Genomic DNA, 54639 nt, shown 5'->3' with positions numbered 1-54639 from the left:
ATGAGAGCAGTGAAATAAGCAGATGACAAGGCCTAGGCTGCTTGTCCAGGCTTAGAGCTAGGGATAGGATTGATCTACCTCAGTTGTTCTCAAGTGGGGCATTCACACCTCCTCTCTGCAGAGGACATTTGGCAATGTCTATAGACATTTGTGATTGTTACAGCTGGAGGAGGGGAGTGCTACTGGCATCTAGTGGGTAGAAGTCAGAGATGCTGCTAAACATCTTACAGTGCACAGGACAGCCCCCAAAACAAAGAATTGTCTGCTCAACGTGTCAATAGTGTTGTATTTGAGAAACCTTGGTCCACCTGAACCACATGGAACTGTGGAAAAGAGGAAAAATCAGGGGCCCAATTCCAGAAGAAGGGGCCCAGTTAAAGCAACAAATATCCACCCCCAAGCCTGAAAACAAATCCTCCCCAAACCATCCATGCTTTCTCTCTTAAACTATCTCCCTTCTCTTTACCACCAAATTTTCTGAAAAAGGGGTTGACCTTAGCTGATTTACTAATTTCATTTATTCACTTAACAAACAATTGTAGAAATCATTCTTGTGTGCTACGTAGTGTTTTAGGTTGTGGGATATAGCAGTGATAAATGGACATGTTCTCTCATGTAGCTTTTATTCTAGTGAAGAGAGGCAGACAACAAGAAGATTGTCAGATGGAAGTAAAATGAAAAAATAAGTAAAATTTTAAAAATTATATGAAGCAGAGAAAGAGGAAAGGAAGTTCTGAATGGATGTGCAATTGTAAATAGTGGCCAGAGAAGGTTTCACTGAGAACATCACATTTGAGCAAAAAAACTCAAGGAGATGACGGAGGTAGCCATGCAGATAGATATCTGGTCAGAAAGTGTTCCAAGCAAAAGAAACATTAGGTGAAAGAAAACCAAAACAAAACACAATAGAACAAACAAAAACAAACCAAAAAAAAATCAAAGAGGGACTATGTCTGCTGCATTTGGAGAAATGTTTTTGCATGCTTATGGTAAAATCCAGTAGAAAGGGGGAAAATAATGATTCTGGAGAAAGAGGGGAATTCCTGGAGTGATGTCTTTGAGCAAGTAAGAACAAATTGAATCTAGTGCACTAGTGGAGAAGTTAGCCTTCGATAAGGGTGTGAACAGTATAACCATACTAAGAGGAGATAAGGAAACTATATAAACCAGATAGAGGTATTGGTGTTAAGTAATGAAAGAAGTTTGTGGAAGTTTTCTTTGATTTTTTTTCTAGAAAATAAAAGAAGCAAAGCTATAAACAGAGACTAATAATGATGGAGGAGAAGTCAGAGTTCAATGTCAAAATAAAAAATTTGAAATAGTCTCTTGGAAGAATGAGAGAGTAAATGGACTAGGTAAGTATAGTAAGAACACCAGGCAGCATTACAAAGGTCCATTTGAAATGAGTTGTCATTAAACAGACTAGCTCCCATGGATATGTGTTTTTCTCCAACCATGTTCAATTTCATAGGTACAGGGGCAAAATTATGGAGAAATGAATCTATCCAAGATTGTTTGTTTAATAAATATGATAAAGTGGGAGAAGGGCAAAGAAGCCGAGGTTGTATGCAAGATAGTGATTATAATGATCGATCATGGAATTTAACCTGGTAAGGATGAAAGTGAGGACACTAAGGGGGTTTGAGATTGAAAGATGGCAGTAAGATCAATGGACTGTAGGAACTGAGAGATACAAAGATTGTTGGGATCAGGGTACTAGAGGTGAAATAGAAGGATAGGACTGGTGGTTGGACAGTGGGATGGCCAAAATTATGAAGGGATTATAGTAATTAATGACGACAGGGTCTAAGGTATGGCCATGGGCATAAGTGGCAGAGTAGAAGCAAGAACAAGATCATTGGCAGAGAAGAGGTCAAGGTGCCGAAAGGCCAGGTATTTGGAAAATACCATCACTGTGAATATCAATTCACTGAGGACTATGACAGGAGTAACAGTAGAGGAGTTTGCCATGAGCTAGGAGCTAAAACCTTCAAGATATGAGGGAAGGAAGCAGATGCTAGAAGATTAGTGTAAAAAGAAGTGGTAATGAGTGGCATATTCTGATAGCATATGAGGTAAGCCTGGGGAATTGAATCTTCTATTCCCTTTTCCATGGTCTACCATGATCTGGCTTCTTTTTCCGTTGCTCTGTAGAGAATATCTTGAAAGGATAATATCAAATCCTTGATAGAGTGGTATTAAAGTATTAAAAAGGAAGTGTGGTAAATGATGTGATCAAAGTAGACGTTTCTTGCAGTAAAGTCTTGGGAGAGAGTCTAATGGAAAGCAATGGAAAATTAAGAATATATCTGACCTTTGGGACACTGCCCTTTCTCAACTAGTGAGGGTAGGAAGTGAGACTTGAATAAAAGGGATAAATGAAGTAAGACAGTATTCTGGATTGTTTTTGTGAGCTAAGGCTGTACATGCTGAATGATATAGGTTTGCTGGACTGTGTGTACATGGGTCTCCAACGGTGAAAGTACACTGAGTAGAGAATAGTTTTCAACCTTGAGTGTCTTTACTCCACCATGAATCATATCTATGCATGGAGGAGAAAAGAGCTAGCATATTTACTGAAATATCTGCTACAATATCTTTTCAACCCTCATCCCCCTCTCCTCTCTACAGCATTTGATATTTGGAATTACTCCACTCTCCATACGACTTGTTTCGACTCTTGCTTCAGAAATGAGTGGCTCTTGTTTCTACTAATTTTTAAATCTGGAGTTCTTGTCTTAGGAACCACAGACCTCCAAAAATTCGTGGCTAGAACTGTATTTCTGTTTAACCAGTGTTCTTTGTAATCCCATGTACTTTATTTTTTGCATTTAAAAAATAATTCTGAGAAGGGGTCCTGCTTGATTAAACAGGCAAAGTGGTCCATGATATACAAAAATGTTAAAAACCTCTGGTTGATAAGTCATACAGAAAAAGACAAATGCTGTATGTTATCATTTGTATGTGGAATCTAAAAAATAAAACAAAAGGATGAATATAGGGCTTCCCTGGTGGCGCAGTGGTTAAGAACTCACCTGCCAATGCAGGGGACACGTGTTTGAGCCCTGGTCCCAGAAGATCCCACATGCCTCAGAGCAGCTAAGCCCATGTGCCACAATTACTGAGCCTGCACTCTAGAGCCTTTGAGCCACAACTACTGAAGCCTGCGTGCCTAGAGCCCATGCTCTGCAACAAGAGAAACCACCGCAATGAGAAGCCCACGTACCACAATGGAGAGTAGCCCCCACTTGCTGCAACTAGAGGAAGCCCACGTGCAGCAATGAAGACCCAACACAGCCAAAAATAAAAACAAATAAATTAATTAATTAAAAAAAAAGAATGAATATAACAGAACAGAAACAGACTCACAGATATAAGGAACAAACTAGTGGTTACCAGTAGGGAGAGGGAGGGGGAGAGGGACAAGATAGGGGTAGGGAACTAAGAGGTACAAACTACTATGTATTAATAAATAAGGTACAAGGGTATATCATACAGCACAGGGAATATAGCCAATAATAACTTTAAATGGAATATAAGCAATAAAAATTTTGAATCACTATGTTGTACACCTGAAACTAATATTGTACATCAATTATACTTCAACAAAATTTTTTAAAAACCTCTAGATGAATCCTGATCTTTCTATTGTTTATTGTACATGTTCTCCCTTAACAGACCCAACAATTCCTGAGATTTTTAACCCTCTTCCATCCATTTCCTTTTCAGAAGTCCTCATTATGGGCCTTACTAGAAGTCCAGCTTCATAATCAACAAACTACCTATATTCCCAAACTTTTCCTAGAACATTCCCACACCTCCTGGCTGTCACGAAACTCCATTTGCCCAATGACCATAACTTTCTCAGTTAAAAATCCAAAGAGCTTTTGACATTCTCCCTTGATCAGGTTACCCTCCCTCCTCCATATTAATTTCCTGTTACTGCTATAACAAATTACCTTGAATCTTAAAACAACACAGATTTTTGTTTTAACAATTCTGGAGGTCAGAAGTCTAAAATGAGTATTACAGGGCTGGACCAAGGTGTTGGTGGGACTGACTCTTTCTGAAAACTCCAGAAAAGAATCTGTTCCTTGCCTCTTCCAGCTTCTAGAGGTAGCTGGCATTCCTTGGCTTGTGGCAGCATCACTCCAATCTCTGCTTCAGACATTGCCTTTTCCCACTTTGTTCTGCTGCGTTCCTCTTATAAGAACCCCTTTGATTATGTTGCCCACCCAGATAATACAGCATAATCTCCCCATTTCAAACTCCTTAATTTAATCACACCTGCAAAATCCCTCTTGCCACATAAGGTGACATATCACACGTTGTGGGGAATAGGACGGGGACATCTTGGGGACCATTATTCTGCCTACCACACACTCCCATTTCTCTCATCTTTGAATTCTTACCTTTCCCTCCCCCATACTTCTTATTTCAATAAATAGCACTACCATTCATTTTGAATCCTCGGGCTAACTATAGATTTCCTTCTTTTTCTCACCACTAACTTTAAGAAAGAAATTAACCAAAATCCAATGCTTGAGCAAATTTTGTTCATCTGCAATATCTTTCTTAATTGTCTACTTTATCCCCAGTCACAGTCACCACCAAACCCCACCCAGATGATGGCAAAAGCCTCCTTGCTGGTCTCCACTATTGCCCTATTCCTATCCAGTCTCTATACTATAGACAGAATAATACTTTTAAAAATGCAAATTTGATTAAGTCACTCTCGTTTAAAAAAATCTTTCGGTGGCTTGGTGTATCTCAATTCAACATAAAGAAATTGGTTCTTCATATTCCTTGTACACTGAGCATGCTGCCTGCAACAGTTGCTTCAACAGAGAAAGCAGGCATTTCTTTAGGTGACCTACCCACGTGGATTCTTGAGAAGGGGAAAAGTCGCGCAGGGGTGTAAAAAGCGAAGTTGTGAGAATCCACCGCCTTTGTCTGGAACTGCCCATCCTCACACGCGGAATACATCAAGGAGCTGAAAGCGCTGCCAGATTTTCCTCCTGTACCTGGATCTCTAAGGTGGTCTTTGGGAGTGATACTTGTTAGAAACAATGCAAACTGGGAGTAAACAAGACCTTGCTCACCAAGGGGAAGTTGTGGTCAAAAGCTTTTTGTCCCGGAACCTCCGCCACGCTTCTCAGACCCTGGGAGCGGAACCGGGTGTGTGGTACTTCTCTCGGCTGCACTTTCCCCTGACTGACTTCGATTTTCTCCGAGATCGCATCTGGTTACTAGAGGCCCTTCGGGACGATGGGAGCCACTTCTCCGAGGAGCCGGGAGCCTCTCCTGCCGCCAGCGTTCCCTACCTTCTGCCCCGGAGGAGCCCTCCTGGCGGTTCTGGTGCTGCTCGCGCTGCCGCCGGCCTGGGGTGAGATGCGGGCGGGCGTGGGAGCGGGCGCGGCGGGCACTACCTCGCTGGACCTCGCGCCCAAAGTGTCTCTTTCCATGCGCTAGGCGCGCGAGAAGGCAAGTCGGCTCCGGGATTCCCCTCTGTGTCCCGGGACCCTGCTGGCACTGGTCGAATTCCTCTCTTCGGGGGGCTTATGTTGTGCTCAGCGCAGACGATGAACAGGTGCTGCACGGAATTGCTTGCCTTTGTGTTAATACAGAGACTGGCTTATAGCAGTGCGGCGCTGATCACAGGGAAAGAAAGGGGGGTTGGAAATTCGACAAACTTGGGTTCTAATCCTAGAAACATATTAATTGTGAGGAAAGTTGCTACATGTGTTTCGTCATCTGTCAATGCGAATACTGATCTCTGTACCTCATGGGGTTGGTACCTAAATGGCATAAAGCCTGTCAAAGGTCTAACACAGGGCCTGCCACTTGATTTTTATCGTCATTACTTCAGCTCTTTGTTCACGAGAGTGTTTGGACAAGCAGTCCAGGGGGTGCAATTATCACCTGAAAAGTGCCCTGCATCCGGCTATATTCACCCCACCCACACCCCAAACAACCACTGCCATCATTACAGATCCCAGGTGCTTGGGATTAGAAGAGCTAGCTAAGCCGCAGAACCCTCAGTGTAACGGTTACCAGTAGAAGGAGAGTGTAGAGATGTTTACATATTGTCCCATTTTAGTCAATAGTTTTGTTTAGAACAAAACTATCATGAAAATTTTGATGTGGCATCCTCCCTTCCTTCCGTTAGCTTCAAACAGGTAAACCGAGATTAGAACCCTTCTCTTCTTATTTTTGGCTTTCCTAGAAGTCTTCTTAGTTGCTTAGACTCATGTCAACATCTTGGTTGAAGAGACAGTCTTTTTTTGTCCAGCCTCTTCTTGACAACTCAGTTTGCTCTTCGCCGTCACTAGACGTTTTGCATTCATTATTATTTATTTATTTATTTTGCGGTACGCGGGCCTCTCACCGCTGCGGCCTCTCCCGCTGCGGAGCACAGGCTCCAGGCTCCGGACGTGCAGGCTCAGCGGCCATGGCTCACGGGCCCAGCCTCTCCGCGGCACGCGGGATCCTCCCGGACCGGGGCACGAACCGTGTCCCCTGCATCGGCAGGCGGACTCTCAACCACTGCGCCACCAGGGAAGCCCCATTCATTATTTGATTGTGCCTTCTCTTCTAAGAGGAGAAGGAAAACCAAGTTTCCAAAGAAATTGCTATTAATATCTTATCTCCTTAGACGTCATAAAAGAACCTGTTCACTGAAGAAATGAGATAAAACCTAAAGCTTTATTTTCAGAAGAGAAGCATGCCAAGTAAGTTAAGCAATCTGTGCTTATAATTTTTTTTTTTTTTTCGGTATGCGGGCCTCTCACTGTTGTGGCCTCTCCTGTTGCGGAGCACAGGCTCCGGACGCGCAGGCTCAGCGGCCATGGCTCACGGGCCCAGCATGTGGGATCTTCCTGGACCGGGGCACGAACCCGTGTCCTCTGCATTGGCAGGCGGACTCTCAACCACTGCGCCACCAGGGAAGCCCTGTGCTTATAATTTTTGTGGACTTTGTGGCTATCTGTCTCCCTTCTTACTGAAATGTTGTTGTAGCCTGTCCATGTTTATTAAATTACTATTATAGTACAATCACAGACACTATTTTTTTCAATGTCAATTTATCTCTTTATTTTTAATGTAACATTTGTTCAATTTATAGAACTAATTTTTTTAACATCTTTATTGGAGTATAATTGCTTTACAATGTTGTGTTAGTTTCTGCTGCATAACAAAGTGAATCAGCTATATGTATACATTTAACTTCAAATCCCCTTCCTCTTGTGTCTCCCTCCCACCCTCCCTATCCCACCCTTCTAGGTGGCCACAAAGCACCGAGCTGATCTCCCTGTGCTATGCAGCTTCTTCTCACTAGCTATCTATTTTACATTTGGTAGTGTATATATGTCAGTGCTACTCTCTCACTTTGTCCCAGCTTACCCTTCCCCCTCCCTGCCAGACACTATTAATTACAAAACAAAATTTCCTAAGGTCATCATAATAACTTCAAAATGTGAAACAGCCTAAACTAAACTATCTAGTAATTTACTTGCCCAAGTAATTTAGCTAAAGAAAATGCTGATGGAATGCTGACAGTGTGCACAGCACTTTGGAGTTTGAAAGAAATGTAAGAGAGAGCTATGCCTCCAAGGTGTATGCATACAGGGTGGTAGGGTGGTGGGGTTTTATGAAATCTCCTTAATTAGGCGGCCAGTGTTCTGGTTTGTCCAGCCTCTGCTACTTACTAACTGGGAGCCTTGAACCCAGCAAGTCAATTAACATTCCTGATCTTGAGAGTCCACACATATAAAATAAACATAATTGGCATTCTGCTATCTGAGAGGGTTATTGTAAAAATCAGATGAGTTAGTGTGTGTGACAGGGTTTTATAACCTGAAAAATCCCCATGGGGATCTACAAAACCATTACTAGGAAGTCACACAAGAGCTTGAAGGCCATGGGGTGATTGAAAAGGGAGATCCAGTGATCTTAACCTGGGTGGAAGGAGCATGGCTTTAACAGCACTAGAGGAGTAAATCCAAAAAAAAAAGATTGTAAAGCATGTTTCACAGGGATATTTATTTTACATAAAAATTAGCACACTAGTGAAGCATTGCTAGGACCACTTTGGACCTGGAGCAGACTCTGGCGCCCTCACTTGGTAAACATACATGTTTAAATATATTTAACATTTAAATATACATAATATAACATATTACATATAAATTAATATAATTATGTTATATTCTGTAATATAACACACTGTTTTATATATATAAATTGTTATATTTATATTATAAATCATATTATGCTATATTTATGCTGTTATATAGCATGTATGATTACATTGTATATTGCAAACATATAATTATATATAACAGCTTTATTAGTTTATCTATATAATACATAATGTGCATATTAAATATCATATATTATTTAATACCAAAGTATATATTATATTATGCCATATAGAAAATCTAATGTATATTATACATTATAACAAAGTATGTAGTACATACTATATATTATATAATACACCAATTATATAACATTTAATATATATCATAAAATATATTTAAATATTTAAATATAAAATATATAAAAAATTTTAAAGTGAATGCTCTTTTTTTCTTTAACTTAAAGAGTTACTTAAGCAAAACATTTTCAGGTCCCTTCAATAAAGGAGAGTATGCAGTATGGGGAGCAGAGCATACTCCAGGTTGTCAGCTCATGTTTGAACAGACATGGAAGAAATAAAGGGTAGTTTGTACTTATAGTATAGAATAAATCAACCTGCCTTGAGTAGAAGTTTTGAGTCAGGTGTATTTCAAAGTGGACTGTGTCATCCAAGACAAAAATCACAATGAGATGACACTATACACCCACCAGAATGGCTAAAATTTTAAAAGCTTACCATGCCAAGAATTGGCTATAAGGTGAAGTAACTAGAATTATCATACATTGCTTATTGGTAAAATGATACAACCACTTTGGAAACAGAGTTTTGGCAGTTTCTTAGAAAGTTAAACACACATGTATCTAAGCATTTCACTCCTAGGTATTTACTCAAGAGAAATGAAAGCATATGTCCTCATAAAGACTTGTTCATGAATTTTTATAGCGGTTTTATTTGTAACAGCCAACAACTGGAAACAATTCAAAAGTCCTTCAACAGCTGAAAGGGTAAACTAAATTAAGGTGTATTTTTGCAACTGAACGTTATTCAGCAAACAAAACAAAACCACGCAAATTTTTATATGCAACACCTGGATTATTCTCAAAATAATTATGCTATGTGAAAGCTAGACAAAAATAAAAAGTACAAACTGAGTGATTCAGTTTATATAAAATTCTAGAAGTCAGATCAATCTGTGTAAGAGGAAGCAGGTTGGAGGTTGCCTAGAGAAGGAGATAGAGAGATGGATGGATTACAAAGCAACATTAGGAAACTGTAGGGAGTGTGATGGAAATGTTTGTTGTCTTGATTATGATGATCATTTCATGGTGCATACATATGTCAAGAGTCATCAAATTTTACACTTACTGTATTTAATATATCTTAATAAAGTTATACAAAAAGTTTTTTTGTAAACTCTTGTAGATCTTGAGTTTACAGAGTTCATATTAATATAGTTATCATAGGAACCAGCCATAATTTGAGGGATTGGCAATGAAGGAGGAAAAAGAAACTAGATCAAGCTTTCTCAGGTGAAGTTTCATATACTCTTTTTCATTTGGGATATTATCCAAATTTGAATTTTTAATTATTCCATATACTATACCCAGAACTCAGGTAAGAATTTTAGGTAATTAAAGGAAAGTAATGCCATTCCAAGAACTATCCATTCCATTTGCTTTTTTGTTTTAGATCTCTGTCTTCTCCTTGTGAGGTTTGCTGTGACATTCAGCCTCTCCTAGTAAAACTTTTGACGCCAGAAGGTCCATTTGGAATCTCTTCCCTTGTCCAGCATCAATGGACGAGATGAATATCTCATCCCACATATCAACTAAAGAAAAGGTGAAGGCATAACATTTGAAATCACAGGAGTTGTTTTATACTTGGTAGCTTTTTCCTGTTTGTCATGGTGGTTCTCAAAGTGCTGTTATCTATCAAAATCACCTGTGAAGCTTTTTAAAAAGATAATTTTGTGGGCTGTAACCCACAACCACTGAATTAGAGCTTTTTAGGGATATAGCCCGGACTCTTGATTTTTTTAAGTTTTGTAGGTAATTCATCATTCATCTATTCATTGCAACAAATATGCACAGACTGCTTATAATTGAGTGCTAGGCACCTGGACTAGGTATCAGTTTAGAGGAGCAAAAATCATGGGGCTTCTTGCCTTCATATTATGCATGTCTAATATGCACGTCTAATACTCATTGAAAGAAATAGCTATTTTTAGAAGCACACAAATATAAAAAACACAACTTATAGTAAGTGATATAAAAGGAAAAGTAAAGTGTCCAATTAGAAATTATTATGGGGGTGGGCAGAGGGAAGTAGTCCAGATTTAAAATCCCTGGGAGGGTCAGGGAAGGCTTCAAAAAGGAAGCAGCATTTTAGCAGAGACCTGGAAGAAGAGTGAAAGTCAGAATGAAGATAAAAGTAATCATATGGAGCGAATATCACAGAAAGAAGAAAGAATATACATCTTAAAGAAGGGGGAGAATGGGTTGTGGCGGGGAAGGACTACAGCCCAGTCAGAGGAGACAGTGGTACAAGATGAGGAAAGAAACATAGGCAAGGGCACTCGTGCTTAACAATTGCTGGTTTAATAAAGAGAATGTGTAGTGATAGATATAAGACTGTCTAATATTAGGAAAAAATAATTAAGTAATATGAACTTCCTTGGATCACCATCTTTTGCTTAAGTAGGGTACACAGATTAAGTCCCCTCATTCTGATTAAAGCCCTTAAACAGGAAAAAGCAACTTAGCAACTCTGTAGGCCTAATGGCTAGCTGGATCCAGTTTCTTCAGGAATTCTCCTGTCTGTCAGTGGTCCGGTGGGAACCATGATAGAACTCATGGGTTGCAGAGATTAAATCCCGGCCTGAATCTGGGGCACACTCATTCAGGAGAACTTCTGAGATCACTGGTCACTGAGGTCCTTCAGGGCTTTTCCAACTAGACAAGTTTTTTCTAAACTAGCTCTGAACACCTAGGTAGAAAATAAGCTCTTGGAAGCAAAGTGAGCATGCCCACTTCTGCAGAATATTCGAATCTACCTGTTAGCATCTACCTTTCTCTATGGATCATAACTACTATAATGACAATTTATTAAGTGCTTTCTATGTATAAGATGCTACTAAATACTTTGCATCTTTGACCCTCTCAGCGAAAGTACTAGGTAAATATTATTATCACTTTTAGGAAGGTGAAACTGAGGCTCAGAGAAATTTAAGCAGCTCATCTAAGCCCCACAGCTAGTAAGTAGAAGACATTGGATTCAAAGCCAGGTCTCTACAAATTCAAACTTTTTAACACCATGTGCCATTATCTTTTGTGTTAGTTTCTGATTGCTGCTATAACAAATTGTCACAAACTCAGTAGCTTAAAACAACAGAAATTTATTCTCTTAAAGTACTGGAGGTCAAAATCTACAGTGGGTCCATAGAGTTGTGTTCTTTCTGGATGCTCAAGTGGAGTATAGGTTTCTTTGCTCTTTCTACCTTCCAGAGGCAGCGTACAGCCTTTGGCTCATGGCCCCCTTTCTCTACTTTCAAAGTCAGCAGTGCACTATTTTCAAATCTTCTTCGGTCTCCTTTGATCCTTTGCTTCTTTCCTATAAGGACCTTTGTGATTAACTTTAGGGTCCATCCAAATAATCCAGGATGATCTTCCCATTTCAAGGGTTTTAAATGAATCACATCTGCAAAGCGCTGTTGCCATCTTATGTAACATTCACAGTTTCCAAGGATTAGGGCATGGATGTTTTGGGAGCTCATTATCTAGCCTACCACATATTTCCACACAGATTTTCAAAACTTTAGCTGAGCCTGCTGAGGGAATCCATTGCCATTAGGGTCCAGGTTAGCAGCAAATGGTTACAGCCCAGCAAACAGCCTGCAGTGTGTACATTGATTATGACTAGTGTTAGTTTAAAATGTATGTAGAATTTAAGTACATGATAATGATAGAACAAAAGACAGGAGGGAAGTAAACAGAGTTAGCATTTTCTATGGTTCTTGCATTGTTGGGGAAGTTATAATTGTTAATTACCTGCTACTATGTTAAGGATGCACATTATCTTTTTTTTTTAACATCTTTATTGGAGTATAATTGCTTTACAATGGTGTGTTAGTTTCTGCTTTATAACAAAGTGAATCAGTTATACTTATACATATGTTCCCATACCTTTTCCCTCTTGTGTCTCCCTCCCTCCCATCCCACCTATCCCACCCCTCTAGGTGGTCACAAAGCACCAAGCTGATCTCCCTGTGCTATGCGGCTGCCTCCCACTAGCTATCTATTTTACGTTTGGTAGTGTATATATGTCCATGCCACTCTCTCACTTTGTCACAGCTTACCCTTCCCCCTCCCCATATCCTCAAGTCCATTCTCTAGTAGGTCTGTGTCTTTATTCCCATCTTACCCCTAGGTTCTTCATGACCTTTTTTTTTTTCCTTAGATCCCATATATATGTGTTAGCATACGGTATTTGCTTTTCTCTTTCTGACTTACTTCACTCTGTATGACAGACTCTAGGTCCATCCACCTCACTACAAATAACTCAATTTCGTTTCTTTTTATGGCTGAGTAATATTCCATTGTATATATGTGCCACATCTTCTTTATCCATTCATCTGTTGATGGACACTTAGGTTGCTTCCATCTCCTGGCTATTGTAAATAGAGCTGCAATGAATATTTTGGTACATGACTCTTTTTGAATTATGGTTTTCTCAGGGTATATGCCCAGTAGTAGGATTGCTGGGTCGTATGGTAGTTCTATTTGTAGTTTTTTAAGGAACCTCCATACTGTTCTCCATAGTGGCTGTATCAATTTACATTCCCACCAGCAGTGCAAGAGTATTCCCTTTTCTCCACACCCTCTCCAGCATTTATTGTTTCTAGATTTGTATTCTGTTGTTTTTGGATGGAATGTCCTGTAAATATCAATTAAGTCCATCTTGTTTAATGTATCATTTAAAGCTTGTGTTTCCTTATTTATTTTCATTTTGGATGATCTGTCCATTGGTGAAAGTGGGGTGTTAAAGTCCCTTATTATGAATGTGTTACTGTCGATTTCCCCTTTTATGGCTGTTAGTATTTGCCTTATGGATTGAGGTGCTCCTATGTTGGAGGGATGCACATTATCTTTAAAGGAACAATAAAAGTAGATTATTATTATGTTGATAATAATCTAATAAAAAGAAATAAGTAAAATAATAAGTATAATTGATAATCAATAAGAAGGCGAAATAGAAGAGGATAAAGCACATAGAAAATATAGGATAAATAAAAAACAAATAGTAAGATGATTGATTGAGTCCCAAAGACATCAATAATTATATTAAATATAAACAGACAATTCCACTTTAAATACAAAGACTGTCATACTACTACATTTCCCAAACTGTGGGCTGAGGTGCCCTGGCGGCCTTCATAAATTCACAGGAGACCTAAGGAATATTTTAAATTTTCAGTGGAAACAAAACAATATTTGATATCTCTCACGTATTTTGCAAACTGCTAGCTCAGAGTAGCTCCCAGTTACATTAGGTTGCAGAAAGTTCTGCTTGGTGACATCAAATCTTTGCAAAGCTGGGTTTTCAGCAGTGGCTGTGTTAAAGAAAAAGTACCAAATGAAAATTAATGGTATAGGAAATTAGGTGGCAGTTTATAATCTGATTCCAAGGTATGAGAAGTTGAGCAGTGTCTAACATTCTATTACTAAGAATTATGGTGGGCAAAAGACTTATTAAGTGGTTTGGGTCCAGTTATTTAATAAATAAAACTGTTAAGTATTTCTTTTTTGGCTAGGAATGACGTGAACAAATTACTAAGACCCCAAGAGTGCTGTGAACTAAGTTTGGGAACATCTATCATAATTAATTAAAAATAAAAACTACAGGGAATTCCCTGGTGGTCCAGTGGTTAGCACTCCGTGCTTTCACTGCCAGGGCCCAGGTTCAATCCCTGGTCAGGGAACTAAGATCCTGCAAGCTGTGCTGTGCAGCCTAAATAAATAACTATATAAATAAAAGAATAAATAAAAGTAAAAATAAAAACTATGTGTTCCATACAAAGCAAGTAATATACATGTTCAGAGACAGAATGAATGAATATAAAAAGATGGAAAACACATTATGCAAAAATGAACCAAAAGAAAGCTGATTTGACAAATGTGGCATTATGACGATCTTTGTCTTTAAATTATCATTGTGTGTTTATATTTAAAATAATTATAGATATATTGAGGATTAAATCTACAAACTTGTTATTTGTTTCTTAATTGCCTTATAACTAAAGTAGACAAAATAGAATTTGTGTCAAGATTCATTACTAAAGAGAGATATGTTCTAATAATAAAAGAGTCTATCTACTAGAAAATATAATTTTAAAATATATAAAGGTACATTACTGTACCTAAATAAAAATGTTAAAACTATGTATATATTAATATATAAAAATAAAAAAATGGACAGAGTTAGAAAAAGAAATAAGACACATGTACAATAGATGGAACATTATCTGGTAGAATAAGCAGACTCCCAACAAATCAGTAACTGTGTAGAAGATTTAAACAAATATTAACCGATTGTGCCTCACTGATATACCCAGGGCACTGCACCCTCTACCACAGACACATATTTTTTACATACACCTACAGTTATCTCAGTTGATCATATGCTGAGCCATAAAACAAACTCAATCAATCTCAAAACTTGATAATAAATATACAGCTAAAAACATTCCTCAAATGGTTGTAAATTCTGCAAAACATTTCTAAGTAAACCATGGGTCATTGAAGAAACTACAATGGTCATTATCAAATATTTTAAACTGAAAAAAAAGAAAATATGACACATTAAAACTTGTGGAATACAGCTAAATCAATGCTTAGAATAAAAATAATAGTCTAAAGCTTTTTTTAAGACTATGAAAAGCTGAAAATAAAAAATTCTAAGTAATTATCTCAAGAAATTCATTTTTTAAAAAAGAACACCAAATAAACTCAAGAAAAATTTAGTAAAAATAAAAAGAAGATAAACATAAATCAACAAAGCCAAAAGTTGGTTCTTTGAAGACTGAAAAAATTGACCAGTTAATTGATTGGTTTCAATCTATCCTCCATTATTTGAATTAATTAGTAGGGAGTGTGGGGAGGAACAGAGATTAAAAAAGAAAAAAGAGATTTTAAAAATTAAAGTAAAATGGTATTTTTCCAGCATATATTTCTTCTTGATTACATATTGATTGACTCTAAATGGTATTTTTATTACTTTAACTTAAACCTATGAGGTCTTAAGGGGTAGTAGCTGAGTCTAATATTTAAAATATGCATTTAAAAATATGCTTTTATAGTTGTTGAGCTTTGTCTACAAATCATGTGCTGAAATTTCTTTGTGCTGACTTGGCAACAGACTTCCAACATAGGTTACTGCTACATCATGAAACATATTGGAGAAAAAAAGAGAAAGCATAGAAATTTCTACAATAACTATTTTTTTAACTCAAACACAAATTGTTTACTTTATTTCTTTAACAATAAAACAGTAATAATGACACAATAATTTAGTTGTAACAAAGCACTCAACAGAGCAAAATAAAAACAAAGCTAATTAAGGAGGCAGAGCTTCAGCTCAAGTTACTCATCTCCTTTAAACAGGAAAAACTATCATTAGTCTAGTGGTTCTCAAACAGGTCTGCTCATTTTAGGAATGGGAGGAAGGAGAACTGGTTCTTAAAAGAAATAGCTACATCCAAAGCCCACCTCAGAACAATTACATGAGAATCTCTCAGGAGTGGGGCCCATTCAAAACTTTTTGAAGTGTTGTCAGTGTTTACAACTACAAGTGTAACGTAATAAGCATTAAACACCATACCCTCAAAACAATCCAAAACCAAGGGATTTTTAAAAAAAAGAAAAGAAAAAGAAATGTGATAAATTTCTTTCCTCTTATCCTGGGAAAAGGGGGAAGGAAGCACCTACTCATTTCTCCTTGTTTTTTATCCATTTTTGATTGCCCAAAGTCAAGTTTAACAAATGTTAAATATTGGAACTTATGCAAATATCCTACCCAATTAAAATTTTCACTACTTTACATTTAGAAAGCTCTTTTAAAACAATACAAGGGGGAAGGAGCTTCAAGATGGCAGAAGAGTAAGACGTGGAGAGACCTTCCCCCCCACAAATACATCAGAAGTATATCTACATGTGGAACAACTCCTACAGAACACCTACTGAACACTGGCAGAAGACCTCAGACATCCCAAAAGGGTCTCGGTGCTCTGACCGGGTGTCAGGGAAGTGCCTCTGAAGTGGGAGAGCCAAGTTCAGGACATTGGTCCACCAGACCTCCCAGCTGCACATAATATCAAACGATGAAAAACTCCCAGAGATCTCCATCTCAACACCAACTCCACTAAACGACCAGCAAGCTACGGTGCTGGACACCCTATGCCAAACAACTAGCAAGACAGGAACACGACCCCACCCATTAGCAGAGAAGCTGCCTAAAATCATACTAAGTTCACAGACACCCCAAAACACACAGCAGATGTGGACCTGCCCACCAGAAAGACAAGATCCACCCTCATCTACCAGAACACAGGCACTAGTCCCCTCCACCAGAAAGCCTACACAACCCACTGAACCAACCTTAGCCACTGGGGACAGACACCAAAAACAACAGGAATTACGAACCTGCAGCCTGCAAAAAGGAGACCCCAAACACAGTAAGTTAAGCAAAATAAGAAGGCAGAGAAACACACAGCAGATGAAGGAGCAAGGTAAAAACCCACCAGACCTAACAAATAGAGAAAATAGGCAGTCTATCTGAAAAAGAATTCAGAATAATGATAGTAAAGATGATCCAAAATCTTGGAAATAGAATGGAGAAAATACAAGAAACATTTAACAAGGACATGGAAGAACTAACGAGCAAACAAACAATAATGAACAGCACAATAAATGAAATTAAAAATTCTCTAGAAGGAATCAGTAGCAGAATAACTGAGGCAGAAGAATTGATAGGTGCCCTGGAAGATAAAAGAGTGGAAATAACTACTGCAGAGCAGAATAAAGAAAAAAGAATGAAAAGAAATGAGGACAGTCTCAGAGACATCTGGGACAATATTAAACACATGAACATTCGAATAATAGGGGTCCCAGAAGAAGAAGAGAAAAAGAAAGGGACTGAGAAAATATGTGAAGAGATTAGAGTTGAAAACTTCCCTAATATGGGAAAGAAAATTGTTAACCAAGTCCAGGAAGCACAGAGAGTCCCATACAGGATAAATCCAAGGAGAAACATGCCAAGACACGTATTAATCAAACTATCAAATATTAAATACAAAGAAAAAATATTAAAAGCAGCAAGGGAAAAACAACAAATAACATACAAGGGAATCCCTATAAAGTTAAGAGCTGATCTTTCAGCAGAAACTCTGAAAGCCAGAAGAGAGTGGCAGGACATATTTAAAGTGATGAAAGGGAAAAACCGACAACCAACATTACTATACCCAGCAAGGATCTCATTCAAATTAAATGAGAAGAGAAATTAAAATATTTACAGAGAAACAAAAGCTAAGCACCACCAAACCATCTTTACAACAAATGCTAAAGGAACTTCTCTAGGCAGCAAACACAAGAGAAGGAAAAGACCTACAATAACAAACCAAAAACAATTAAGAAAATGGTAATAGGAATATACATATAAATAATTACCTTAAAGGTAAATGGATTAAATGCTCCAAACAAAAGACATAGACTGGCTGAATGGATACAAAACAAGACCCATATATATGCTGTCTACAAGAGACCTACTTCAGACCTAGGAACACATACAGACTGAAAGTGAGGGAATGGAAAAGATATTCCATGCAAACGGAAATCAAAAGAAAGCTGGAGTAGCAATTCTCATATCTGACAAAATAGACTTTAAAACAAAGATTATTACAAGAAACAAAGAAGGACACTGTATAATGATCAAAGGATCAATCCAAGAAGACGATATAACAATTGTAAATATTTATGCACCCAACATAGGAGCACCTCAATACATAAGGCAAATACTAACAGCCATAAAAGGGGAAATTGACGGTAACACAATCATAGTAGGGGATTTTAACACCCCACTTTCACCAATGGGCAGATCATCAAAAATGAAAATAAATAAGGAAACACAAGCTTTAAATGATGCATTAAACAAGATGGACTTAATTGATATTTATAGGATATTCCATCCAAAAACAACAGAATACACTGTCTCCTCAAGTGCTCATGGAACATTCTCCAGGATAGATCATATCATGGGTCGCAAATCAAACCTTCATAAATTTAAGAAAATTGAAATTGTATCAAGTATATTTCCCGACCACAACACTATGAGACTAGATATCAATTACAGGAAAAAATCTGTTAAAAAACACTAAGACATGGAGGCTAAACAATACACTACTTAATAACCAAGAGATCACTGAAGAAATCAAAGAGGAATTCAAAAAATACCTAGAAGCAAATGACAATGAAAACACAAAGACGCAAAACCTACGGGATTCAGCAAAAGCAGTTCTAAGAGGGAAGTTTATAGCAATACAATCCTACCTTAAGAAACAAGAGACTTCTCAAATAAACAACCTAACCTTACACCTAAAGCAATTAGAGAAAGAAGAACAAGAAAACCACAAAGTTAGCAGAAGGAAAGAAATGATAAAGATCAGATCAGAAATACATGAAAAAGCAATGAAGGAAACAATAGCAAAGATCAATAAAACTAAAAGCTGGTTCTTTGAGAAGATAAACAAAATTGATAAACCATTAGCCAGACTCATCAAGAACAAAAGGGAGAAAACTCAAATCAATAGAATTAGAAATGAAAAAGGAGAAGTAACAACTGACACAGCAGAAATACAAAGGATCATGAGAGACTACTACAAGCAACTCTATGCCAATAAAATGGAAAACCTGGAAGAAATTGACAAATTCTTAGAAAAGCACAACTTTCTGAGACTGAACCAGGAAGAAATAGAAGACATAAGCAGGCCAATCACAAGTACTGAAATTGAGACTGTGATTAAAAATCTTCCAACAAACAAAAGCCCAGGACCAGATGCCTTCACAGGCAAATTCATCAAACATTTAGAGAAGAGTTAACACCTATCCTTCTCAAACTCTTCCAAAACAGAGCAGAGGGAGGAACAATCCCAAACTCATTCTACGAGGCCACCATCACCCTGATACCAAAACCAGACAAAGTTGTCACAAAGAAAGAAATCTACAGGCCAATATCACTGATGAGCATAGATGCAAAAATCCTCAACAACATACAGGCAAACAGAATCCAACAGCACATTAAGAGGATCCTACACCATGATCAACTGGGGTTTATCCCAGGAATGCAAGGATTCTTCAACATACACAAATCATTCAATGTGATACATCATATTAACAAACTGAAGGATAAAAACCATATGATCATCTCAATAGATGCAGAAAAAGCATTCAACAAAATTCAACACCCATTTATCATAAAAACCCTCCAGGAAGTAGGCATAGAGGGAAGTTACCTCAACATAATAAAGGCCATATATGACAAACCAATAGCCAGCATCGTTCTCAATTGTGAAAAACTTAAACCATTTCCTCTAAGATCAGGAACAAGACAATGTTGCCCACTCTCACCACTATTATTCAACATACTTTTGGAAGTTTTAGCCACAGCAGTCAGAGAAGAAAAATAAATAAAAGGAATCCAAATGGGAAAAGAAGTAAAATGGTCACTGTTTGCAGATGACATGATACTATACATACAGAATCCTAAAGATGCTACCAGAAAACTACTAGAGCTAATCAATGAATTTGGTAAAGTAGCAGGATATAAAATTAATGCACAGAAATCTCTGGCATTCCTATACACTAATGATGAAAAATCTGAAAGAGAAATTAAGGAAACACTCCCATTTACCGTTGCAACAAAAAGAATAAAATATTTAGGAATAAACCTACCTAAGGAAACAAAAGACTTGCATGTGGAAAACTATAAGACACTGATGAAAGTAATTAAAGCTGATACAAACAGATGGAGAGATATAGAAAAATGGAGGTGGAGGAATCAGGCTCCCTGACTTCAGACTATACTACAAAGCTACAGTAATCAAGACAGTATGGTACTGGCACAAAAACTGAAGTGTAGATCAATGGACCAGGATAGAAAGCCCAGAGATAAGGCCACACACATATGGTCACCTTATCTTTGATAAAGGAGGCAAGAATATACAATGGAGAAAAGACAGCCTTTTCTATAAGTGGTGCTGGGAAAACTGGCATGCTACATGTAAAAGAATGAAATTAGTATGCAACTCAATATCAAAAAAACAAACAACCCAATCCAAAAGTGGGCAGAAGACCTAAACAGACATTTCTCCAAAGAAGATATACAGATTGCAAACAAAGACATGAAAGAATGGTCAACGTCATTAATCATTAGAGAAATGCAAATCAAAACTACAATGAGATATCATCTCACCCCAGTCAGAATTGCCATCATCAAGAAATCTACAAACAATAAATGCTGGAGAGGGTGTGGAGAAAAGGGAATACTCTTTAGATAGCTAGTAGGAAGCAGCCGCATAGCACAGGGAGATTAGCTCGGTGCTTTGTGACCACCTAGAGGGGTGGGATAGGGAGGGTAGGAGTCAGGCAGACATAAGAGGGAAGAGATACTGGGAAATATGTATATGTATAGCTGATTTACTTTCTTATAAAGCAGAAACTAACACACCATCTTAAAGCAATTATACTCCAATAAAGATATTAAAAAATATAAATAAAATAAAAATTTAAAAAATAAAAAAATTAAACTAAATTAACAAAATAAAATAAAATGGATCATGGATAAGGACCTACTGTATAGCACAGGGAACTCTACTTAATACTCTGTAATGACCTATATGGGCAAAGAATCTAGAAAAGAGTGGATATATGTATAACTGATTCACTTTGCTGTACAGCAGAAACTAACACAACATTGTAAATCAACTATACCAATAACAATTTAAAAAATAAATAAGTAAATAAACTAAGGGGAGAAAAAAAAACAATACTGGGGGGAGTTCCCTGGTGCCGCAGGTTAAGAATCCCTCTGCCAATGCAGGGGACATGGGCTCGACCTATGGCCTGGGAAGATCCCACATGTCGCAGAGCAACTGAGCCCGTGAGCCACAATTACTGAGCCTGCGCTTTAGAGCCCGTGAGCCACAACTACTGAGCCCGCGTGTCAGCCCTACTGAAGCCCTTGCGCCTAGAGCCTGTGCTCCGCAACAAGAGAAGCCACCACAGTGAGAAGCCTGTGCACCGCAAAGAAGAGTAGCCCCCGCTCACCGCAACTAGAGAAAACCTGCGTGCAGCCAAAATAAATAAATAAAACAAAACAAAAACAATACCAGGTTTCAGAAAGAATCCTCCACATTTTAAGTTTGCATAGATGTTTAAGTCAGCTATTTGTTTAACGAAGAAGAGTAGATGAAATATATTAGAAAGCATTTTATTAATAAGTTATTATAAAACAATATTCATTTCATGTAGCACAATTAACTTTTTGGTGCAAGAAGAGGAATATCTGAATGTTTCCCATCTATTTCTAAAACTGTCAGAATTCCTTTGTATAAGATTGATATCTTCAAATTTAGAACCTAAACATAAATTTTTCTTAAGAATGCATACATAGAATACTTCTCCTGTAAATGCACTATATCTTTGACAAATTCCTATTGGGAGGTACAGTAGTGACTGCAGGCATTTATCTTTAAAACAACTTTTCCTCATTTTTCAGGTTTGGGAATGATACCACATCAAGTATGGAAAATAACTTTTTTCCTTAAGAAGACATAAATTCACTTAGAGGTGTCTCCTCAAATTCAGAAAAACCCATTTCTTCAGCTCCTTCTGTCAGGACTCCATATTAATCTCAACCACTTCATTCTTGCCCGGAAGTGTTTTTGTCGGGTTGTCTTCACTTGCACCTTCAATGTCTGACAGATCAATAGGTGGTAAACGATTCCTCCAGCACTGGAAGTTGTTATACTGACAAAATTCTTCATTGAGCTGGCGCGGCTTGGCCCACGAGTCTCCCCGCAGGGAGTCTGCGCGCCCCGCCCCGCCGTCGCCACCGCCCCTCCCCCGTCCCGCGGGGCCTCACGGGCGGCTGCAGCAGAGGCGGCTCGCTGGTCCCCCGGCCGCGGCCCTCACGCTCCGCGCCGTCTGGGGCACCAGTGTCCCCGCCGTCGCGGCGCTTGCTGGGCGAAACCGAAGGCTCAGTCATAGCCCCCGCGTCGATTTTACGCTTTCGGGGCAGCTCTGGGACGCCGAGGGGCTGCCCGGGATGCGAGACCCCCGGCGGCGGGATCCAAAGCCGTGGCCGCGCCGGCTCCTCAGGAAAGTCGCGGAGCAGGAGCCCCTTCCAGGGCACGTGGAACGTCACGGGCTCGGCAGCACGCGGCTTGCCCGTGGGCCCCGAAGGCTCGGGCGGAGCCCGCTGGGTGCGGGACTCCTGTAGCTGTGGGAGCGGAGGGCCTCTCCACTAACTTTGAAGTCCCTGTGGTCTTGCTATCCAGGTCAATGCCAATCCCCGGTGCACCTTACATTCGCCATGCCTACAGAACTGATTGACAAAGATGAGTTTCCTGTTGGGACATCTTTGAAGTATAAATGCCGCCTTGGTTACTACAGAAGAGTGTTCTCTATCACCTGCCTGCAAAACTCTGTCTGGTCAAGCCCTGAAAACAACTGTAGGCGTAAGTAACTCTAGACTGAGGACTCCTCTGTGTCAATAATCCTTAAGATCTGATCAGTCGTTCAAAGTTTGAAACAAAGACACGTGTCTTGGTAACTTTGCCTAAGGTATAAAAAGATGTGAGAGTTATTCTTGTAGGTCATATCTTCCTACTGCTTTGAGTTCCTAGCACCTTCATTACAAGTTCATTTCATGAGAAATGACCATCACAAGGCATGACTGAGGGAAAATATCCATTCACTAGGGGTGTCCCATTTTTACAACTGAAACTAAGTAATGAATGACTCAGGAAAGGAAAGAAAAGTGTAGGTGGGAAGAGAATCCCAAACTTCAAGACTTTTGATGTACACTGGTTGAATTACAGAGTAAGCATTTTAGTAATAAGCAGAGTTTACATCTTTCTAAGAGGCAAAAAATATGGGGATGAGATCTGGAAGGGAGGTCTTTTTGAAAGTGGTGCTTAGTAGGTGGCTGATCCTGAGGCAGTCTTGTCAGTTTCCTCAAGGTGGCAAATCTATGGAACTACAAGAGCTATGGTCAGTTTGGGACCTTATGTATTAACAGACGTTCAGAGTATTATACACCCAATACCCACATTCTGCTTCTTTCCCGTAGGTAAATCATGTGGATCTCTTCCAGATCTCATAAATGGCAAAATGGACATCAACAAAGACACCCAGTTTGGATCAACTGTTAATTATTTTTGTAATGAAGGGTGAGTTGGCAGTAGCCTTGTTTGGGATGACAGCTCTAGAATTGTAACACTAGTCTCTTAACAGTAGTCTCAGAAAGGAAATTCAAACTATCTGTCCATTTAAAGCATAGCAGTAAGATTTCTAAGTAGAAGTTGTGCCTTGAATCCAGGCATTTAACTACCCTTGCAATGACTAAACATATATTTGAAAAAATAGGAAAAAACCTGTAACCATGCTAGAAATTGGAGGGGTAAGGGTAGTGTTTGCACACCAAATTAATGCACCTAAAGCCAAGTGAAGCATTTACTAGATGAGAAGGACCAGCATTCTAAAGAAGTAAGTGGAACAAACACACATATATTCTTAACTCAAAGCAATAAGAGCTAGAAATGTTGGACTCAGGAAAAAGTAGGAAAGAGTTGTTTATTTGGGATGATGGAGTAGATGTGGTGGATGGGCAAATCTTAAATGTTATAGCACCTTTCCTGAAGTGTACACAATACAGGAATCTTGCTGTGGACATACTCTTGGCTTATCTGTAGGAGAGACAACCAATTTAGGAAAGAAATAGGGACACCTTATATCTTAAATTTTCTTCTGTTTTTATTACTTATTATTACTTAAAATACATGCAAAATAACATAAGTGAAACATAAAAATAGTAATAACAATAAAATGAATTTCAATGCATATGCCACCCACCTTAAAAACCATCACTAGTACCTTTGATGCTAACTATGTGCTTTTCCCAATTTCCATTCCTTCACCTCCAAAACTTCTCCACAAGTAACCACCATCCTGAATTTTGTTTATCCCTTGCATTTCTTTTCCATTTTTTCCCATACATAGTACTAATCGTTATATTTTTAGTTATACATATTTTGAACATTATATAAATGACATGATTTTAATGAACATCTTTGCAAACTGATTTTGATTTAATAGTTTGTTTCTGACATTCATTCATGTTGTTGTGGTTAATTCATTTTCATTTAGGATAGTGTTCTCTTGTCTGGATACAGAAGAATTTATTTCTTTTTTTGTTGTTGTTAGATATTTAGATTATTTCTAGTTAGTTTTGCTTTGTTTTGTTTTGGCTATTATAAGCATCCCTGATATAAAGATACTCATACATGTCTCCTAGTACACATGGGCAAAAGTTTCTCTAGGACCGTGGTTTTCAAACTTATTTTACCATAATCAACAGCTAAGAAATATATTTCTACAGCACATACACACACATAAACAGATACACATGTATACCACATCACATACACATTTATATAAATTAAAATTGTCACACAAATATCTAACATTATACTGGAAGTTCTAGCCAGGAAATTAGTCAAGAAAAAGAAATAAAAGGCATCCAGATTGGAAAGGAGAATTAAAACAACCTCTGTTTGGAATTAAAACAGTCTCTATTTGGAGGCCAGATCAAGATGGTGGAGTAGAAAAATCCTCGCCTTCTACCACAGACATATGAAAACTACAACTACATATAGAATATCTATCTCTGAAAGTGACCTGAAGACTAGCAGAACAGATTTTCTACAACTACGGATATAAAGAAAAGGCCACATTGAGATGAAGAGGAGGGGAAGAGATGTGGTCTAGTCAGAACACACCCCCCTCCAATGCAGTGACCCACAAGCCAGAAGAAAATCACAACCATGGGGATCCCCCCTGAGGAGTGAGGGGTCCAAGACCCACACTGGGGTCCCCAACCTGGGGCACCTGCACCGGGAAGACAAACCACCATAGTGTCTGGCTTTGAAAACCAGCAGGCTTACGTTTCAGGGGAGCCAGAGGGCAGCGGGAGACTGCTCTTGAAGGGCTCACTTGCTCTGGGTCCCAGCACAGACAGAGCAGCAACTTAAAAAATGCCTTGGCTTTATGAGGAGGAGATTTATTGATTAATTCTGGGGCAGGTACCAGGGGATGGAAGTGCTGGTAGGTGCCATTTTTTTTCTCTCCTTACACCTAGCGGCCCAGTGCTGGTAGGTGTCTTTCTATTACTCTCCATTAACATAGGTAACACTGTGTGCCCCACCCCAACGTTCCCCTAAGTACCTGCCCAGCCCAACCCACCTGCCTCAACCAGTCCCTCTAAAGAAGCTCCTACCCCATCCTACCTGGTACATGGTTCTGCCCAGGACCAGTGCTCCTCCAAAGTGGCTCACATCCTGGGGACCTAGCCCTTCTCACTAGCGAGCCCACAGAAGTTGCAACCAGGCCTCACAGGCAGCTGGGCTGGGGATCAGCCCTGCCTACCAGTGTGTCTGTAGAAGTCATGGCCTAAATACAACAGGAGGATGCAGGCAGCCCATGCAGGGGATAGCCTTGAGCACCTGGCTCGGGTGACCAGGGGGGATTATGCCACTGGGCTCTACATAACACTGTCTACATAAGGCCACTCTTTTAAGGTTGGGAGATGTAGCTGATGTACCTAATGGATAAAAGCAAACACCTAGAGTTAGGCAAAATAGGAGACAAAGGAATACCTTCCAAGTGAAAGAACAAGATAAAACCCCAGAAAAAGAAATATACAAGATGGAGATAAGCAATTTACAAGATAAAGAGTTCAAAGTAATAGTCATAAAGATGCTCATCAAACTCAGGAGAAGAATGGATGAACAAAGTGAGAACTTCAACAAAGAGATAGAAAATACAAACAAGAGCCAATCAGAACTGAAGAATACAATAACTGAAATGAAAAATACATTAGAATCAATTACAGAATAGAGGATGCAGAAGAACAGATCAGTGGTCTGGAAGACAGAGTAGTGGAAATCACCCAATTGGAACAGCGAAAAGAAAAAAAGGAATTAAAAAATGAAGATAGCCTTAGGAACCTCTGAGACTACATCAAGCATACTAACATTTTCATTAGAGGGGGCCCAGAAGGAGAAAAGAGAAAGAAAGGGACAGAAAGCCTATTTGAAAAGATAATGGCTGGAAACTTCCCTAACCTGGCAAAGGAAGCATACGTTAAAATCCAGGAAGCACAGAGAGTCCCAAACAAGATGAAGCCAAAGAGACCCACACGAAGATACACTGCAATTAAAACGTCAAAAGTTAAAGAGAGAATCTTAAAAGGAACAAGAAATAAACAAGTTATGTACAAGGAAACCCCCATAAGACTATCAACTGATTTTTAGGCAGAAACTTTACAGGCCAGAAGGGACTGGCACAATATTTTCAATGTGCTGAAAGGAAAAGACTTATAAGAATATTTACCCAACAAATTTATCATTCAGAATTGAAGGAGAGATGGAGCCTCCCAGACAAGCAAAAGCTAAAAGTTCATCACCACTAAACTAAACTTGTAAAAGCTTTACAAGAAATGTTAAAGGAACTTCTTTGAATGGAAAAGAAAAGGCCATAACTAGAAACAAAAAAAAATTATGAAGGGAAAAATATCTCACTAGTAAAGGCAAACACAGAGTTAAGGTAGTGGATCTACCACTTATAATGCTAGTATGAAGTTTAAAAGACAAAGTTAGTAAAATCCATCTAAATCTAAAATAAATAGTTAAGCAATACACAGAATGAAAGGATGTAAAATATGATGTCAAAAACATAAAATGGGGGAAGGAGTAAAAATACAGTGCTTTTAGAATGTGCTCCAACTTAAGCAACCATCAAATTAAAATAGGCTGCTGTATACATAGGTTGCTATATGTAAATCTCATGGTAACTACAAACCAAAAACCTATAACACAAAATATAAAGAGAAAAGAATACAGACATAAAGCTAGAGAGAATCATCCAATCACATGGGAAGAGAACAAGAGAAGAAGAAAGGAACAGAGAAGAACTACAAAAACAACCATAAAACAATTAACAATATGGCAAAAAGTACTTACCTATCAGTAATTACTTTAAATTTAAATGAATGAAATACTCTAATCAAAAGATACAATGTTCTTGGATTGGAAGAATCAATATTGTGAAAATTACTATACTACCCAAAGCAATCTACAGATTCAATGCAATCCCTATCAAATTACCAATGGCATTTTTCACAGAAGTAGAACAAAAAAATTAACAATTTATATGGAAACACAATAGACCCCAAATAGCCAAAGCAATCTTGAGAAAGAAAAACAGAGCTGGAGGAATCAGGCTTCCTGATTTCAGACTATACTACAAAGCTATAGTAATCAAGACAGTATGGTACTGGCACCAAAACAGAAATATAGATCAATGGTACAGGATAGAAAGCCCAGAGGTAAACTCACACAGCTATGTTCACCTAATCTATGACAAAGGAGGCAAGAATATACAATGGAGAAAAGACAGTCTCTTCAATAAGTGGTACTGGGAAAAGAATGAAATTAGAACACTCCCTAACACCATATGCAAAAATAATCTCAAAATGGATTAAAGACCAAATATAAGGCCAGAAACTATAAAACTCTTAGAGGAAAACAGGCAGAACACTCTTTGACATAAATCACAGCAGGATCTTTTTTGACCCACCTCCTAGAGAAATGAAGATAAATACAAAAATAAACAAATGGGACCTAATGAAACTTCAAAGCTTTTGCACAGCAAAGGAAACCATAAACAAGATGAAAAGACAACCCTCAGAATAGGAGAAAATATTTGCAAATGAAGCAACTGACAAAGGATTAATCTCCAAAATGTACAAGCAGCTCATGCAGCTCAATATCCAAAAAACAAACAACCCAATCCAAAAATAGGCAGGAGACCTAAACAGACATTTCTCCAAAGAAGACACACAGATGGCCAAGAGGCACATGAAAAGCTGCTCAACATCACTAATTATTAGAGAAATGCAAATCAAAACTACAATGAGGTATCACCTCACACCAGTCAGAATGGCCATCATCAAAAAATCTACAAACAATAAATGCTGGAGAGGGTGTGGAGAAAATAGAACCTCTTGCACTGTTGGTGGAATGTAAATTGATACAGCCACTATGGAGAACAGTATGGTTACTTAAAAAAACTAAAAATAGAACTACCATATGATCCAGCAATACCACTAAGGGGCATATACCCTGAGAAAACCATAATTCAAAACGACACATGCACCCCAATATTCATTGCAACACTATCTACAATACCAGGGCATGGAAGCAATATAAATGTCCATCAACAGATGAATGGATAAAGAAGATGTGGCACATATATACAATGGAATATTACTCAGCCATAAAAAGGAATGAAATTGGGTCATTTGTAGAGATGTGCATAGACCTAGAGTCTCTCATACAGAATGAAGTAAGTCAGAAAGAGAAAAACAAATATTGTATATTAAGGCATATATGTGGAATCTAGAAAAATGGTACAGGTACATATTTGCAGAACAGGAATAGAGACGTAGACATAGAGAACGGATGTGTTGACATGTGGGGGGAAAAGGAGTTGGGATGAATTGGGAGATTGGGCCTGACATATATACACTACCATGTGTAAAATAGCTAGCTAGTGGGAAACTGCAGTATAGCACAGGGAGCTCAGCTCGGTGCTCTGTGGTGACCTAGGTGGGTGGGATAGAGGGGGTTGGGAGGGAGGTCAGAGACGGAGGGGATATGTATATACATATAGCTGATTCACCTTGTTGTGCAGCAGAAACCAATGCAACATTGTAAAGCAACTATACCCCAATTAAAAAAAAAAAGATACAGGGTGGCTGAATGGATTAAGAAAACAAGACCCATATATATGCTGTCTACAAGAGACTCACTTCAAATCTAAAGGCACACACAGACTGAAAGTGAAAGGATAGAAAAAGATATCCCACACAAATGTAAACAAAAAGAAAGCTGGAACAGCAAGACTTATATTAGACAAAATACACTTTAAAACAAAGACTGTAACAGAAGACACAGAAGGACATTACATAATGATAAAGGGGTAAACCCAAGAAGAGGACATAACATAAACATATCTATGACAATAGTCAAGATATGGAAGCAACCTAAGTGTCATTGATAGGTAAATGGATAAAGAAGATGGAGTATATATACAAAATAATATCACTCAGCCATAAAAAAGAATGAAATCTTGTCATTTGTGACAACATGAATGGACCTAGAGGGCATTATGTTAAGTGAAATAAGTTAGACAAAGAAAGACAAATATGATTTCACTTATATGTGGAATCCAAAAAACAAAACAAATGAACAAACAAAACAAAGCAAAGCAGAAATGGACTCACAGATACAGAGAACAAACTGGTGGTCATCAAAGGGAAGGGGGATAGGGGGTTGGGTGAAACAGGTAAAGGAGATCAAGAGGTATAAACTTCCAGTTATAAAATAAATAAATCACAGGATGTAATGTACAGCATAGAGAATATAGGCAGTAATATTGTAATAACTTTGCATCATGACAGATGGTTACTAGGCTTATTGTGGTGATCAATTCAATATATACATATATACACATGTATATGTATATATATAATATGTCAAATCACCATGTTGTACATCTGAAATTAATACAATATTGTATGCCAACTCTAGTTCAATCAAAAAAAGAAAAGAAAAAGAAAAGAAAAAATATTGTATTGTATGCCAACAAACAATATTGTATGCCAACTCTAGTTCAATCAAAAAAAGAAAAGAAAAAGAAAAGAAAAAAGAAAAGAAAAAAGAAAACCTCTGTTTGCAAATGACATATCTGGTATAGAAAATGCTAAGGAATGCACACACACACACAAACATGTTATAGCTAATAAATAGTTCATCAAGATTTCAGGATACAAGTTATCAGATGATTTATTTTTAACATGTGTGTTTCATTGATGTAAAGGAAGATTATTTTTAGAGAGGGATTTAAGAACATAGTTATATCTAAAATCACAGAGTATAACAAGAAATCTTGAAATTAAGAAAATTTTAAAGTGCTAGACTTATAGTCAGTGTCTCATTCTTGACCTCAAAAAATGGAGAAAACAAATTCATGTGTATTTTTAATGGATGTTACCCTGGTAGGGTAAAAAATAATTTCCAACTGAACAAAAGTAAACAAATTAATCCATGCAGCAAAATAGAGGGAAGAAAATGTTACACTTTCTTCATATAAGTTGGGGGCACAATTAGGGTATTTTTGTTTTTTCCTTTTAGAAATTTGTTTTATAAAAATGAGATCATGTTCATTGTAATCAGGATGTAAAGCAAATTTGTTGTTTTTCTACATGAAGATTTTCTACCTAGTATATCTATTACCTTTCTTGAATAACCTATAGAATTTAAAAGTACATTCTCTCACCGTAGAGTACAAAGTTGAAAACCAATCTACTAAAAGGGCTTCGGTTTATATTATTCAAATCTTCAACATCTTTACTACAAAGCATATTATTAAGTTAAAGTAATTTTAAGTATATTATAATGGTATATTATAAAATACAGAGCTCAAGAGTAGAATGGGAAGTCCAGAAATAGACTCAAATTTGTAAAAGAGGGAATTATATGAAGGTATCATGCAGCATTGCAAAGCAGTAAGCAAACTAGTATTTTTTATTTATGTTAAATAATTAGCACATTTTATGCACCACAAAAAATTTCATATTGATCAAAGAATTACATGTTATATGTGACACCTAAATAAAATGAAATAAAAAAATAATAAATATGTATCAGATTTAGGAACATTTCAAGTCAGTGGGTTCATTTCAAGCAAAGGCAGAATCCACAGAGAGGTTAATAGAATTGACACATATACAAATACTAAAAACAAAATACAAATGAAAAACCACAAAAATATATAAAAAGCCCTTAGAAACAAAATATGAACACCTAAATAGAGAAATGATTAAAAGATACAATGTGGCAATTAACAAAAGAAAAAGGTACAAATTGTAAATACATGTGGAAGAGTCTGGCCTTGCTATTAATAAAATTAATACAAATGAAAATAACAATAATATGCTACTTTAACCACTTATTCAATCCAAAAGTATTTATTCAGAGCTCACAAATACTAAGAACAGGTACTATTCTGGAAGCTGGAGATATAGCAATAAACAAAATACACAAAAATCCCTCTGTGTAGCTGTTAGTTTTGAAGTTCAGGGTAATGGGCATTGACATAAACTCCTAGTAGCACTATAAATTGATACAAATTTATACCATTTAACACAATTTAGGCAATACACTTTTGCCAAGAAGTCAAACTTAACAGTCTTCCTTTTTGAAGTCTTTTAGACTCTAAAAGCTTGGAAAGGTTGGAATGGAAAACATCTTAATGTTCAACAACAGGGGATTATTTGAGTAAATTATGGTCCATTCATGTGATGGAATATTATTCTGCCAATAAAAATATTGGGGATTGATTATATTTGCTGGGGTTTGAGGGATTCCAATAAACAATACATATATCTTCACCACGAAATTTCTGGACCAGCTGAGGAATCAGACAGATGAAGATCAAATTATATCTTTATTGCTGAAAGAGATTAGTAGAGAATATAACTTTAGGTCAGGGCTAAATGACCTAATTTTTTAAATCCCATAATTAAATGTAATTACCTGTTCTCAGACACAGCTGGACAACTGTAAGCTTCCCACATCCATCCCATCCCCACCACCACTAACCACAGGGGGTAGGAGAGGCCCCTTAGCACATGGCAGAGAATATACATCCTCTCTGCAGGCATGAGGAGTGGGAATGAGGCACATGATGCAGAAGTTTGAGATGAATTGCCCTATACTTCTCCCAAACTCACCAGTCTGAGAACTCATGATGGGTAGGTAGGGGTAAACAGAGAACCCAGTACTGTCGATCTCAATAAGGCCCCAGGAGGAAATCTGAAAAGCAAATGTAGGTGTCCTACCCAACAATATTGTATATAATGAAAACAGTTTTAGGATAGATGTTATATTTAAAGAAGGTAAGACCCCAAAGGGACTGTTCTGTGCAAGGAAAGGAGAGGAAATTGCTTGTTTTCCCAGAGAAGAAGGAGGAGAAAGACAAGTGAGGATTGGAATAAAATGCCTAATGGCATTCCCTTCCCAGTGTAACACTCCCTAAAACTTCCCCCAAATGCAACAACAAATGCTTTGAGCAAGTGGATTTGTGGGAGAAACCCACAAAAATCCTGGGCATGGCTGCTAGATGAAATGTAGTGCAGAACCCAAAGCCAGTAGGGAGGGACACAGGAAAGTGGAAGCAGAGAGGAGTATGGGGAAATTAGCCCTAAGACACACAGTAATCATGTGTGTGGAAGAGGACTCTCACACAGCTGTGAAATACAGGTCCTGGCCCAGTTTAACCTACACCTACTTGACAGCTGACATCCATCTTACATGTATATCTCTTCATGTAAGAAACCGAAAGAATTTTCTGTAAGTTCTTGACCCAGAGTATGGTGCACAGACCAGCAAGGTCAGCATCTCCTGGGAGCTTGTTAGAAATGCAGAATTTTCATACCCACTGAATCAGAATCATATTTTCACAAGATCCCCTGGTGATTTCTATGCAAATAAAACTTTGGAGAAGCACTTCTCTAAACCATTAATTATGTTGTAAGATACAGTTTAGGTAATTTTTTTCCATTACTGGAATTTTCTGTATCTTTCACATTTTTTCTACAATGACTGAGTATTAACTTTGGTAATTGGCTTTTAAAGAGCTGTTACTGAACTTCCAGTTCCAGATTCACTTTTCTCTGCTTCTCTCTCTACACATAACTAAATACCCTAGAAATTGTTCAACATACAACCATAAAAGGGCCACAAAAGGTAGAAAGAAAGTGGACTGGCTAGGGACCCCAGAACTTAAAGAATGACCCTGCAGTGGGTTCCCTGCATTTTCTTTTTATCTCTCAGGATGGGTGCTATATAGAAGACTGTAAGCCAGAACAGTCAACAAGCAGAGAGAGAGAAGCCTACTCCCCTGTTAAAGGACTGGGGAAGGGAAAGCTCAGCAGGGATGTAGTAAGTAGACACATACTTCGTGATACTGGTGGCCCAATCTGCCTAAATTAGCAGCATAAGGAGAAATTGGGGATGGGGGAAGTCTATCCTTCCCATGTCACACACACATGGGAAGCAGCAGGTCCCAGTCCACCAGCAGCTGTGTCAATAGCGGAACCTGGGTGCGCTGACATCTCTCTTGCCCCCGCATGTGAGCCTTATTCTGCCTGCAATGGCAGCATCAGCAGAGCCTGGTTGGTGAGACCTAGACTTCAAGATAGCAGCACGTGGGCTCCTCCACTCACATCAGACATGGGATTGGTAACTTATTTGTCTGGCTTCTTGGAGGCACCTCTGTGCATTTGTCCTCAAGTGGTCTTATGGATGTCTTTCAGAAAATGGTTATTTTATATGATTTGTTATGGAATTTGTTCTAATAAATCATTCTTCTATCATGTGGCAACATGCAAAAAAATAAAACAAAACGTTTTAGAAGAATTGCCGACTCAAGTTAGAACTTGCTTCACCATTTTTATCCCAATCCTCTTGATTAGAAAATCAAAAAGAGCACTTTAAGAAATAACCTTTATGAAGTCGAAAACCAGAGGGGTCTCCATGATTCTCCGCTCCTATGGCAAACAGGAAGGAAGAGGTGCACACGTAGTGGAAAGACTGCAGCTTTCCTTTACTCCATTTGTTATCTACTTGTGTGTATGTGTGTTTGCAGTGCAATTTAGAATATCTTCATTTTTGATGATGTACTGGAAGGCATTAAAAACCTGAAAACAATACTGAAGGCATTAATAAATACAACATAACCACTGCTTCAATGTAACAGTTCTTCAGGTTTCTTCAAGAACATCCACAGCTCTTTTCATCTGATCTCCATTTGACCCATTTTGATGTTTGAATAAAGTTTGTGCTGCCATAGTTTCTTACATATTCATAAGGCAGTGTTCTCAGCTATACCAAATAACACTTGACTGTTATTTGACACTATTTGTCTTAACCTGTAGTAGTATCAAGTTCGGCCTTACTCTCCACCAATTTTCATGAATGGTTCAGCCCAACACACCATGACTATAGAAAATTTCAGTTGAAGTAAAAATAAATGTCATCAGTTTTTCCAAATTGTATGGCAAACTTTGAACAGCTTGTGGTGTACTAATTGAGAATTTCTGCCTTTAACGTTTATAATATGAAATAAGTGTTCAACTATTTTTGTCTTGCTTGGATTTCCTTTGGTTATAGTTTGATGAATCATATTTATCTTAGATGTATATAAAATTGTGCCTTAACCTAATAAAGAAGAGAGATCTCATCTAATTTAGAAGGCATGAAGAAGATAATTTTAATGTTCAAATAAAGACACAAAAGTTGGGAAAGCAATAGTACTTTGACAAATGGAAATTGTCCTTCTAAATTCTCCAAGATTGTAATCTCTTGTAAGCAGCAATTTAAACAGGATTAAGTGTTTATTTAGAATATAACATTCATTATTCTTTGCCTCTAGATACCGACTCATTGGTAAATCCTCTGCTGAATGCATCATCTCTGGCAACTCTGTCACCTGGGATAATGACCCACCTATTTGTGAGAGTGAGTTGAAATATTCTTTTCTATCACCTTTACCAATAAATTCTCCCTTTCCCCCTGGAGTTATAAAAATCTTAATTGATTTTTGCATTCTGTCATTCAGATGGCTGCAGACAGCTGTAATGGTCTCAAAAATACATGTGGGGTCCTGGCAACTGCTTTCTTAAGTTCATCTTTATCCTGGGTTGTGCCTTTTCTGAACCTCGGGACTTAAATGCATAAAAGTCTTCAAACTTTATTTTTACTTCAATTAATTTGGAATTATGTTGGTTCTGCCATCCCCAGTATAATAACCATCCTGCTTAGAAAATTAGTAAAGATTTTTAAAGTGATACTCTTTGAGGTTTGATGAAGCTGTGGAGGAATTCACACTTTCATGTGCCAATGGTTCAACACACTCTCTTGAAAGTCATAATGTAATATAAGCCTCAAAAATGGGCTTATATTTTGATCCGCTTCTTAGAATTTATACTTAGGAAATAAACAGATTGTAAACTTTTTATTGCAGCATACTTCATAATGGCAAACATGTTAAACTAACCTAAATGCACTGCATGGTCCCTAATATGGTTTGGAAATAACCTATTGGAAGTAAAAAGACATGTCAAAAGTGACTACAGAGAATTCCCTAAGAAGCATAAAATAGCCATGCAGAATTAGAAGAAATACATCCATACATTGAAAATTTATTCAGCCATAAAAAGATATTATGGAAAAGCACTTAATATTTGTAAATATGATTATTATATATATTTCTGTGAAGAAAATCAGATGACAAAATAGTATGTTTTATACACAATTTATACAAGACTATAGAAGATCTCATTATATTAAAAATAATACACCTTGACATATTTCCATTTTTTGTCTCTGTCTATAATTCTGTAACCTTTTCTATATCCAACCCTGACAAGTGGCTTTAAGCCTCCTTGGTGAAGGGTAGGGAGGAAACTTACGGTATACATTTTGGCTGTGCAGCAGTTGCTTCCTCTTCCTCAAGAAGAGCCAGTCTCCTGTTTTATTGAAGCTGCTCTGGGTCTCTAAACTGGTTCTCAAGTCTTAGAATTGGTTGATAAATAACCACCACTCTGTTTTGTAGTGATTCAAGTCAGGCTTCTGTTCACTAGACCTAGATCTTCTCTGCTAATACAAATCAACTAAAACTTTAGACCAGCATCCATCTACTTCAGTTTTAGAGATTCCATGATCAATGAGCCAATGATAAAGATCTTTGCAGGAAAATCATTCTGATTTCTGCTTCAGTTGTCTCTGACGGTTAAGTGTTACCACTTGGCCTCTGCAACCCTGAGGTCCTTTCATCCCCATTGGATTCAGGTAACCCCATTTAATAGCTACCATTCCCACTGTCATTCCTGGCCTATGGAGAATAGCCATCACAGAGTTCTTCAAGGATGCTGAAACTTTTGTATAAATGTATTTCTCAAAGCCTTGGGTAAAAGGTCTCACTTTCAACCTATGTGCACCATGGAGATAATTAGGGAGTAGATGAACAGGTCTTACATAATAAATCCACTCTAGCATTCCTAAGTCCCTAGGCCACAGGATGTTTTCCTCTGCAGTACACTAATAATGTTCTGCTTTTCAACTTCATTCTGTTAGGCCACACTCAAACTAACACACTGAATTCAGAATCTCAATTCTTTTGCTGTATTTTATACTTTCTCACAGGTCATAAGTTTTATTTCCCCAAATCTCCCTGGTCCTGTCAGGGCTTGAATCTGGTTAGAGGACTAGAAACAATGCAAGGTGGTAGGGATAGGTCCTGAGGAAAATCATCAGTCCTTGCAATTTGGGTTGCCAGACTTAATAAATAAAAATGCAAGATGCCCAATTAAATTTGAATTCAGAGAAGCAACAAATATTTCTGTAGTATAAATATGTGCCATGCAATATTTGGGATATACTTAGAAATTTTCTTGTTTTTCTGAAATTCAAATTTAATAGAGCATTCTGTATTTTCCACGGCAGTCCTATCAGGACAGCTACCTCAGGAGAGGCTGTTAGTTTCTTCAGGCAAGAGGAGGCTTTTCTCCTCAGATCAGGGAGGAAGGCTCTCCTTCTGGCGAAGGAGGCTTGGCAGAATTTCTTGTTTTCTTTTTTGCCATCTGTGTATCATCTTTTTAAATTTTTTTTTGTATTTACAATTATTTACTTTTCTTTGTGGTTACAATATTTTTAACATCTTTATTGGAGTATAATTGCTTTATAATGTTGTGTTAGTTTCTGCTGTATAAAAAAGCGAAACAGCTGTATGCATACATATATCCCCACATCGCCTCCCTCTTGCATCTCCCTCCCACCCTCCCTATGCCACCCCTCTAGGTGGTCACAAAGCACCGAGCTGACCTCCCTGTGCTATGCAGCTGTTTCCCACTAGCTATCTATTTTATATTTGGTAGTGTATATATGTCAATGCTACTCTCTCACTTCATCCCAGCTTACCCTTCCCACTTACCGTGTACTCAAGTGCATTCTCTATGTCTCTGTCTTTATTCCTGTCCTGCCCCTAGGTTCATCAGAACCTTTTCTTTTTAGATTCCATATATATGTGTTGGCATACAGTATTTGTTTTTCTCTTTCTGACTTACATCACTCTGTATGACAGACTCTAGGTCCATCTACCTCACTACAAATAACTCAATTTTGTTTCTTTTTATGGCTGAGTAATATTCCATTGTATATATGTGGCACATCTCCTTTATTCATTCATCTGTCAATGGACACTTAGGTTGTTTCCATGTCCCAGCTATTGTAAATAGAGCTGAAATGAACATTGTGGTACATGACTCTTTTTGAATTATGGTGTTCTCAGGGTATATGCCCAGCAGTGGGATTGCTGGGTGGTATGGTAGTTCTATTTTTAGTTTTTTAAGGAACTTCCATACTGTTCTCCAGAGTGGCTGTGTCAATTTACATCCCACCAACAGTGCAAGAGGGTTCCCTTTTCTCCACACCCTCTCCAACATTTATTGTTTGTAGATTTCTTGATGATGGCCATTCTGACCGGTGTGAGGTGATACCTCATTGTAGATTTGATTTGCATTTCTCTAATGATTAGTGATGTTGAGCATCCTTTCATGTGTTTGTTGGCAAACTGTATAGCTTCTTTGGAGAACTGTCTATTTAGGTCTTCTGCCCATTTTTCGATTGGGTTGTTTGTTTTTCTGATACTGAGCTGCATGAGCTGCTTGTAAATTTTGGAGATGAATCCTTTGTCAGTTGCTTCATTTGAAAATATTTTCTCCCATTCTGAGGTTGTCTTTTTGTCTTGCTTATGGTTTCCTTTGCTGTGAAAAAGCTTTTAAGTTTCATTAGGTCCCATTTGTTTACTTTTCTTTTTATTTCCATTTCTCTAGCAGGTGAGTCAAAAAGGATATTGCTGTGATTTATGTCATAGAGTGTTCTGCCTATGTTTTCAGCTAGGAGTTTTATACTGTCTGGCCTTACATTTAGGTATTTAATCCATTTTGAGTTTATTTTTGTGTATGGTGTTAGGGAGTGTTCTAATTTCATTCTTTTACATGTAGCTGTCCAGTTTTCCCAGCACCATTTATTGAAGATGCTGTCCTTTCTCCATTGTATATTCTTGCCTCCTTTATAAAAAATAAGGTGACCATATGTGTGTGGGTTTATGTCGGGGCTTTCTGTCCTGTTCCATTGATCTATGTTTCTGTTTTTGTGCCAGTACCATACTGTCTTGATTACTGGAGCTTTGTAGAATAGTCTGAAATCAGGGAGTCTGATTCCTCCACCTCCGTTTTTTTTTTTTTTCTCAAGATTGCTTTGGCTATTTGCAGTCTTTTGTGTTTCCATACAAATTGTGTAATCTTTTGTTCTACTTCTGTGAAAATGCCATTGGTAGTTTGATAGGGATTGCCTTGAATCTGTAGATTCTTTTCAGTACTTGTGATTGGCCTGCTTATGTCTTCTATTTCTTCCTGGTTCAGTCTCAGAAAGTTGTGCTTTTCTAAGAATTTGTCAATTTCTTCCAGGTTTTCCATTTTATTGGCATAGAGTTGCTTGAAGTAATCTCTAATGATCCTTTGCATTTCTGCAGTGTCAGTTGTTACTTCTCCTTTTTCATTTCTAATTCTATTGATTTGAGTCTTCTCCCTTTTATTCTTGATGAGTCTGGCTAATGGTTTATTTTGTTTATCTTCTCAAGCAACCAGCTTTTAGTTTTATTGATCGTTGCTATTGTTTCCTTTATTTCTTTTTCATTTATTTCTGAGCTGATCTTTATGATTTCTTTCCTTCTGCTAAATGTGGGGGTTTTTTGTTCTTGTTTCTCTAATTGCTTTAGGTGTAAGGTTAGGTTGTTTATTTGAGGTGTTTCTTGTTTCTTGAGGTAAGGTTGTATTACTAAAAACTTCCCTCTTAGAATTGCTTTTGCTGTATCACATAGCTTTTGGGTCATTGTTTCTAGGTATTTTGATTTCCTCTTTGATTTCTTCAGTGATCTCTTGGTTATTAAGTAGTGTATTGTTTAGTCAGCCTCCATGTGTTTGTATTTTTTACATATTTTGTTCCTGTAGTTGATATCTAGTCTCATAGTGTTGTGCTTGGAAAAGATACTTGATATGATTTCAATATTCTTAAATTTACCAAGGCTTGATTTGTGACCCGAGATATAATCTATGCTGGAGAATGTTCCATGAGCACTTGAGAAGAAAGTGTATTCTGTTGTTTTTGGATGGAATGTCCTATAAATGTCAATTAAGTCCATCTTGTTTAATGTATCACTTAAAGCTTGTGTTTCCTTATTTATTTTCATTTTGGATGACCTGCCCATTAGTGAAAGTGGGGTGTTAAAGTCCCTACTATGATTGTGTTACTGTCGATTTCCACTTTTATGGCTGTTAGCATTTGCCTTATGTATTGAGGTGCTCCTCTGTTGGGTGCATAAATATTTACAATTGTTATATCTTCCTCTTGGATTGATCCCTGGATCATTATGTAGTGTCCTTCTTTGTCTCTTGTAAGTGTCTTAATTTAAAGTGTATTTTGTCTGATATGAGAATTGCTACTCCAGCTTTCTTTTGATTTCCATTTGCATAGAATATCTTTTTCCATCCCCTCACTTTCAATCTGTGTGTGTCCCTAGGTCTGAAGTGGGTTTCTTGTAGCAGCATACATATGGGTCTTGTTTTTGTATCCATCAGCCAGTGTATGTCTTTTGGTTGGAGCATTTAATCCATTTACTTTAAGGTGATTATCGATATGTATGTTCCTATTACCATTTTCTTAATTGTTTTGGGTTTGTTATTGTAGGTCTTTTCCTTCTCTTGTGTTTCCTGCCTAGAGAAATTCTGTTAGCATTTTTTGTAAAGCTGGTTTGGTTGTGCTGAATTCTGTTAGCTTTTGCTTGTCTGTAAAGGTTTCAATTTCTCCTCGAATCTGAATGAGATCCTTGCTAGGTAGAGTAATGTTGGTTGTAGGTTTTTCCCTTTCATCACTTTAAATATGTCCTGCCACTCCCTTCTGGCTTGCAGAGTTTCTGCTGAAAGATCAGCTGTTTACCTTATGGAGATTTCCTTCTATGTTTTATGTTGCTTTTCCTTTGCTGATTTTAATATTTTTTTCTTTGCATTTAATTTTTTATAGTTTGATTAATATGTGTCTTGGCATGTTTCACGTTGGATATATCCTGTATGGGGCTTTCTGTGCTTCCTAGACTTGATTGACTATTACCTTTCCCATGTTAGGGAAGTTTTCAACTCTAATATCTTCAAGTATATTCTCAGTCTGTTTCTTTTTCTTTTCTTCTGGGACCCCTAATTCGAATGTTGGTGTGTTTAATGTTGTCCCAGAGGTCTCTGAGACTGTCCTCTATTCTTTTCATTTTGTTTTCTTTATTCTGCTCTGTGGTAGTTATTTCTACTATTTTATCTTCCAGGTCAATTATCCATTCTTCTGCCTCAGTTATTCTGCTACTGATTCCTTCTTGAGAATTTTTAATTTCATTTACTGTGTTGTTCATCATTTTTTTGTTTGCTCTTTAGTTCTTCTTGGTCCTTGTTAGATGTTTCTTCTATTTTCTCCATTCTGTTTCCAAGGTTTTGGATCATCTTTACTATCGTTACTCTGAATTCTTTTTCAGGCAGACTGCCTATTTCCTCTTCATTTGTTTAGTCTGGTGGGTTTTTACCTTGTGCCTTCATCTGCTGCATATTTCTCTGTCTTCTCATTTTGTTTAAGTTACTGTGTTTGGGGTCTCCTTTTTGCAGGCTGCAGGTTTGTAGTCCCCATTGTTTTTGGTGTCTGCCCCCAGTGGGTGAGGTTGGTTCAGTTGCTTGTGTAGGCTTTTTGGTGGAGGGGACTGGTGCCTGTGTTTTGGTGAGGGGGCTGCATCTTGTCTTTCTCATGGGCAGTACCACGTCCTGTGGTACGTTTTGGGGTGTCTGTGAACTTAGTATGATTTTAGGCAGCCTCTCTGCTAATGGGTGGGGTTGTATTCCTGTCTTGCTAGTTGATTGGCATGGGGCATCTAGCACTGGAGCTTGCTGGCTGTTTGGTGGTGTTGTGTCTTATTGTTGAGTTGGAGATCTGTGTGAGAGCTCTCGCTGATTGATATTATGTGGGGTGGGACATCTCTGGTTTTCCAATGTCCTGAACTTGGCTCTTCGACCTCAGAGGCTCAGGCCTGATGCCAGGCCCGAGCACCAAGACCCTGTCAGCCACACGGCTCAGAAGAAAAGGGAGAAAAAAAGAAAGAAAAAACAATTTAAGAAAAAAAATTATTGCAATTAAAAAAATAATAATAATAGAAAGAAGAGAGCAATGAATCCAATAAACAAATCCACCAATTATAACAAGTGCTAAAAACTATACTAAGATAAACATAAAAATCAGAAACAAATCAGTCACTGACAGCAAACCCCAAGTCTACAGTTGCTCCCAAAGTCTACTGCCTCAATTTTGGGATGATTCATTGTCCATTCAGGTATTCCACAGATGCAGGGTACATCAAGTTGATTGTGGGGATTTAATCCACTGCTCCTGAGGCTGCACAAAGCAATTTCCCTTTCTCTTCTTTGTTCGCACAGCTCCTGAGGTTCAGCTTTGGTTTCGGCCCTACCTCTACGTGTAGCTTGCCCTCAGGCATCTGTTCCCACCCAGACCAGACAGGGTTTAAGCAGAAACCGATTAGGGGGCAGTGGCTCACTGAGGCTGGAGGCAGGAGGGAGGGGTACGGTAGTTATAATTGGAATGCGTAGTGAGCCTGTGGAGGCAGAGGCCAGCGTAGTGTTGCAACAGCCTGAGGCGCACTGTGTGTTCTCCTGGGGAAGTTGTCTCTGGATCACAGGACCCTGGCAGTGGTGTGTTGCACAGGCTCCCAGTGGGGTGTGGATAGTGACCTGTGCTTGCATACAGGATTCTTGGTGGCTGCAGCCACAGTGTTAGCATTTCATGCCCATCTCTGGGGTCTGAGCTGATAGCCATGGCTCACGCCTGTCTCTGGAGCTTGTTTAGACGGTGCTCTGCCTTCTGTGGGCAGACAGGGAAGGAATCCCCTCTCCTTGTGTGGTCTCTTGCCCCTTAGGCAGGTCTAGACATTTTTCCGCACTCCCTCCTGGCTAGCTGTGGCACACTGGCCCACTTCAGGCTGTGTTCACGCAGCCAACCCCAGTCCTCTCCCTGGGATCTGACCTCCGAAGCCCGAGCCTCAGCTCCCAGACCCCACCCACCCTGGCAGGTGAGCAGACAAGCCTCTCAGGCTGGTGAGTGCTGGTCAGCACTGATCCTCTGTGCGGGAATCTCTCCACTTTGCCCTCTACACCCCTGTTTCTGCACTGTCTTCCATGGCTCTGAAGCTTTCCCCATGCCCACCTCCCATCTCCACCAGTGAAGGGGCTTCCTAGTGTGTGGAAACTTTTCCTTCTTCACAGCTCCCTCCCAGAAGTACAGGTCTCGTCCCTATTGTTTTGTCTCTGTTTTTTCTTTTTTCTTTTGCCCTACCCAGGTGCGTGGGGATTTTCTTGCCTTTTGGGAAGTCTGAGGTCTTCTGCCAGCATTCAGTAGGTGTTCTATAGGAGTGGTTCCACATGTAGATGTATTTTTTATGTATTTGCGCAGAGGAAGGTGTTCTCCATGTCTTACTTCTCTGCCATCTTGAAGGTCCTCTCTCGGCAGAATTTCCAGGTTCAAGGTATTCTGTTTCATTAGAATTTTTCCATATATCTCCATCTCAATTTTCAGAGTCTTTCTTTTTCTAATCAATGCCCAAACTTTAGCGTAAGAGATTCTGAAACTGTGAATTCAATTTGCGTTGCAGTTCAGCCACAGGATTAGGTGGTGTGTTTGTTTTTCAGGAATCTTGGCCGGCTACAGGATACAAGTGTTTCTTTTAGGGCAGATGTAGAAGCTTCCAAATCCAGACCTTGAGCAGGAATTTAAAGCTTTGTACTTACAATTTTCTTTCTCTTAAGTTCTCTGGTGCACTTAGGAGTACACAACCAACTCCATTATTTGCCTTCCTTAAAGTGTTCTAGGACAGCAACCACTTGGTCACCCAAAACCTTGCTTCGATTGATTGTAGATGTCTGTGGGTGTTAGCTGAGGTGATCTTCTTTCTCTACACTCCATAAACTACTTGTGTGCCCTTTTACATGGGCAATATTAATTCCTTTAAATCCAATCATATCAAAGAACCAATCCCAGACTCTTCTGTTACTCTGGGATAAATTTTGGTCCAAATATGGAGGCAGAACTACTATTGGTATTATGAAATAAGAGATTTATTATGGAATTAAACTTTATCCAGTTGCATGAGAAGCTGCTCTAAAAAGATCAGAAAAATCACTAACCAGCTGTCTTGGAGTTGGGGCTTTCAGGAAGCTAAGCACATCTGACTGCTGGGGTAGAACTGGGAAGAGGGCTGGTGTTAGAAATCTATAAAAGTTTTTTGCTCTTCATGACTACTGCTTCTGTACCTCACAGTGAAGCATATGAGACTGGGTTGGAATCACTGTAGGTAAGCAGGACCAGCAGTTAAGGAGAGCTGGATGCAGAAATAAGGAGAGCAAGAACAAATGGGAACCTGTCCATTTGTTTGGTGCATTTGTCCCCTTGCCACCTCTGACCAAGGATGACCTTCAGAGTGGAACAGCTGTTGCTTCATTTCTACCTTGCATTTCATGCCAATTTCTCAAACTCTAACCCCAACCTAGAACCATACAAACAAAGTAAGTCTGGGAAAACTAGCTCCAATTTAGCCTTGATGACATTGTACAAAAACAGTAGATAACTACAAACTTTCTGTCTCCCTCCCTCTTCCTCCTCTTCCTCCTGCTTCTTTCTTTTCTTTCTCTATCCCTTCCTTCCTTGTTCTATCTTTCTTTCTGTTTGTTTTTGTTTGTTTGTTTTTTCCATGCTACATGATTTCTGGGATCTTAATTCCCCAACCGGGGATTGAACCTGGGCCCATGGCAGTGAAAGCACTGAGTCCTAACCACTGGACCACCAGGGAACTCTCTCTTCATTCCTTCCTCCCTCCTTCCCTCCCTCCCTTCCTTCCTTCCTTCCTTCCCCTCTTTCTTTCTTCCTTTCTTTCTTTCACTAGGTAGACCACCAGTGTAACATTTCACACTGGGGGCTAGAAGGCATCCTTGTTTTGTTCCCCATCTCAAAGGGAAAGATTCAATCAAATATTTCACTATTAATCTGGTATGTGTTGTAGGTTTTTTTGTAGCTACCCATTTTCAGATTAAGGAAGTTCCCTTATGCTCTTCATTGCTAAGAAATTTTGAAAGACAAACTGATTCAAATTCCAATTTTACATTCTTGAAATAAATCAGCTTGGTCATAATATTTTATAATTTTTATTAGCTGTTTAATATGCTTTTGTTTGAGACACAATTCACATACCATAAAATTACCCTTTTAAAGTATACAGTTCAATGATTTTTGGTATATTCATACTTGTGTAACCAGCACCACTAATTTTAGAATACTTTTATTACTCCATTCTTAATATTTTTTAGAGATTAGACTGTAATTTTCTTTCTTGTAATGTTTTTATCTGATTTTAGTGTCAAATTTATGATAGTCTCATAAAGCCAGCTGGTAGTGTTCCATATATCTGTTTTCCTGTAAAGGTTTAGGTGAGATTGGCATTAATTCTTTTTTAGATATTTGAAATAATTCATCAATAAAGCCTTGTGGCCTGGAATTTACTTTGTTAGATGGTCTTTTTCTCCCAACAATTTTTTCACACTGTGTATACTTTTTATTGACGTTTAACATATATTAAAGTGCACAATCTTATTAATTCAGTTCATTGAACTTTTACAAAGTGAACGCACCCATGTAAATAGCACTCAGATAAGACATAGAACATTATCAGCACCTCAAACTCCCCATCTTGCCCTTTCTCAGTTCTTATCTTCCCAAAGTAACTATTATTCTGCCCTCTATCACCAAAGATTAGCTCTGCCTCTTCTTAAATTTTATATTAATGGAACAAAAAGATGTGTATTCCTGTGTCCAGCTTCTGCTCAGTGTTATACTTAGGAGACTCATCTATGTTGTTGCATGTAGGATTAATTGGATCTTTTCTATTGCTATATTGTATTTAATTAATTTGTAAATTCAGCTGTTTAAATATCAGCAGTATTTCTTACAGGTACATATGCAAATCTATATAAGTTTGTGAATCTTTATATATATGCAAATCTATACATATTTATATGCATGCAAACCTATATAAATTCTTTATATTTCTATAAGTGGAATTTCTGGGTATAAATATATTCAGTTTTAGTAGATACTGCCAAAAGATTTTATAAAATGGTTGTACAAATTTACACTTCCACCAGAAGCATATGAAAGGTCCAGCTGCTCCACATCCTTTGAAACTTGTTATTTATCAATTGTTTAAATATTAGCTATTCTGGTGGCTCACTGTGGTTTTTAATTTGCAGTTTCCTAATGACTGATGCAGAGTACCTTTTCATACACTTATTAATGCCTGTTTAAAACTTTTCCCCAATGTTTACCTGTTTGTGTATCTCTTTATTGTTCTGTAGAAGTTCTTTACATATTCTCAGATTTTCCAATAAATGTAACACAAAAATTTTCTTCCAGGCTATAACTTGTCTTGCTGCTTTCTTAATGATGTCCTTGGTAATAGAAATACATTTTAATAATGTCTAATTCATGAGTCTTTTCCTTTCTAGTTACTGCTTTCTCTGTTCTACTTAAAAAAAAATCTTTGCCTATCATTTTATTTTTCATGTTTAAGTCTGTGATTCATCTCAAATTTATTTTTTGTATGGTGTGGAGTATGGTCAAAGTATTCATTTTTTGTGGTTTTTTTTCCCTGTTGGATAGACAATTAATCTAATAAAATTTATTTAAAAGGACCATTCCTTATATACCACAATGCCCATGAGTCAGGTGATGTGATTTGTGAATCTCATTCCAGAGAGGTTCTCTTCCTTTGGTTTATTTACTACACTGTTTTCATTTCTATAGAATTATATTAAGACATATCTGGTGGCTCATATCCTCTAACCGTTTACTTTCAAGATTTACATGGTAACTCTTGGCCCTTTGCATTTCCATATAAAATTTAGAATCAGCTTGTCAGTTTACACACACACACAAAAAAAATCCTGCTTGAATTTGTATTGAGCTTCTGTTGACTCAGTAGATCAATTTGTGGACCATTAACATATTTACGTTTTTGAGTTTTAAATTCATGAACATGATATATCCCTCCATTTTTGAAGTCTTCTTTAATTTCTCTTAATATATTCCAGTTTACATTATAGAAGTCTTGAACATCATTTATTAGATTTATTCCTAGATATCTTTTTCAAAATTTTATTTTCTAATTGTTTATTTCTTAAACATGCAATCATTTGACCTTGAATCCAGCAATTTTGCTAAATTTTCTTTTAAATTCAATAGTTTATCTACCTATTCTTTTTGATATGCTGCATAAACAATCATGTCATTTGTGAATAATTATCATATTTTTAAATCCTTTCCTGTATCTTTTATTTATTTCTTTTATTTTATTGCATTGGCTAGAAACTCCAGTACAATGTCGAATGGAAGAGATAATATTGGTTTTACATACTCATTATAAAGCATGATATTTCCTGTAAATTTATGGCAGATATCCTTTATCAGATTAAGGAAATTCCTTTTGCTATCTAATTTGCTGAAAGATTTATCATGAATGTGTGTTCTAATTTATCACTCTGCATCTATTAAGATAGTCATATCTATTTTTCCTTTACTTTGTTGATGTTTTGTATTACATTGATTGATCTTTGGAAAGCTAACCAGCTTTGAATTACTAGAATAAATCCATCTTGGTCATGATGTGTTATATATGATTATCTTGTGTGTGGTGTATGTGTTTGTGTGTGTGTGATTGCTAATATTTTTTTATTCAAGTATTGTACGACTGGTTTAATATTTTTAAATTAGTCAATGAAATTCCTATTTTGACCATTATACCATCCTCTGTAAGTACTGCTGTGTTCAGTTTCTTAATATTTTGTTTAGAAAATTTGCATTTATGTTCTCAAGAGATGTTGAACTCTAATTTATTTTTTTCTTTTAATGCCCTTGTCAGGTTTGGGCATCAAGATTATGCTAGTCTTATAAAATGTTTTGGAAAGTATTCATTCTTTTCTATTCTCTGGAATTATTTATGTAACATTAATATTATTTTTCTTTATATCTTTGCAATAATTCAGCAGTAAAGCAATCTGGATGTGAGTTTTTGTTGTTAGGTTTTTAATTACTGATTTAATTTCTTCAATAACTCTAAATTTTTTAAAGATTTTTAATATCTTATTTAATAAGTTTTAGTATGTTGTGCTTTTTAAGGAATGTATTTCATTTACATTTGCTAAGTTATTGGTATAATGTTGTTCATTATATCCTCTTATTATATTTTAACGTGTATGGGGTCTGTACTGATATCTCTATTTTAATTCTTGATAATGGTAACATTTTAAAATTTCTTTCTCTTGATTACTTTTACTAGGCATTTAAAATTTTTTCTAAGATTTTTTTGAAAAACAACTTTTAACTTAATCTTCTGTAGTGTATAACTAGTTTCTATTTTATTGATTTCTGATTTATTATTTCCTTTCTGATACTTTCTTCGAGCTTAATTTGGTGTTCTCTGTTCATTAATTCTTGATATGGAAGCTTAGATAATTTTGTTTTGGCTTTTATTTTTTCTAACAGATATATTTAAACCTGTAAATTTTTCTCCAAAATTGCTGTACTTGCTTCCCACAATCTTCATGTTTTCATTACCATTATACAGAAAAATTGTCTAATTTTCCTTTTGATATCTTCTTCTATCCATAGTTTATTTTAAAGTGTGTTACTTAATTTTCAAACACTTGGAGATTTTTTAGTTATCATTCTTTTGTTTTAATCCTTTGAAACTTTTTGAAACATGTTTTATAGCCCAGAATATGGACAGTTTTGGTAAAATGTTATATATGCCTTTGAAAAGAAGGTGTAGTTGTTTTATGTCATTTTCTATAAATGTCTCTTAGGAAAGTATGATTTACTGTGTTTTTTTTCCTCCACTTGTTCTCTCAGTTATTGATGGGAATGTGTAAAATACCTGTGTTACTTTCCTAGGGCTGCCATAACAAATTACCACAAATTTAGTAGCTTTAAACGATAGAAATTTATTCTCTCATAGTTCAGAGGTCAGCAGTCCCAAAATCAAGGTGTCAGCAAGCCTGGTTCCTTTTCCTGGGAGAAAAAATCTGTCCTATGCCTCTCTTCTACCCCTGGTGGCTGCTGCAATCCTTGGCATTCCTTGGCTTATAGATGCATCACTCCAATATCTGCCACTATTGCACATTGCCTTCTCCTCTGTGTGTGTGTCCCCTTCCCTTCTGTCTCTTACAAACACTCTGGTCTTTAGATTGAAGATCTACTCTGTTAATCCAAGATGATCTCATCTCAAGATCCTTAACTTAATTATATCTTCAAAGACTCTTTTTCCAAATACGTTCACATTCACAGGTACCATGCGTTAGGACATGGAATATCTTTTTAGGGAATCACCATTTAAACCACTACAATCACCAAATATGACTGGATTTGTCTATCTCTCCTATCAGCTATAGGGATTTTTCTTTATGTAATTTAAAAGCTATGTTATTACATACATGAAAATTTTGAATTATTATATTTTCCTGCTTAATTGACACTTTTATCATAATGAAATGTCCCTCTTTACCTTTCATAATATTTCTTGCCTTAAAATCTATTTTGTATGATATCAATATAGATACAACAGCCTTCTTTTTTTGTTTCCTGTTTTTGTATTACATATGTTTCAGATCTTTTACTTTCATCCATTCTTTGTTCTATATTTAAAATTTACCTGGGAATTCCCTGGCAGTTCAGTGGTTAGGACTCTGTGCTTTCACTGCTGAGAGACTGGGTTCCCTGGTCAGAGAACTAAAATTCCACAAGCTGCCCAGCACATCCAAAAAATAAATAAAAATAAAGTAAAATAAAATAAAATTGATCTCTTGTAAACATCATATACTCAGATTTTGTTGTTTCATTCAGTCTGAAAATCTTTGCTTTTAGTTAGAATGTTTAGGACATTTCAGATTAATATAGTTACTGATATAGTTAGGTTTAAACTAACTACAGTTATAGGTTAGTTAGTTATAGGTTTCTCATATTTTAAAATTAATCAAGTATTTTTATTATTCTATTTTTTTCTCCTCAAGAACATTTTAGTTGTACTTTATTTTCTTATTAATGCTATCCTAGAGACTCCAATATAGATTAGCTTAATTTGGTGTTCTCTGTTCATTAATTCTTGATATGGAAGCTTAGATAATTTTGTTTTGGCTTTTATTTTTTCTAACAGATATATTTAAACCTGTAAATTTTTCTCCAAAATTGCTGTACTTGCTTCCCACAATCTTCATGTTTTCATTACCATTATACAGAAAAATTGTCTAATTTTCCTTTTGATATCTTCTTCTATCCATAGTTTATTTTAAAGTGTGTTACTTAATTTTCAAACACTTGGAGATTTTTTAGTTATCATTCTTTTGTTTTAATCCTTTGAAACTTTTTGAAACATGTTTTATAGCCCAGAATATGGACAGTTTTGGTAAAATGTTATATATGCCTTTGAAAAGAAGGTGTAGTTGTTTTATGTCATTTTCTATAAATGTCTCTTAGGAAAGTATGATTTACTGTGTTTTTTTTCCTCCACTTGTTCTCTCAGTTATTGATGGGAATGTGTAAAATACCTGTGTTACTTTCCTAGGGCTGCCATAACAAATTACCACAAATTTAGTAGCTTTAAACGATAGAAATTTATTCTCTCATAGTTCAGAGGTCAGCAGTCCCAAAATCAAGGTGTCAGCAAGCCTGGTTCCTTTTCCTGGGAGAAAAAATCTGTCCTATGCCTCTCTTCTACCCCTGGTGGCTGCTGCAATCCTTGGCATTCCTTGGCTTATAGATGCATCACTCCAATATCTGCCACTATTGCACATTGCCTTCTCCTCTGTGTGTGTGTCCCCTTCCCTTCTGTCTCTTACAAACACTCTGGTCTTTAGATTGAAGATCTACTCTGTTAATCCAAGATGATCTCATCTCAAGATCCTTAACTTAATTATATCTTCAAAGACTCTTTTTCCAAATACGTTCACATTCACAGGTACCATGCGTTAGGACATGGAATATCTTTTTAGGGAATCACCATTTAAACCACTACAATCACCAAATATGACTGGATTTGTCTATCTCTCCTATCAGCTATAGGGATTTTTCTTTATGTAATTTAAAAGCTATGTTATTACATACATGAAAATTTTGAATTATTATATTTTCCTGCTTAATTGACACTTTTATCATAATGAAATGTCCCTCTTTACCTTTCATAATATTTCTTGCCTTAAAATCTATTTTGTATGATATCAATATAGATACAACAGCCTTCTTTTTTTGTTTCCTGTTTTTGTATTACATATGTTTCAGATCTTTTACTTTCATCCATTCTTTGTTCTATATTTAAAATTTACCTGGGAATTCCCTGGCAGTTCAGTGGTTAGGACTCTGTGCTTTCACTGCTGAGAGACTGGGTTCCCTGGTCAGAGAACTAAAATTCCACAAGCTGCCCAGCACATCCAAAAAATAAATAAAAATAAAGTAAAATAAAATAAAATTGATCTCTTGTAAACATCATATACTCAGATTTTGTTGTTTCATTCAGTCTGAAAATCTTTGCTTTTAGTTAGAATGTTTAGGACATTTCAGATTAATATAGTTACTGATATAGTTAGGTTTAAACTAACTACAGTTATAGGTTAGTTAGTTATAGGTTTCTCATATTTTAAAATTAATCAAGTATTTTTATTATTCTATTTTTTTCTCCTCAAGAACATTTTAGTTGTACTTTATTTTCTTATTAATGCTATCCTAGAGACTCCAATATAGATCCTTGATTTATTATAATCTAATTAATTATAACATACTATTATATAATCTAATTTATTATAAATAATGCTTTTTACCACCTCCCAAACAATGCAAGAACCATAGCAGTTTAACTCCATTGATGCTCTCCTGCCATTTTCTACTGTTTTTTTTACATATATTATATATCTCACAAGATAGTATAGTTGCTGCTTTTATAAAAGTGGTATTTATTTATATTTATCTACACATTAACTCTTTCTGTTACACTTCCTCTCTATTGCAGTTCTATCAGTTCTATGTGACACTATTTTCCTTCAGCCTAAAGAATTCTTTCTAAGCATTTTTGTATTACAGGTCTTCTGGCAATAAATGCTTTAAACATCTTTCTACGTATGGTTCCTCTGTTACTCTTTTGTCTATTTACGATCCTTTTGTCAATCTGTGTTATGTCCTGGATATTTTTTTCTGTCCTAGTTTCCAGTTCATTGATTTTTCTTCAACTGTGTCTAAACTGCAACTAATCTTATCCAAATTCTTAATTTCAGTATCAAATGCCCCCTCCTGGTTCAACTAACCTTCCCAGGGGGGAAAAGTAGCCCAAATGCTTGGCTCTCACCTGAATTTGAACCTTCTATGAAACCAGTTTGTTAGCACCCTGATGCATTCTGTATGTTTTATATTTTACCCAGCATTTTTTCTCTGTGGGTGAGATGGGTGGAGTGATGTTTGATTTGAACTACTGAGATTACCATTACCAGAAGCAGAAGCTTCCTAAAGAATTTTCATTTTTAATTTTAAGTGTTTTGGAATTTTGGTTGATGTTACTTAGTTCCAGTTATATAGTGTTAGAACAATACAATTTTTTCTAACTATGTCCTACTATGTACTAGTCTTACTTCTAATTTTTAAATGTATTTAGCTTTTTTTTGGTGGACTACTATATGATCACTTTTACATGGGTATAATATTATGATATCAAACTTAGGCTTGATAAAATGGGTTGCTAGGTTCTCTCCTTTACCTCTTGTGAAACACCTGAAATTACATTTAGAAGTATATATTACTTGAAACTGTGATAGAATTATATGTGAAATTTTTTCTTCTATTTTTACAAGTTTCTTGGTCTATTCTAGCTTTCTATATCTGCTTTAATGAATATTAGTAATTTATATATCCATTTATCATTTAGATTTCCAAAATGTTTAACATCCAGTAGTCTACAGTTTCATAAATATTCTCATGTTTACCCAGATATACTCAAATTCTACTTAGGTATGTCCACCTAAATTACAACTTCATAAAAACTTGTCTACATTAGCAAAGATTAAAAGCAAAAATGAAGGTAAAAATAGTTACAATTTAGTGACTTATTTGATTTCTCTCACTAGTTATTTTAATTCACTGCTTTCCCTTTTCCCAGGCATTCCTTGTGGGCCACCCCCAGCCATCGCCAATGGAGATTTCATTAGCACCAACAGAGAATACTTTCAATACGGAACAGTGGTGACCTATCGCTGCAGTCTTGGGGAGAGAAGGCAGAAGCTGTTTGACCTCGTGGGTGAGCCGTCAATATATTGCACCAGTGAAGACAATCGAGTTGGCATCTGGAGTGGCCCTCCCCCTCAGTGCATTGCACCTAATAAATGCACGCCTCCAGTCATTGAAAATGGAATAAGGATGTCTGAGAACAAAAGCTTATTTTCTTTACGTGAAAGCGTGAGGTTTAGGTGTCAGCCCGGCTTTGCCATGAAAGGACCCTCCACTGTTGAATGCCAGGCCCAAAACAAGTGGGGGCCGAAGTTGCCCAGCTGCTCCAGGGGTGAGTCTGACTGAGGCTTTGAAGGAGCTTACAAATGACGTGAGTTGTAGGAGGATCAGGAGGTTAGTGTCGGTTCTGCGGGGAGGATGTGAGGTGAGCAGTGTGGATGGGTAAATTTTCTTGGGAGGAAACACTAAATAAAGCAGGTGTGTGTGTATGTGTGTGTGCATGTGTATGTGTTCAAACTCAGAAGCAAAGATAAATCTGGGCAAAGAATGTAAAATTTCCTTGGGATGTCACTACTGACATCATCATCTTTCAGTTCTTTCTTTTTTTCAGTTAAAATAATCTTTTTTTAAAAAATTTATTAATTACTCTTGAGTACTGTAACTGCTGTGACATAATGACTGATTCTTCTTGTTAGGCACTGCTATATAGTCTATGGATTCACTTAATTTTTATTAAATTAAATTTATTTATTTATTTGTTTATTTTTTGGCTGCATTGGGTCTTCATTGCTGCACGCAGGCTTTCTCTAGTTGCAGTGAGCAGAGGCTACTCTTCGTTGCGGTGCGTGGCAAGCTTCTCATTGCGGTGGTTTCTCTTGTTGTGGAGCACAGGCTCTAGGCATGTGGACTTCACTAGTTGTGGCACGCGGGTTCAGTAGTAGTGGCTCGCAGGCTATAGATCGCAGGCTCAGTAGTTGAGGCGCATGGGCTTAGTTGCTCCGCGGCATGTGGGATCTTCATGGACCAGGGCTCGAACCTGTGTCCCCTGCATTGGCAGGCAGATTCTTAACCACTGTGCCACCAGGGAAGCCCCACTTAATTCTTAAAGACATGAGGTAGTTACTATTCTTTCCATGTTTTACAGAGAAAGTGAGTCTTAGAGAGGTTAGATAACTGTCCAAGATTAAATAGATACTAACTCTGTGAAGACAAGAACCCAAGCCTACCTGACTCCAGAGCCAGGGAAATCGAAAGCTACTCTAGCTATTTCAAGGAGTGAGGGATTTAGTGCAGGTACGAGATTATAAAGGTGTTAAAAGGGCGGGAAGAGCAAAAGGAGGCAGGCAGTGTTACCAGAGCTCAGGGGGCTGCCATTCCTCCTGGACTAGAGCACAGGCACCTGCACTCACTGCGCATGTATTTCCTCCAGCTGCTCATGCTGCAGAAGCTGCTGCTGCTGCCAGAACGTAGCTGAGGTTGCTGGAGCCTGCAGTCATTGGCATTGATAGAATTAATGTTGCTGCTGCTAAGGAAGAGCCATCAGTTGCCACTTCCTGAGCCTCCTTTACAAGAAGAATGACTT

The 54639-nt window shown here is 37.3% G+C and overlaps 1 protein-coding gene and 1 pseudogene across 1 annotated transcript; one reads left to right on the top strand and one right to left on the bottom strand.

Moving 5' to 3' along the window:
* Positions 1-5213: 5213 nt before the first annotated feature.
* On the top strand, positions 5214-53628 carry LOC112403485 (complement component receptor 1-like protein). The gene is made up of 5 exons (XM_024750973.1): positions 5214-5386; positions 22746-22925; positions 23540-23639; positions 35026-35111; positions 52990-53628. Exons 1-5 carry the CDS (start codon positions 5269-5271, stop codon positions 53400-53402), a joined length of 897 nt encoding a protein of 298 aa, XP_024606741.1. The 5' UTR covers positions 5214-5268; the 3' UTR covers positions 53403-53628.
* Positions 22029-22705, bottom strand: LOC112403426 (uncharacterized protein C9orf40 pseudogene; annotated as a pseudogene).
* Positions 53629-54639: the final 1011 nt, after the last annotated feature.

The sequence above is a fragment of the Neophocaena asiaeorientalis genome, unplaced genomic scaffold, assembly GCF_003031525.2.
Source record: "Neophocaena asiaeorientalis asiaeorientalis breed wild unplaced genomic scaffold, Neophocaena_asiaeorientalis_V1.1 scaffold67, whole genome shotgun sequence".
In the NCBI taxonomy this organism is placed as follows: domain Eukaryota; kingdom Metazoa; phylum Chordata; class Mammalia; order Artiodactyla; family Phocoenidae; genus Neophocaena; species Neophocaena asiaeorientalis.
This window is presented reverse-complemented; position numbering and strand designations above follow the sequence as displayed.

Coding starts and splice junctions, on each gene's coding strand:
- LOC112403485 (XM_024750973.1), top strand. CDS start 5,269: ATGGGAGCCACTTCTCCGAGGAGCCGGGAGCCTCTCCTGCCGCCAGCG. Junction 22,926..23,539: donor CCCTGAAAACAACTGTAGGC/GTAAGTAACTCT, acceptor TCTTTCCCGTAG/GTAAATCATGTGGATCTCTT. Junction 23,640..35,025: donor AATTATTTTTGTAATGAAGG/GTGAGTTGGCAG, acceptor CTTTGCCTCTAG/ATACCGACTCATTGGTAAAT.